The 56,294-nt window shown below is 47.4% G+C and overlaps 2 protein-coding genes and 3 non-coding genes across 5 annotated transcripts; 2 read left to right on the top strand and 3 right to left on the bottom strand.

The window, feature by feature from the left end:
• Window positions 1–2,319: 2,319 nt before the first annotated feature.
• On the top strand, window positions 2,320–2,391 carry Trnam-cau. The gene has a single exon. It is a non-coding gene; the product is annotated as a tRNA-Met (tRNA).
• A 5,502-nt stretch (window positions 2,392–7,893) lies between these two features.
• On the top strand, window positions 7,894–11,104 carry Pom121l2 (POM121 transmembrane nucleoporin like 2). Its single transcript, XM_028881794.2, is given in 2 exon segments — window positions 7,894–10,950; window positions 10,953–11,104. Coding segments are annotated over 2 exon segments (2,763 nt in total). The 5' UTR covers window positions 7,894–8,240; the 3' UTR covers window positions 11,006–11,104.
• Window positions 11,105–21,157: 10,053 nt separating this feature from the next.
• Window positions 21,158–21,239, bottom strand: Trnas-gcu. The gene has a single exon. It is a non-coding gene; the product is annotated as a tRNA-Ser (tRNA).
• Window positions 21,240–23,594: 2,355 nt separating this feature from the next.
• On the bottom strand, window positions 23,595–23,666 carry Trnaq-cug. The gene has a single exon. It is a non-coding gene; the product is annotated as a tRNA-Gln (tRNA).
• Window positions 23,667–33,416: 9,750 nt separating this feature from the next.
• Prss16 (serine protease 16) lies at window positions 33,417–41,663 on the bottom strand. Its single transcript, XM_028881811.2, has 12 exons — window positions 41,570–41,663; window positions 41,332–41,498; window positions 40,279–40,378; window positions 40,049–40,178; window positions 38,801–38,924; window positions 38,547–38,624; window positions 38,422–38,469; window positions 37,687–37,977; window positions 36,645–36,786; window positions 34,572–34,751; window positions 34,349–34,494; window positions 33,417–34,235 (listed from the first exon to the last, which is right to left on the bottom strand). Exons 1-12 carry the CDS (start codon window positions 41,634–41,636, stop codon window positions 34,179–34,181), a joined length of 1,530 nt encoding a protein of 509 aa, XP_028737644.1. The 5' UTR covers window positions 41,637–41,663; the 3' UTR covers window positions 33,417–34,178.
• Window positions 41,664–56,294: the final 14,631 nt, after the last annotated feature.

Here is a 56,294-nt window from a genome sequence, read left to right as displayed (position 1 = left end):
GTAGCTCAGAACCACAGGAAACTCCTGTTTTAGGAGATCTGATCCCATCTTCTGAGCTCTGAGGGCAGCAGGCTTACACAAGGTTCACATCCATACATGCAGGCAAAACATCCATACACACAAAATAGAAAGTAATAAAAATATTTTTAAAAAGTTAAAAACACATTGGAAGTCTGTGAGGGAATTAACAAAGCCTGTTGGTATGAACACACCCCAAACCCTAATGACTGGCCCTTCCATTTGGGGGAAGTTAGCATGTTTCATAAATCTTCTAACTCTCGGAGGACCATCTATCTCAAATACTGTTCTATATGTGACAGTATCTTTCAAACCAGCTTATAACTCCAAAGCGAATGACATAAAACCAATATTAAAATGGTCATAACTGATATCTTTTTAAAAAACACATTTTTCTTCTTTTCTTTCTTTCTTTCCTTTTTTTTCTTTTTTCTTTTCTTTTCTTTTTTTTTTTTTTTTTTTCCGGGGCAGTGATGGTACACACCTTTAATCCCAGCACTGAGAAGGCAGAGGCATGTGAATCTCTGTGAATTGGAGACCAGCTCAGTGTATATAGTGAGTTCTAGACTACCTGAAATTACATGGTGAGATCCTATCTCAGTTTTTGAAAAATAATTTAAAATTATGTGTATGTGTTTGTGTCTACACATGTGTGGATAACCTTGGAGTCCAGAGGATGGAACTGCAAAGTGACTGTGAGCCTGTGTTGATATTGGTGCTGGGAATCCAACCAGGGTTTCCTGCAAGAGCAGCCTTCACTACAGAGCTCTCTCTTCACCCTTCAGGACTGGTGTGCTGATAATGAAATGAATGAAACAGGACAGAATAATAATAGGGAAGAGAGTAAACTCCACAACAGCTTTTGGTTCCCAGCACCCACATGGTGGCTCACAACTTCCTGAAACTCCAGGTTCAGGAGATCAAAAGTTCTCTTCGACCCTTCACCGGCACCAGGCACATACCCACATGCAGGGCAGCACCCATACACATAAAGAAATCATAACTATTTAAAGCAAATATTACTTGCTGGGTTTGGCATCTCGGTCTCACAAATATACATGGAGATAAACATTTGTTTGGTGTGATTTAAGGTCTGTCTGACTCCAGGTTGCAGTCAGAAAAGTGTGACAATAAATCTGTTTATGTATATGAGTACTTGGACTGCATGCGCACCTGCACACGTCAAGAAGACATCAGACCCATTACAAATGGTTGTAAGCCACCACGTGGTTGCTGGAAACTGAACCTTGACCTCTAGAAGAGCAGAGGAACTGGTGCTGTTACCCACTGAACCATCTCTCCAATCCCGAGATTTGCCTCTGTGTGACTAAATTTGAAGAATTCTCTTAAGATGTCAGAGAGGAGAGAATGTAAGATGATAACAAGGCTGTCTTGGGGTTCAGAACAACTCCAGAGACCCAGACCGCCTTCCTGTCTGCCTGCGTCCCTGTCTCTGGCCTCTCCCTCCCAAGTTTGACCGACATGTCGGAATTCAAGCTCATGCTGTCTAGTGTTGGCTTGAGGAAATCTTCCCCGGAGAGGAAGATGAGCCATCCTAACAGCAAGAAGGCCCAGGCTTACAGGAGAGACTGCCCAGGAAAGAACCTCCAGGGGCTACAAAAAGACCAGTGCGTTTATGTGGGTCCGCCAGGGGGCGCTCGCTCACCGCAGTGGGGCGGCCGGACGGGGCGGAGTCGGAGTTCTTGGGGCTTCCACTACTGGCGGAGCAGAAGCCGATTTTAATGTGAGCCTGGAGAAGCACCACAGAACAAACTAAAACAATACATAAAAATAAAGTGAAATAAAATATAAAGCAGCTTAATGGCAACAGGCTGCCTCCCACCTCTAGAGACCAAGGTTTGCACGGCTCTGGAAACGCGTGACTGGATTCAAGAAAGACCTGGGATCCACAGTCTTCATGAAAGCCCTGGTCCCCGACAGAAGCCAAAGCAAGAGGAAGGTGGTTACCTTATTTCTTTGTCTTTGTCGAAACTACCCCACACGGAACACGATTGAAATTGCCCTAGCCACGTTCGCATTTGAATCGGGAGTCCGTTTGTTTGTTTGTTTTGGAAACCCTGTGCCCGTGAAACCAAATGTAAACTGAAAAGTGACTCCGTACCCGGCGCGCCTTGCACCATTCAACGATGGGTTTCGAGTCTGTGCGGTGGAGAGACTCGGAAGAAACCACCACAACAAAAGAAATGAAACTAGAACGCCAGAAATGAGGCGAGGACGCCAGAAAACGAGAAAAGTGATGTTGGCCATTAGAGAGTGAAATAGAAGCCTTTTCAACGTGCTAGCAGAGTGGCGCAGCGGAAGCGTGCTGGGCCCATAACCCAGAGGTCGATGGATCGAAACCATCCTCTGCTATGACTTTTTAGCGCAAGGCCTTCACACATTAGGACCGGGAAAACTCAGACTTGTATAACCAACCAGCCCTAAAAATCACTATTTTGAGCCCTTCCAGTTTCGTGGTGTCGCTCCTCCCTGTCTCTTACCAACAGCAACATTCTACAGGAAAGTTTCAGAAGTCATCTGAGCTGCCCCCACATACTGTGTATGTAGTTTCTTTCCTTTCTAGTGTCCAGCAAAATAAATCCCAAACATTCACTCAACCAATGTTCATCCAGAAAGAAATAGCACATTACATGCATTTTTGTGATACCTTTCTTTTAACGGCTTGCTTTTAAAAAAAAAAATTGTATCTGAAAACAACAAACAAAAACAGCTTTATTGTTCTCAACTAGTTGCTTTCCATTTCTCATCTTTGTTTTTTGTTGTCATCAAAAATGTCCTTTTTGGGTGCTCCGTGGACAGGCACATATTGAGGATCTTATAAGGATATACTGGAGACAATCACTTGGCACCTTCTTGTGAACATGACCACTTACAAAACTGTAGGTAGATACAAAGCATTTTGATGACATTTACAGTTCTTGTGAACATGGTTTCTTGGGCTTCCAGTAAACAGAGTAATAGCCCACAAAATGAATACCAAATCCTGTGGAATTTCAGTTACCTCCTTAGCTGTTTTTCCTGAATCCAAGAATGCATTTGTTGTATTACCCAGCCACCATGGTATTTGCTGCACATATTTCTAGGTCTCTTATAGGAACCATGTGTTTTCCTCGGTAGGGCTCCAAACTGACTTTGGTATTCAGAGGTTCAAACTCATGCCCAGGTGTCCTGGATTCCTTCTTTAAGCAATAAGTTTCTACTTCTGACAACGAATATTGAAGGAATTGTACACTTAAGTGTCCCGTGAACACCTGAATGTGATTTAAAAGGTTGTTTCTGAAACCTTTAGCGTTCCTGGAAGATGGTGTGTTTTGTGTGTGGAAGAGACGTGGAACATTGGTGGCCGGGGCCAGATCTGGAAGATAACCTCTAAAGCAAAGTGGCATGGCGATTGGTACCTGCTGGTGTTCCTGCCCTTGTATACTTTCCTACTTCCCGTGGGGAAGATGAGCTCTCTGATAACTTAAGGGAAAATTATGAGGTGGGGCGACAAAGGAGTCCCTCTCTGGAGTCTGAAGCCTCTACCAGCTGAGAATCGTGCTTTCCAGCAAAAGGAACATTTGCTGTGAAGGTTGCCAACACAGAGACAGAATTACTTTTCTCCCTCCCTCCCTCCCTTCCTCCCTCCCTCCCTCCCTCTCTCCCTCTCTCCCTTCTTCCCTCCTCCTTCTCTCCCTCCCTCCCTTCCTTATTTCCTTCTGTTATTGTTCTTTGTCTTTTTGTTTTTTTTCTGAGACAGGGTTTTTCTTTGTAGCCCTGTCTGTTCTAGAACTCACCCTGTAGATCAGGCTGGCCTTGAACTCAGAGATCTGCCTGCATCTGCCTCTTGAGTGCTGGCGTTAAAGGCATGTGCCACCACCACACAATTACGTTTATACAGAAATACTTTCAAATAAAAATGTGGAAATAGCCAAGCATGCTGCCTGGCATATGCCATTTATCCTAGCTATTGGGAGATGGAGGCGGGTGGATCTCCTCTGACTTGAGGCCAGACTGGTCTCCACAGCAAGTTCCAGCCCAGCCAGGATTGCACAGTGACACTCTGACTAAAAAAAAAAAAAAAAAAAAACCCACAAAACAAAACCAAATAAACAAACAAAAAATAAAAATTTAAATAGCAGTAAACCAGAGTTAAGGCTTGAATATATGTGACTTGGGTAGGAGATCCTCCCTCTCCCAGACAGTTTCTGGGAATTTTACAAATAAAACCATTAAGTCTACAGAAGTGATAACCTAATTTCCTGGATTCCTGTGGTCTGTAGTTGTTCCTTCTCAGTGGTAATCCTGTTAGTTGCTACCCAGGAACTGCCTTGTGATTTCATTTAAATTCCTTATGGATATATGAACCACCTCATATGTGGGGTTCAAAGAGACACTGAGATGGATTGTTGCTAAGCAATTCAGGAGTTATTAGCATTGTGGACAGACAGACAGACCACAGCATAGAGGGAGTTCTGGGGGAGTTCGGGCCTGAGCATCACAAAGAGAACACGGCAAGGCTCTGAAGAGAATCAGACTAGCGGCAGAGCCTGGGGTTGGATCTTACAGCTCTCCAGGGACGGCGCAGCCAGACTTGATTGCCCAGCCGGAGGCAGGGAAGGAGAAGGGGAGCAAGAATGTGTTGCAACTAACACCCCTTCCAGGTACCCGGAAGTCTGTTAGCTAGAGATTCAAAGATAACATCTAACAGACAGTGGCCTGGAACTCACTATGTAGACCAGGCTGGGTTGTGACTCACTATGTAGACCAGGCTGGGTTGTGACTCACTATGTAGACCAGGCTGGCCTGAACTCATAGAGATCTACCTGTCGATGGGGTACCTATTGGTATCTGTGAGAGGAGAACTCATACAGACACTGAAGCTTGAGCAGCAGTCTGACCTAGCATCACATCACTAGCCTTTTGGTTTATAAGGGACCCTGACTCCCCAGAGGGAGAGTTGCTTCTCCCCAGAACTCCTACTGTGCTATTCTCTGTCCATAGAATTAATAGCTCTTCCATTAAACTTTTTAGCCCCAACAATCTGCCTCAGTGTCCCCTTGAAACCTACTTCCAAGACCTTTCAGCTCTAATTCTGCTTCATACTGGCCTATCCTGAAATTCTTTTCTATGGTAAAGCCTAAGATCCAGCTTTGCCCTAATGGAGGCCTCTGAGAGGGAACTGTGGCTTGCTTGTGTCTCTCTGCCTCTGCCACTGCTGGAAATAGGCCCAGCATTAAGAGATACTACACAGGCTCCCAAGTGTCTCTCACACCTTCAACTTTTTCGTTGTATTGTTACTTTGCTTTCGGTTCTTTTAAGACAGGTCTCATGTAGCCCAGGCTAGTGCATCAAGAATGATCTTTCAAAAGATTTACTGTTCTGTGTATGGGTATCTTGCCTGGATGATTTTGTGTCTGTGTGTCTACCACCTCAGATGAGCCCGCAGAAGCCAGAAGAGGATATCAGATCCCCTGGAAACTGGAGTTATAAATGTTTGTTAACATTGGTTTTCTAGAAGATAAGCCAGAAGGATGGTCTTAAATGTCTGACCTTTCTGCCTGTTCTAAGATTACAGGCACGTGGCACTAAGCCTAGTTTACTTACACTTGTTTGAATTTTGCCGTTTTCCCGGGTATATGGTGGTGGTGCAGTGTGTTTAATATGCATGTCCTTGATTAAGAGTGAAGCTGAGGGCCTTTTATTGTCTGCTGACGATCTGGACAGTTTTCTCCCAAGTGCTGTGCTTTTCCTATAGGCCCCCCTCTACTGAGTACCATTTCTAAGTGCTCTGCATAGATCGTTAACAAGAAACTGGTTTCAGCTAAAACTCACCCCACTCTCTAGTTTCACTTTCAACCTTCTTTAATGTCTTGTGAAACAGAATATTATTTTTAAATGTAACCTAACATAGAATTATTTTCAAAGTCTCAGTATTTTCCTTTTTGGTTAGCATATTCAGTATCCTGTTTAAGGAACTGTTGCCTGCTCTGTGACAGGAAGATACTCTTTCATGTTAATTTCTGCAAGATTTGTTTCATCTTTTACACACTGATTTTTGTTTATGTAAAATAAAGGACCTGCTTTATTCTTCCCCTGGGAAGTGTTCAAAGGATACAATAGTATTTATTGGAAAGATTGCCTGGGTTCTCACTACTGTCTGGTACCATCTTTTCCCACAAATATTTGATTCTTTTTCTGGGCACTCAGTTTGATTACACTGGTTGATTTATATATATATATATTTCATTCACACTGCACATTCTCTTAGTTATTGATTTTTAACCAGAATGGGATTAGAAATTGAGAACAAAATGAAAACCATAAAATTCCCACATTTTCCAGTTAAACAATGTAATTCTAACCCCCTATTATAAGGGGCTAAAGAAGTTTCGGTGCAGCTGAGTGTAATGGTGCACACTTATTATCCCACCATTTGTGAGCTTGAGGCAAGATCATCACAAGTTCCAGGCCAGTCTGAGCTACATAGCAATGTCATGTTCCGAAACAAAAACAAAAACCCCATCAGTCAAATTTTACTACTTAAAAAATAACAACAAAACACCCCTACCACACAGTCCACCCCAGTTAGCTGATACATCTCTGGCCTTTCTATTAATCCATTTTGTTTTTGCCCCAGCCTTAAGCGACCAGCAGCCGTTTCTGTGGATTTACCCACTCTCTTTCATATAAACAGAATTCCACAATTGTAGCGGTAGCAAGCTCTGACAGTTGTGCATAGCCAGGTTTCACCATAAATACAACCTGTGCCTCAGTCACCCTTACCCCGTTTCTCTACACAACCGCTTCTTGGAGACACGTCATGGTTGGACTCGTGACTCGTGGCATCTCAGTTTGATCTTCTAGAACTGTGTAATATTTGTCGATGCTCTATTGTTAGGTATACAGATGTTTATAATTTCTATATTTTCTGAATATCCTCTAGTAACTTTGTGTGTGTCGTGCACTGTATAATTGAATGTGTGTACATGTAGAGTCTCTCCACTCCAGTTAAAATTTTAAAAATTAAAATTATATTGCCAGGCAGTGGTGGTGCACACCTTTAATTCCAGTACTCGAGAGGCAGAGGCAGGCAGATCTCCGAGTTCTAGGCCGGCCTGGTCTACAAAGCAAGTTCCAGGACAGCCAGGGCTGTTACATGGAGAAACTCTGTCTTGAAAAACCAAAACAAACAAAAATTACAACTATATTTAAAAATTACGTTTTGTTTGGGGTCTGTGTGGGAGCATGCTATTGCGTATTTGAAGGTCAGAGGACAACTTGTGGGAGTCAGCTTGTCCCTTCCACCAAGTGATCCTCAGGCTTGGACATCTTGTTTGTTTTGTGTGTGTGTGTGTGTGTGTGTGTGTGTGTGTGTGTGTACGCGCGTGCGTGCGCACGTGTGTAGGTGGGGGTGGTTGGTTAGCTGGGTTTTGGGCGTGTTTACTTGTTTTGTCTTTGGTGAAAGGTAAGGTTCCAGCTCCTACCTGGCCTGGCAGAGTTCTTTGATGGCAAATCCATGCCATTGGCCAGTACAGGAATGTAGAGTGAAACATTCTCTAGCTTTTCCCTGCTCAACACACTAATTCTGAAAGTGAAAAAGGTTTGATAGCGAAGAGGAGCACTAAGTGTCTTCTAACAGTCCGGTTCCTGCCAGGGTTCAGCCTTACATCAAGGTTACAAACCTGGGTTAGGCTACCTGGGAGGCACTGATGGAACCGAGAGCTATCACCTCCGTCTGCAAGGTCGGCTGCTGCCTTTCCCATGGACAGCTCACAATGCCCTGTGGCCTGCCTGCACAGTTCCATCCGTGCTATTGTGTCGTAGGCACTCTCGAGCCCACCCGGCCCTGCCCTCCCCAAATGCTCTGTAGGATTCAAATCGCCCAGAGCCACTCCCAGCTCAGCGTGTGGGGAACTGGCACGCGGACGGATGCGCTTCCAGGTCCGGGGCCGGGTGCTGGCCGGGTGCTGGACACCGAGCCCGGTTGAGCTCGGCTCACGTCGCCCCGGAAAAAGCCGGTACCGCGCTCAGACCGCGGATCCCAGGGCGGGCTGACACGGTTGCCGAGGCTCGCGTGTCCCCAGCTCCCTGGCCCCTCGCGCTTTTCTTGCACCCGTGGCCCAACCGTCACTCGAGCCGCGGATGCTTGGATTCGGCCATCTCCGCCGACCTCCAGCCGAAAGCGGGCTGGAAGTGACGGCCCACCCGCGCCTCTCCGCATGGGCAGCTACCTGGGCAAAGCGGGCTCGTCGCCGCGGTCCCCAGCCCAGGGGCGCGCAGACGCCCGGGAGAAGCCCGCCCCCCGCCGACCGGCCAGGCCCCTCTACCAGGTCCACCGGGTGCAGCACGTCCAGCGCGCCCAGCCCGCCCGGCGGCACAGGCCCGCCCGGAAGCCGCCCGACTGGGACCCCGCCAATCCCGCCGCCTTCGTCAGCGAGGCCTGGAGGCGCTTTCCCATGAAGAGGCCGCAGAACCCCATCATGGGCTCGCTTCCTTCGGACTGGTGGGAAAGTTACCTCAAGCGGAATATCTGGTCCCTTCGGCACCCGAGGGCCACCTGGAGTCCGGTGACAGTCAAGATCTCGCCGCCGGAGCGGAGGCCACGGCCCTCGTTCTCGGCCGCAAAGGTGGTGAACTCTGCGGGACCCTCCTCGGAGGAGCCACCAGGCGGGGGTGGAAGGGACCCCGTGCTGCAGGCCCTCCTCGAGTGCAGGAAGGGCAGAGCCAGGTGGGAAGAGCCGCTGTCCCCGGACGGCTCGGACGGCCAAAGGAATCCCGCCAGCCCGTGGTCCGCCTTTAAGCCCCTGTTGAAAAGCGGGGCCACCGTTTCGTTTGTGGCCAGGCCTGGGTCTCTGAAAAGGAGCCTCCACGCCCAGCGCTCAGATCACAAACGAAAGAGGCCCAGTTGTTCCTCCGTGGCCCTCTTGGCTAGCGTATGCACGCGCGGGCCCCCCAGCACTACAAGAAACGCTATTACCAGCTCGTACAGTTCTTCCAGGTATCTCTCAGAGTCTTGGAAGAGACATTTTTCCAGGACGTCAGTCCAGACTCCAGACTGGCCACTGAAAAAGACAGGGGAAAGTCCTCATTCTCACCCCTTAGTCACACCCAGCAGCTCCGGGCAGCCGAACTGGGAGATTGCTCCACTGCAATCTGCTCCCAGCGACCTGCTGACCACACCTTGCCAGCGAGGCTGTGTTGTCACTGAAGAGGACCTGACCTTAGAGAGCCAAACTGGGCCGTTCAACCAAACCACAGACGCCACAACTGGGACCGCCACAGACTCCATTCCTGAGACCAGGGCTAGTATTCAGCCTCCCTTGTCTCTCAGTCCGCCTCCTCCTTCTGAGATCATAGTCAGTACCCACACGAGTCCCCAGCTGGGAAGCTCAGAGAACATGCCTGTTCCACATGGGTGCTCACAGTTAGAGCACCTTCAAGGCATCTCCTCAGACTCAAACCCCTCAACTGCTTCCATCCCGGTGTCTCCAAGTTCTCCCCCATCACCAGTCACTGATTCCAACTGGCTGTCTTCAATCCCTCAGGCTCACAGGTCGGCAGCACCCCCACACTCATCTGTCATTATCCCCACCGCACCTACCACACAAAACACTCTGCTTAGGGTGGTGAGTAGCCCGATTCTCCATCTTCCTGCATCTGTACTTCCTGTGGAGGCGTCTGCTCACCCGGCATTAAGACCTGTTCTGGGGCCCGTACACAATAGTGAGGTGAGAGACTGCTCAGATTCCAGAATTTCTGTCATGACTGGAGCATCATCAGGCTCTTCTCTTTCCACAACTCCGAGCGTCTTAAGGCCCACCCGCAAGCCTATCTTTGGCAGTATAGAACCACTTGTAACTATGCCGGTGACAGCTCCTGTGTGCCCCCAGCAGGCCTCTCCTCCTTCACTGATTTCTGCTTCTACCCATCTCTTCCATGGCCTAGCCACAGCCCCCTCTATGGTTACATCTGCCCTTGCAGCCAGCACATCCAGCGTTCCTGGTGCCGACGTGAACATAGTGACCAGCACCACGGGCCACTCTTCCTCTGTCCCCTCTTGCCACACTTTGCTGCTTGGCACTTCCCAGGGCTTTTCCTCGGCCACCGGTTTAATTTTCCCATGCCAGCACCCCGCGGTCCCCACGGTGCACACAGTCACCATCTTCAGCCAGGTCCTCACTAGTGCCATCCAGATCTCCCCTCTCAGAAGCACTGCTAAGCTGAAGGGGGCGAGCAGACCTCAGCCAGCTTCAGGCTTATCGGCCACAAACAAGCGCACCGGGACCTCGAGCGTCTCCAGTGTGGCTTCAGCACTCACAACATCTCTAGGGTCAAGCCCAAAGTCACCTTTGCCACCATCCCAAAGAAGTCCTTCCCAGGCTTCACCCGGGGCCACAGAGAGGCAGAAGCAACGTTCTCTTCAACTAGCTCCCGTCCCAAGCTTCAGTCCCTCTTTCCTCCCAGGGAACTCAGTCATGTCCCCCACCCAGACGCTGCCTCCTGCTCCAATGGCCCTCAGCAAGCCCACACTGCCAGCTTCTGGGGGCTCGACATCTTCAGCCTCCATTACCCACACTTCTGCCAGCATCCAGCCAGGTTTGGGCAGCACTCTAGCTGGTTTTCCATTCAGTGAAGCTAGCTCAGCCACCCTGGGGGGTGTCAGACAGAACCACCAGAGCGGGGCCTACAGCTCGGTGTTTGGTAGCACAGCCCCGAGACCTTTTGCTTTTGGAGGACTGGTGACCCCGATGGACTGTGGGGAGCCTGAGGTCATTGTGGCTGCCCCACAAAGGAGCATGTCTTGTGTAAGACAGAGTGAGACCCCAGGCACCCTAGCTCCCTTTGTACAGTGCTGGAACCAGAGCATGCAGAGCCTTCCTAGCCAGATCGCACCTCTGGTCAGTGTCACTGCAAGAAAGACTGTGGCTGGGGCCCCCTCTCTGGTCCCCTTTGCTCAGAGTACCCCTATACCTGGAGCCACTAAGGCAGGTAGTAGTCTTGGCTTTGGGATGTCCTCTCCAACTGTGCAGGGTTCTGTGGGGAGGGATCCTGTCAGACCATGGGCACCTTCATTCTGTATTGGTACAAAATCAAAAACTCCAAGGAATCGGGAGCCAGGGCGCCCCCGGAGATATCACACTTACAAGAAATAGTCCACGCTCCCTGTCCGACTGCAAAGAAGAGCCTCGGTCTCTTCCAGTTCTCTACACCAAACATATCCCAGATCAAAAGTGAAAGCTGTAGGTATCCCCTCTGTGTGTCCTCATCTAAATCTTCCAAGAAGATAGGCCACTAATGTGTCGTCCAGTGTTGGTAGGGAACGGGGCTGCATGGGACTAAAGCTCCTGGAGCAGAGTAGAAACTCTGATTCCGTTCCCCACCCTCACCTCCCTGTAGGACTGTGAGCTCCACAAGGGCACAGCCTCCCATTTTGGGGAATGCTCATGGCAGGAAGGTAACAAGCATCTTCGGGAGGAGATAGGTTGATCTTACACCTCAGCCTTTCTTAATTAGGGCTCTAAGAAGAGCTTGGCTGTCTAATCCCATAGAGACAGTAAGTTTTCAGTTCTTACTGCTTGTTCCTCTGGTTTCTTGGGGGCGTTTGTGTGTGATCTGATCTGCGTTCAGTCTATTCTTGGGAGTGCAGGGCATCTCTGAAGATCCTCTTGTGTGTTGCTATTTGCACCACTTTTTAAAGTTGCCCCCGTCCTCCCCCAAATTGGCAATGGCTTAGCCCCATCCTTCTTTTGGTCAATTTAATGTACAAGACTAACTAGTGAAGATTCTGCCTATCAGACCTGAAAGGTCATTCCCAGTCTGGGAAAGGGAAGTTCTTGGCCGGTTCCCTCCAGGATCATACATAGTAGGCCAATTCCTCTTTCCTATCTACCAGCTTCTCCACTTGCTGCCTCCACTTGGTGTTCATGGAGACTTGCTCTTCTTATTCTGTTGGTTTCTGTATGAGTGGTGGGAAGTTGGCAAAACCAAATTTCAGTTGCATAGATCCATCGCAGCTTGGCTAATGCGACCAGTCAAACAGCACTGTTTCAGGGCTGCAAGGGCAGACTCACCCTAAATGCACAGCAGCAGTTTGACCTTGAAGGATGGTATCTCTGGAAGTGGAAAGGCAGAGGAGATGGCTGGGATGCTGAAGCCCTTTTCTTGTCTCTACATCATAGACCATGATAGGAACTGCAAGATGCCCAAGTAGGGAAACCAAAGCGTACATTTCATTTCTATTTCTTTTTATTTGTGCCTCATCAAATCAACCCTTTCTGTATTCACATCTTTGTCAGAGGGAACCATCAGGGCATGAAGCCCTTAGGCCAAGCAACAAGGCAATCCGGAAGGGAGAACAGCAGGTACCTACACCGACTCCAGCTGCAAACAGCAGCAGGGGCGTGCAGGAGCTGGGCGGCTTCCTTAGCGCCTCTTAACAACAACAGCCTCACACACTGAGGCATACATGATCCTTTGGGTACATTCTTTACATATTTCCTATTTTACAGATACCTCGGAGAAAGTCTAATTGGAAAAAATATAATCTTAAATTGAACGATAAAATAAAAATACATTGTTGAAAAAAAAAGTCTATGATACAGGAATTACTGTCAAGCTCATGGAGATACCAGAGCAGAAAAATGTTAGCAAATTTGCCCGAAGTCCCTCAGCAAAGACTAGATTTAAGCCCTCGTGACTGTAGAGTGTGCTTATTTCTCACCCTCCAATCACCCAAGTTAGAAATACCTGGCTCTAAATATCTGTGCTGGTTGGCATTTATTTATTTGTTTGTTTACTTATTTGTGTATATGTGAGATATTGGGGTTTGAACCAGGACTTTACAAATGTTAGGCTAGTGCCCTGCCATTTAGTTGCATCCTCAGTCCTGTTTCAACTTTAATAGATTTTTTAATGTTATTACTGCATGATGTGTGCCTGGGCATGTGTGCCACGGGACGTGTGTCAAGGTCAAGGGAGCTTCTTCCCTCCCTCCACCACGTGGGTTCCAGGTTTCAGGGACTGAGCTCCCATTACCAGACTGTGCTACAAGTGCCTGGATCCGCTGAATCATCTCAATGGCCCAGTTTCAGCTTTCAAAGACATCCCCAAGATGGCTATCTAATTGAATGGCGACAGAAAGAAAGCATTAGACATGAGCTACTGTTCTTTGCAGTGTCTAGGGATAGTTGTATGCCCGTGCACAGCCCTTTGTACTGGTCATTCAGTGGTCAAGAACAGTTCCTATTTAAGAGAATCACCATTTAGTGGGAACTTGTTAACTAGCCAATGATCCTAACACAAGGGACAAGAGCCTAGAAATGGGAGTGAACAGAGGAATACTTTGACCAGAATTTGAGACTTGAATTCTGCCTGACAGTACATGTTGTCATCAAATGGATAATCTTATTACAGGCCAACCTCAAACCATATGTTCAGGCAGGAAAGGAAGGTCACCAAAATGTACTGACGTCACTTCCAAAAAGTCAGGTGTAACTATGGTGAGCAGAAGCAGGTGGTGGACATGACTGCAAGCCACGCAACACAGTGTGGTCAGCATCTTGAATACACTGGGTCGCTGCGACTAGACTGAGCAGCATAGAAGCAGTCTAGACTTGGCGTTTAGATGACTCTGGCTGTCCTGTGAAGAGAGACTAAAATAGGAAAAGACTGGGGACCTGGGGTTGTGTAAGAGACTTTCCGAGTAACAGAAACACATTACCAATGTGAGATGGGGGACTGGGGGTGTAAGAGTCAGTAGAGTGTTTTCCCAGCATGTGTGAAGCCCTGGGTTTTATCCCCAGCACTTCCAGACTACACATAGTAGTAGCATACACCAGTAATTCCAGCACTGCCCAGGGGAGCCAGGAAGATCAGAAGTTCAAGGTCATCCTCCTGGGCCTGGGATATTTGAAACCCTGTCTCAAGGGAAAAAAAAAAAATCCACGTTGAGGAAAGATTATGGAGCAGAATTTGGGGAAGGCTCTAATTGGGATTTCCTCCTTGGTTCTTTAGAGTACTGATTGTTTTCTTTCAAGTGCTTGGGCTTTTTAGATGTCCCCAGGGCAAAGCATGAACCTCCAGCAGCGGGAAACACTCTGATACCAGACTCCAAACTCATTCCCATCTCTGAGTCCAACCCACCCTCTTACATCATGACAGTGCCTGTAGCCATGAGGTAGAAGTACAGACTGATATCATATATCATACATCACTTCTTCATTTCTTTCATCCAGCTGGAGCATACTGGGTTCCCTCAGGAAAACAAAGAATAAGGTAAAAAGAATTGGCTCAGCTGGGCAATGGTGTCAGACGCCTTTAATTCCAGCACTTGGGAGACAGAGACAGGCGGATCTCTGAGTTCAAGGCCAGCCTGGTCTACAAAGGGAGTTCCATCCAGGACAGCTGGAGCTGCTGCACAAAGAAACCCGGTCTCTCTGTGTGTAGGGGGGGGGGGCACCCAAAGTGGTGGGAGATGAAAAAGAATTGGCTCTTGAATCTCCTGGCTCTGATTTCCCAAAGGTTTCAATTGAGTTTCAGAAAGGCGTAGCATTTGGAGACAAGGAGATCACCAGAAAACTAGAAAAATTCTTCTGGAAGAAAAGCACGGGGGCTGGCATGATGACTCAGTGGGTAAAGGCACTTGCTGCCAAGAACCCAGTCCACAAGGCCCACATGTTGAAAGGAGAAAACTACTGAGTATAGTGTCATATGCCTTTAATCCCAGCACACAGAGAGGTGGGCTGATCTCTGCGAGTTTGAGGCCAGCCTGATCTACATAGTGAGTTTCAGGACATTCAGAACTGCTAATCAGACCCTGTCTCAAAACAAAACACCTTCCTCCCAATAATTGTCCTCCACAGGCCCACCCACATTAGCACTTATAAGATAAATGAAATGCAATAAAAAGTTAAAAAAAATTTTTTTTCAAAGGAAGAAAAGGAGATGGACCTCGAGGAATCGGCAAGCCCTTAAGACAGAAATCAGGGTGTGAGGGACCCAAACCAGCCCCTGAGAAATTCTGACACTCAGTGCAGTGTTTCAGAGATCTATTAAGCACTACTTGTAGTCCTAAAGGGTAAAGTTCAGTTTCTTGATTACTAACATTGCCCTTGAAGAATATGTGATTTGACTTTCCCGATTTCTAAAAGTAGAAATTAAATTGAGCTCCAGAAAACTAAGAAATGTTGTTGTTTAACTGAGGTCTTAATCCATTTGATATTTAGGAAAAAAGTGTCTTTTTGGAAGATGGAGCTGGAATTCAGAGGCCAAGAAAGATGTCCTGAGTGGGGACAAGTCTCTTCTGTGACTCTGCAATGACTCCAGCAGAACACACGCCTTTCTATGATCCACCTATTCAGCTTCCTTTTATGTATTATCTTGAGTAGGTGGACAAGTCCAGCACTAACAGAGTCCAGGAGTGGAGCAGAGACATCATCCTGGAGTCCCTGGATGATGAATAAAAAGAGCTAGACTGTTTCTGGGACGTTAATTCGATAGGGAGGGTAGTTAAGGCTTCTAACATATTCAAGGTAAATGACGTCCAAATACACAAATATGAAGAAACATAAAAAAGCATCAAACAATCTCTCTCCCTCTCTCTCTCTCTCTCTCTCTCTCTCTCTCTCTCTCTCTGTGTGTGTGTGTGTGTGTGTGTGTGTTGCTAAGTATTAAACTCGAAACTTAAGAATGATAGTAAGTGCTTTATAGTTATTTTATTCTTTAACGTTCATTAAATTCGATATTTTTGAGGTGGGCGTGGTGTTACACAGCTTTAATCCTAGCACTGTAGACAGAGGCAAATAGATATCTGTGAGTTCAAGGCCAACCTGGATCTTCATAGAGAGTTCAGGACATCCAGAACTACATAGAAAGACCCTATTTCAAAAATAAAACAACCAAACCAAAAAAAAAAAAAAATCATAGTTGAGCTCTTTTCTTTCTTTTAGAAGATCTAGTCACAAGATGAAAGGTTCATTTTAATGTAGAGAGAAACATTCCAAGGAAATTAGTCTGTTCTCTTATAATGGATATTAGAAAAGTACTTCTAACACAATTGCTGCACACAGACTTTTTGGAGACTGAACCAGGTGTGCAGTGAAGGGAGCAGACTCGGAACTTTGCTGTTTTAGGGTGTGTGGATACAGCAGCAGGAAATAACTCTGGACCATTTTAGACTTACACCATCAGTGTGTCCATTAATTGTAGTGATCGTTGAGCCCAGGATATATGACGAGTTAAATAATGTTGAAATGCTAATATTTTGGATATGTTGGATTAAAAAAAATATTAAAAACCAGTTTCTGTTGTTTGCTTTTACTCATGAATATGTCTTTACGCCATTTGACATTACACATAGCTCACAGCACATATTTGTGGCTTATGTAATATTTTGTTGAAATGTGCATGGTTGTGTCAAATACCATCTTGTTTAGTATACATTTTATCAATGAGTTCACTGCTAATGCCACTGAGTAATATAGCACTAATTTTACTTTTGAAAGATCTGTTTCTGGTCTTTGGACTAATTTACGAAGCACCCACTATTGATGAGAAAAGGAGAGCTGGAGTAACTTCCACCCCTGGAGCATGAATTATCCATGAAAATTATGGGCTCCTGCTCTTGTACAGAGCCAGGAATGATCCACGATAGCAGTACTTTTGTTTTTGAATGAGCAACAACCTCTGCATGGGAGCTAGAGCAAGTCAAATCTAGCTTCAGATGACATCTCTTGGCATCCACAGTACAATATGTGTGCAGTAAGACATAGGGACTCATCTTTCTCATGTTGAGACCATGGAATTCCATCATGTTTCTTTACTATTTGGGGCCTACAAGCTAACAATTGTGTCTTTTCAAAGGAAAGGGGGTGACTGTCCACATTTAATCTGTGAGATTCGTGAATCCCATGAGGACCTCATGGAAATGGACTCATTTTATCCTGGAACTGAGTTCACCATAAGCAAAAAGGAACCACGTGGTTTGTGGTCATTTTAGCCAGCTACCTGTCAAGATGGAGGGAACCATGTGACTGGGCCCCATCTTGGTTTGTGATGCCATCAGTATTGAGACAGCCACATGACATGGTGCCATCTTGGTTAGTGACATCATGAAGCTCCTGACGGCTGTGAGATTTCATTGATATGTTGGTTAATGCAACAACCACATGACAGAAACCAACATGGCAGCACCCACAAAACTTTCCAGGACAACTGACTCCCCCCAGGATCACTGCAGTATGTTTACTGGTTTCAAGAGTAGACATGAGTTTTTCCAGCCATGTGCCTTCAACAGTAGACTGGTATCAAAGGACCTGACACTGTGAAATGGCTAGCTCCTTGGAAAGCTCCAGTGAATTTGCAGTAGCGGGGGGGAGGGGGGGGCGCGGGGGAAACGACACGGACCTGGGAAGACACATCCCAAATAGGACCTAAGGGACAGATTGCTGGGTGCTAGGCACACTGCTGCTGTAGGCATTCCTAACAACTGGAGGCAAAGAGGATTCCGCCTGCTTGGGGGGAGGCAGGGGAGCTAAAGGAGGTGCAGGATGTGCTGGGTCTCAGTGCCTGCTTTTTCTGCCTATCGTCTCCATGTCTGTTTTTCTCCGGCATAGAGTATTCTTTCTCCTCAAGACTCCTTTGCTCCATGCTGCTTGTCTGTTTTTGTTTCTGCTGCCACAAAGACCTGCTTTGTTTGCTTTCCAGTTACAGTGACTTAGACAGGCTAAGGAAAAGAACATGGGATGCCATCCCTTTCCAGGTTCATTTAGGTTTTTATTAATTTCTGTGTTCAGTATTCCTTAGATTATGGGTACTTAATTCAAGACTGCATGTGGTAAATTATAACGTAGCTTTCCTAATTTAGGCAGCTTGACTGATAGCCCGCTTTAAAAAGGGAAATTTGGGGCCTGGAGACATGGCTCAGCATTTAAGAGCACTGGCTGCTCTTCCAGAGGACCCAGATTTGATTCTCAGCACCCACATAATGGCTCAGAAACGTCCATGGAGTTTGATCTACTTTATGAGGATCGGCTGGCTTCTTCTGGCCTACACAGGCACCAGGCATGGACACCGTACACAGACATATGTGCTGGGGGATGTCTTTCGGTACGTTGTGAGTATGTGTTGCTCTCTTTGGTTCATAAATAAAGCTGTTTGGCCAATGGCGAGACAGAATAAGGTTAGGCAGTACGTTCACATGAAGATGGAGATGAAGAAGGGTGGAGTCAGAAGAGATGCTAGCCTTCCATTCAAGGAGCAACAAGATGCCAGCTGAGCCTGGAAGAACTTATGGTAAAATTCATATCATCAAATGATGTAATGTCAGAATATCACTAGGACTTATTTGTCATCCTGAAGAGGCTTTCACTGCCCAGGTCAGTTCATCTGAGTACCAAAGTCATTAAAGGACGTAATGAATTGTATGTAAAACTGAAAAAAAAAAAAAAAAAAAAAGGATTTTCTGAGCTTTTTTTTTTTTTTTTGATAATGCACAACTACATACATTAAGAAAGGTGCCTCTTTGGCCGGGCGGTGGTGGCGCACACCTTTAATTCCAGCACTCAGAAGGCCAGCCTGGTGTACAGAGCGAGATCCAGGACAGGCACCAAAACTACACAGAGAAACCCTGTCTCGAAAAAAACAAAAACAAACAAACAAACAAACAAAAAAAAGCAGGCCTCTTGCTTCTAATGGGAGGCCAAGTGCAGACTGGTCAGCGTGGGAGAATGCTGGAATCCAGCAATTGTCACTCGGCAGCTATTACAGTAAATACAGTTCAGGGGGGTTATCAGCAGATGCCAAATATGAGCAGAAAACTTCATGGAAAACATTTTGGTGTCTTCCCCTAGGCTGCTTATTCATCGCAGAGGGAAAAACTCTGCTTGCATATTGACTGACCGGACTTCGGTGATCAGAGCCAGCCATGGTTACTGGGGGAGACAGACATGGAGTCCTAAGGATGGAAATACACTTTGGTGCTGTTCCCTTTCTGTTCTTCATAAATCTGTTCCATCATGGTTGTGCTATATCATTACAACCATTTTGTTGATGTATGATAATAATGAAGTTTGTGCTAAAGAAGAATATGTTTTACATGGTGTTCTTCAGAAGATGCAGAATATGAACCTAATTTTGAAGGGGAAAAAAAAAATCACACAAAGCCCAAATTCGTATTGGCCCATTTCCTTGTCTGTTACATTTGTGTTATTTGTGGGGCTGTGACAGCCGGCCCTAACCTGTGGTTTTACCTGCCCAGGAATGAACTGCTCTACCCTCACCATTAGCAGGCTCAGACCTGAGTAATAGTTTACACAGCTCCCCTGTGATGCCCTTTTACTCTGGAATGCCTGGAGATCCCAGTGGCCTGCCGGTGAGAGAAGAATAGGATAATGGGCTGGGAGGTATTAACAGCTGCCTTGGCGTCTGCAAAACTTGCTTATAGCTGTGGGAAAGGGATGCAATGCTCTTTTTATGACTATATAGCAGGAAAGTAAGAAACAACTGAGGGAAGAAAAACAGTTGTCCTGCCCAGCTCTGGAGTCCATGGAGAGCTGTAACGCACACCTTTCTGATGTCCTCTTTAAAGCCTTACCTTAACCCCACTTCTGTATGCCCTGCTATTTGGCTCTAAGGCTGCTGTCCTGCTAGCAGGAAGAATAAATATATTTAATCTAAATTTGAGTGGAGTCTAAGTCTCTGGTTTCTCCCAGTGGATTCAAAGGCCCCAACACATTTTGTTTTTACGTGTATGAATGTTTTTGCCTTCATGTGTGTGCACTATGTGTATGATTACGTGGGTGGCATTGGATCCCCTGGATAGGGAAGTGCAGATGACTAACCCGGGCTTCTAGAAGAACAGCCACTGAGCCAAATTTCCAGACCTTCCATTTTCTTAAAGTGCGAAATAACTCTGACCTTCAAACTATGAATTTCATGAGATATGCAAAGGGATGCTTTGGAGATGTTGCAGATTGAAGGCTGCTAAAGCGCTACACACAGCTCCTATTCAAGCCGAAATCCTGCATCCTGCATCCTGCATCCTGCATCCTGCATCCTACATCCTGGGCTGAAGAGAGAAATGCTATAAATGCCGCACCTGCACCAACCGACAGACTTGTGAGAGATTAAAACAGACAACCCCATCATATAAAAGGAAATGTATTAAAGTGCTAATTATACCATGGTTATAAACAAAATGTCTTTTAGAAAATATGTCTTCACCAGGCAGTGGTGAGGCACACCTTTAATCTCAGCACTCATGAGGCAGAGGTAGGCAGATCTCTGAGTTCCTGGACAGCCTGGTCTACAGAGTGAGTTCCACGACAGCCAGGGGTATTATACAGGAAACCCCGAAACCCTGTCTCAAAAAACAGAAACAGAAACAAATAAGAAACAAACAAACAAACAAAAAACCAAACCAAACCAACCAAACAAACAAACAAAAACAAAAGAAAAGAAAAAAAATGCCCTTAAGAGCAAAGACTGTGGTGATATATATAACTTATCTCTTAATTGTTTTGTTGTTGTTGTTTGCTTTTTGGTTCCATCGGTGGGAGTGGTTCAAAGAGAGACGAAGGGTGAGAAAGGCCAGAAAGTAAGGGCCTGTGGAGGACAGGGGAGAGAGAGGGAATAAGTAAATTCTAGTAAAAGTATGTGTGGCTTTCTTATCATTCTTATTTTTACATCTTCCGTAAATCTGAAATTACTTCTGAGCATAAAGTTTAAAAAGAAACGTTTAGTAGGACTTTGAAAATAAGGGGTATTGAAGCTCCTGTGAAGTACTTTAAAGAAGCTGCGATGTTAAATCTGTGTCGCTTCTGTGGTTAATACCCAGTCATGGGCATTGGGAAGAAAACAAGGAAAAAACCAGGTGATTCCAAAACGCTTCACTGTGACATCGAGGCTAAGGATATGAAAGGTACGATGCAATCTCCCACCAACTGTGTAGAGGTGGTCTGCGGTACAAACCACAGACCAAAGCGACTTGAAGGGGAGATGAGGTATATACACTACTACCGCAGGAAATTCTTGCAGTTTGTGTGCTGGGAGCAAGAGTACATACTCTAGTGGAGTTACTGAAGGATTGGAAGAGTTTAAGATTTGGAAAAGCATAATGTTGAGGCCTATTCAAGACCGACGACGAGGGTGGGATTCGAACCCACGCGTGCAGAGCACAATGGATTAGCAGTCCATCGCCTTAACCACTCGGCCACCTCGTCCCCTACATGGAGCTGGCACTTTGCCTCTATCTTTAAGTCTTACTTTGGTGGCTGTCCTAAACTGATTTTGTGATTTCTATATCGTGATAACAGCCTTCAACCTGCAAGACTCCTTAAGGATTCTCATATGTAACCATATTTCCGTCTTCCTAAAAGAACCCTTTCACATTTTGATCCCTTCGTAGTACCTGCACATCTCCATCCTTAATCGTCTTCATTTCTCCGTCCCACACTTGCTTTCCACCCTACAGTGAAATGGTCCCGCCACCCTCAAACTCCGTGTTCTCTTCCCTCGACCCGCAATATATGTGCTAGCCTTCCCCTATGGCTCTACTTTTTGCCTTAGTTCTCGACTGACTACTGGGATCTCCGTAGACCTCATAGTTATGTTTTGCGGAGGATAAACATTTATTTATTTTCCACGAACCCCTTTCTTCTTGCACAACGCAGTCTACATCTGCCGAAAAGTTTTATGGCAAACTCTTTGTATTTTTGAATGCTCCATGACCTATTGCAATAAAAGATACTTCTATAAACTGTTCTGATTTTTAAAAGTATTTCCAGTAATTATAAAACCGTGTTTTAGGTCTGCTTCTTCTGGCTTGAATTGTCTTTATATTTTAAGGAGAGCGGACACTAAAAGACATAACTAGAGAATTTGGTAAGTAATTTATTATGTATGAAAAGGAAACTTGCCTTGCATTCAAAGCACATCCTTTACTAGAAGGATTGAGGGTAATTTTTTTCATCACCAACTCATGTGTATATGTATGAAAATGTATTGAAAACTCTATGGGAACTAACAGCAAACGGTGTGGGCATATATGGTTATGAGTAAATCCCGATTTTACAAGAGGTGAATTTATTATGACGGTCCCCTAAATTTAGTAAACGATCTCAGGCAGATTTGCGGTTATATTAAACAAGATAGGGATAACCAATATTTTAAACAAAAATCAAACTTCTTACAAATCTAAGTAAGTGAAAAATCAAGACGCTAAATTCCTTAAAAAAGAAAGGAAGGAAGAAAGGAAGGAAGGAAGGAAGGAAGGAAGGAAGGAAGGAAGGAAGGAAGGACGGACGAACGAACTCCTACTATATATGTGCGCTCCCTGTCGTTGAATGTGGGATGTTTTTTATTGAAAATAAATCAGCCTCCTTCCTCCGCGGCGAAATCTTGTCAAACAGCCTGTGACACAGGAGACGGCAGACGCTCTATTCCCCGCTGTTATTTTCTGTTTCAAAAAGGTGTGGCCTGTGCGCTGTGAAACTGATATGAAGTGACCTTGCAGTCACGAACACACAGCATCTGTGTGTGGCTCCCTGAGTGAGACCTGCTTGTGAGCTCACCCCCGGGTGGACCGGTTGAGAAGGAGGTCAGCAGAACAAAAGGGGCGATGGGAAGGGAACACGCTCACGGCACACTGTGCACAAGTATGACACTGGAAAATCAAAAACCTTTAGAGAAAGATGTTGCAGGAAGAGCGAGCGTGACTTTGGAGCCCGCGGGGGCAGACTCGGGCTGCGGTTCCCTGGCTCCAGCAGCCTTCCTCGCTCTTGCCAAACCCTTGTGCCCTCGCTCACGCCGACGCTTTCACCCAGCTGACAGTTCCAGAAGATACACCAGTCCCCCACCCAACCCCCGCTCACACGGCACCACCACCCTTGGGGTGAAGTCGTTCCCAGTCTCTGTTCACGTGACGTTGGCTGGTGAAAACTGGTCAAGCTCGGATTTCTCTCTACTCACTGGAGGCTGTGGCCAACCGCGTCTTCCTGAGTCCTCTGTAATTCCTGCTCTCAAGAGGCGGAGACAGGAGCATTAGAAATTCCAGGCCATCCTCGGCTACATGAGACCCTCCCTAAAAGAAATTGTTAAAAAGGAAAAAAATAAAGCACACAAAAAACTCCAAACCAAACGAAAATGTTGAAGTTCCAGCTTTCAGGAGACAGAAGCAGGATTGTCTCGAGTTTGAGGTACTCAGGGATAGAGTGAGACTTTGATTTAAAAAACAAAAACAAAGCACCCCCCCCCCACACACACACCAAAATAGCTGCTATTGCTCTGCAGACTAGATAAATTTTATTTCTGGTTTCCATTACAGCTTGGGACTGTTTCCTCTGGGTCCTTACTAGTCCTTCCTCCCCACCGCCACCCCAGGTATGAGCAGAGTTCTCGCTCCCCACTGCAATTCCTTCTTGAGGTTTCTTCCTCTTTTTTCCCTCCCTCCAGAAAACAAACTGTAAGCAAGAATTGAGTCACTTAGTTGGTGAATAAAGGTATTTAACTCTATTAAGGTGTAATTATCGGGAATTAAGAGTATCAAGTTAAGTGAGAAGAAAATTGAATAAATGTGTAGGTCCCACCGAGATTTGAACTCGGATCGCTGGATTCAGAGTCCAGAGTGCTAACCATTACACCATGGAACCACATGAAAGACATAGTGCCATTCAGTTCCCTCCAGGGGTTCTATTTGAACAGAAAACAACAAACAAACAAACAAACCAAAAAACTTCCTTTTTTCTTATTTACTTTTATGTTTTTTTCTTTTATCTCTTTATTCAGACAGGATCCAGGTCTGTACCCTAGAGTAGCTTCAAACTCGAGATAATCTTCCTGCCTCAGCCATGTGCATGGGGCTTCTCATCTTATGCCTGCACCCAACACCTCCTATTTTAACAGAACACGCAGAACTCAAAGGCCAGGAACCTTCCCCTACACCCACCCATACCCGAGGCTTCCTACCAGGTGGTTCAGGAAGCAGAGCGCCAGGAAAAGAGGCGAAGTTATTGAACAAGACAGAGCTCTCCTGGCGTGTGGAGTTTGGTGATTTCCTCAGTGGTTGACTCACCCAAGACTCAGCCACCGGGTGAAATGGGCGTGAGTGTCTGTATCACAGACGAGGAGCGTGAGCCTAAGGTCCATCTCTCAATTTTGTGGCCAGATCTGACATACTTAAGGACACATTATGGGAGAGACTGTTTTTTGTCAAGGTCTCCGGGATGGACCCAGACGTTGGAGTCTACAAACGTTGAAACAGACCTGCTGAGATTACCAGGCTCCAGAAGGATCCACGTAGCCCTGTGAAGGACAGGCTTAAGAGGGGACCGAGCGCGGTCCTGCACAAGGGAACTGAACCCGGGGAGACCGCAGACCCGCCCCAGAGACCGCCCCTGCCTCGGGAATACCTCGCAGGCTCACCCAGGACTGCATGCTCTGAACTTGAGCGTGCATTCACACACACTAGGTTTCTCTGATGGGTGAGTATCCCGCCCCCTTTCTCTTTGTACGCTACTGTCAACGTTAAACGGCCTGAGTGAAACACACACACACACACACACACACACACACACACACACACACACAATTTTAATAAATAATCTTGAGCAATTTTGTTGTTCACTGGAGTCCAAAGATACTCTCCGAATGGTTCACCTGGGCTCGGGTTTCCTCTGTGAGAATCCGCCAGCGAGCCAAGACCTCATTTTAAGCGCCTCACAAGAGAGTTAAACTAAGGAGAAATTCTAGGAGGGCACGCCACGGAGTATCGCCGGTGAAGCGCAAACACTCCTGGATACCTTTCTGAGAGCAATACTGTGAATTCTAAACCCTATGTAGTAAAGGGCATGGCATCATCGTACCGATACTACAGATGACCGAACATTTGCCAGCGATAATAAACTACAGAGGGAGGGCACCTGGGCTGTCTGGTTCTGAGAGGACTAGGAACATCATGCAAGAAACGCTTCCCTCATTCTGCTGTAGGATATGCTGTTGGAAATAAATACTTTTAAGTGTAAGCTCGGAGAAGTGAGTATGTCTTAGATTCTGTCAAAAACGTCATTGCTGGGATTGGGAGATGGCTCAGCAGTTAAGATCGGCTCAGACCACCTGTAGCTGCATTTCCAGCGGATATGATGCCCTACTCTGGTTTTTCCTAGCGCCCAAACACACAGGGCATACACTCACACCTACACATACAGATAAATAAAACTTGTTTTTTAAATTTCACTATTACACCAGGCATGATGGTACACGTCCATAATCCCAGGACTGAGGAGGTGAAACAGGAGTTCCAGGTCACTTTGAGGCTACAGAATGAGTCTCAAAATAATAAATAAAATAATAGGAAAACAATAATAATTTTAACGAAGGTAAAAAGCAGGAGAGTTTTAAACGATTCACACTGGACCAGGGCTCTCAGCAACCACCAGCCCTCTGCTAAGAGTCCCTGAGAATGTCTTGGGGAGTAGGCAGCTGGCTTCCTTGCTGCAAAAAAAAGGGAAAATTTCAGTTTTAAAAAGTTTAGAGTCGTCATATTTTCATTCCTCTTGGTGAGAGACAGGAAAATCCCCCTTAAAATGAAACAAAGTGTTTTTATTTTTCGTTTCCAAGGCTCATGGGGTACACCATTATTTTGCTCAAATTAAAAACTTCCAGACGGGACATATTTGTGGAAAAGATGCCATTATCTGCCTGCTTTTGAATTGAGTCAGGGGAACATGATAACTGCTATGCCATAGAAGCAGCACACCCTACCTGTTCTTTCTTTGATCACAAAGAGAAAATTTTCTGTATGTCCCAGATTCTCCAGCACTATTTTTTTTTAACTAGAAAATGATCAAAATGATTGAGACCTTTTTGCTCACTAAAACCAGCTACAGGAAAGTCTGTAGGTGAGACTAGAGGACACATCTGGGAGAAATTTTCTTTCCCAACAGCTGTCCAGAACTTTGGGTCTGCTTTCCAGGAGGTATTAAACATTTTCTCTATCTTTTCCTGTTCTGATCATAGGACATTCTGGGTGTCTCTATCTTGTAGGAAGCAGAAAATAATGGGTAGGCTGGACTTTAGAAACAGAAACTATCAGTGGCCACCTCTGCAGGAATGACACTACTAAACAGATGCTGTACCCCTCTCTGCTTACCAGACAACTGAGATGATGCATGAACCTCTTGTTGAGCAGGGAAAGAAATGTTGGGTGCCTGGTGCCATCCAGGTAGGAAGCTTATCTTCCCAGAGAGAGATTTCACACAGTTCTGAAACTCTATCAGGACCAGGAGATTGGCTCAGGGGTACAGGTGTTTAGCCCAAACCCTGGGTCCCCACAATGTGGAAGGGGGGGACTGACTGATGAAAGTTGTTCTCTAACACCATTAATACATAAATGAATGGAACTCAAATAAATAAATGAAGCTGAACCTCACCTCAGGACCTGCCATATGGACCTGGGGCTGGGAGAGGAGGGGTCGGTTCACTGAAACTTTTACTCTTATAAACGTGGTTAAGATGAATAAATCTCCCTTTTTACTTTTCACCATTCTTGTTTAATTGATCCAGGCTGACTTGTTAGGGCTTCCACGACTCAGGCTCTGGCCTTAGGAACTCCAGTAACAGGTCTAATCTGTGACTGGCAGTGCTTGGTAAAAACCAGGAGTGTGGGAGGCTATCTGCCAGGCAGGGTAAGCTGTGGAAGTTGAACAAGGGGAGTCAGAATGAATGGTTATCTAGTAGCTTTAAAAGAAGCAATGATTCTAAAGTCTTATTTTAAAATAGCTCAGTAAAGAGACCTGTAGACATATGTGGTCAGTAGTACAATGGGAATGTGTCTGACTTTGGATCAGAAGGTTCTAGGTTAGCTCCTGGCTGCCTCAGGTGTGTTTTTAAGCCAGCCACCAGAACATCTTCACTCGAATTTGACCCTTGCTTTAATGGATACTGATGAGAATTCTGAGGTCTTTCAGTTACTATGAAACGGACCCTCCAAGGAGCCCCCCGCCCACCCCCCGACAAATATGTTGTCACTTAACTGGATGAGACTTGAGAGGCAATCTAAGACATCTAGGAAGAGGATTTTATACCCATAGATGATTTTAGTTTTAAACAAAAGGTGTTTTGAAGAAAATAAAAACGGGAAAGGAAATAATGTGGCTCTGTGGGTGTCTAAAATGCTTTCTTCATAGGCGAAGATCCTGTGTGTGATTCTTATGGGGAAGTGACAAAATGAGGGCTGAGAGGCGGTTGGCGGTCCCCCACCCCACCGCTGCCTCCCCTCCCCCAGTTTCTGTGCTCTGCGGATCTGACCAGGACAGCCTCCCACTTCCTGCCGCAGGGGCAACCTCTGAAGAGGCTGGAATCGTTGGCAGCGATTCTGTTCTGGTGAGCCAAAGACTGGGAAGAAGAGCGAGCACCATCCCGGGCTCCTAAACAGAAGCCCAGTCTCGCATTGTAATTTACCTTTGGGATCCTCTGGACATAGAATTCCAGATTTGTTTATCCTATTTTCCTTTGCCCCCTCAACCCAACTGTGTTTCAGAGTCCTCAGAGTTCAACTGTTCTCCCAGGTAATATTCCTCCTCCTGGAACAAGAGCTGGTGAGAGACAGCTCTGCAAGGCAGAGAACCCCATGAAAACCCCCGGGGAAGGGGATTAGGAAGGCTCATTGATCTTTCCAAATCGGTCCTGAAACCAAGCTCCCTTCTCAAGTTGTACAGACCCGCAAGGTCAAGAAAACACATTTCTTCATGAGCCTTTGTTCTGTGGATTTCTCTGAGGATTGGAGGCTGTCTGATCCTATTCACTGTGGGGAAGCTGGTGCCACCCACTCACGGCCAACACTGGTTTTCCTTCCTAACAGGAGTCAGGTATGGATCTTTGTGATTAACAGAGACAGGAACCGTGCATTTGTGTCTAACTCAAAAGGCCAATGCCATGCGGTGCTCCTTCTGGTCTTTTTGTGTTTTCTCCACCAGTCTTGTGTATTTAATGCAAATAGAGCACTTACAATAATATGGGCTCCATCCAACCCAGAGATGAGCCTTCATCAAAAGCCCTTTAGTGAGCATTTAATGTATTCAATTGATTGTATATCTGAGACTAAAACATAAAGGCAAAGCTAAAAGAATAACAAGACATTTTTATTCTGATAAAAAGTAAGGCATGTAAACTGGAAAGAAGGGGAAGAAGAGAAACAGATTAGTGGGCTGTATTGTAGATATAACTAAGTCTGGGGTCACCACTGAAAATACAAGGAGCCCATATTATGTATAAGTGAATTAAAAATGGGGGAATCTCACAATCAAGGCAATGCTAGAACAACTCAAAACCTTCCTAAATAGCAAGAAAGAATCCTAAATTCAATTATTTTAATAAAATAGTTTTATTTATTGTTAATTTCATATATGTAAACAACAAATCCTAACTATCTTAACTTCCCTCTCCCACTCTTCCCAAGCACCCAGAACACATAATCTCCCCCTTTCAAATCTCCTCGTGTGTGTGTGTGTGTGTGTGTGTGTGTGTGTGTGTGTGTGTGTGTGTTGGTAACATAATCCAATTATCGCTGCCTATTGGGATGCTGACTGGCCACCTTACTGACGTGACTTTGTGTGGATAACCATACCTGCAGTGAGTTCATGGGTGCATGGGCATTGTCATGTCAGGAAGTACATGCATCTATTTATTGTATGTGTCTATGTTTGCCTATGTGTGTATACATGCTATGGTGCACAAATCAAGGTCAAGTTGGGGGTGGGCTCTCTTTCTATCACATGTGTCCTAGGGATCAAACTCAGGTTTTCAGGCCTGGCAGAAAATGCCCTTAACCTCTGAGCCACCTTGCCCACCCAAAATAACTTTTTATGAGAAAAGAAAACACATTATATTAAAAAATTTAACAGCCAAACATGGGAGTCTGTGTGGACTCAGGAGGATTTTGAGTTCCAAACTAGCCTGGGTCATATATGTGTTACACTGTCTTTAAAAAATTACAGCAGACATAATACATGCCATATTATTAACTTATGGCAAATTTTAGAACAAAGGCACCAATCACTGCCAGTGAATGGCTTAACTCATGTAGCATTTAAATATTTTCAGTTTGTTTGAGCAAGCAGAACATTATTGTATATAGAATCTTCCACAAACTTTTAGAATTTCCTTTTTCCACGTATATACCAGAAACAGTTAAAAAAAAAACAAAAAAAAAAAAAACAAAAAACAAATACACATTGCTTTCTGGAGAGTGGAGGAATTAGGTCTATGTAAATTGTTACCTATTTGTATACTATTTCTTTTTTTAAAATTAAAACATTTAGTTTGTGTGTGGTGGAGTCCTGCACACCATGAAACACTTGTGGAGATCAGAGGACAAAAGGCAGGAGTTGGAAATATGATCAGTATGCTAATTTTTTTTTCTGGGCTGGCAAGAATATTCAGTGAGTAGGACTTGCCACCAGACCTGACAATCAGACTCCCATGTAGGATCTGTTTGATTGGAACTTCCAGCTCGCCCCTGCAAGAGCCAGAGGGCCTCATTCCCCCCCACTCTCTCTCCATACCCTGCCCCCTCAGAGAGTCTCCAAACAAGGAAAAGGCACCGAAAGCCCAGTCTGTATTCTTGGTGACTATGGCAGCTTCCTCCCCTGTTGCTGCCAGCAGCCCAAGTCCCCATCTTAGTGCTCAGCTTTTGATCATCCTTGGGCACAAACCCAGCTTGTGGTGGACACATCATCACTCCTCACCTACAACCTATAAAATCTCCCTGCTTTAGTTCAGGGGTGCAGCTTCTCCAGCCTTGATCTCTGGGATCTGGAAAACTCACCTGTTGTTATTCTATTTCAGTTCAGCTTTATCTGGCTTACTGCATTGACAGAGCAACTTATTATCGGGGGACAGAAACTCTATTATATGTGGTCAAAGGAGACAACCAGTTTCCACAAACTGTCCATGGATCACCATACACATCCTGTGGTCCACACACGTATGCATCTACCACACTAACACACTATTATACATTCTTATTCACTCTCTTCCTCATTGTCCTTCTACCCACTCCTTTCATAGGTCTCCCTTCTCCTCCATAGTAGTCCTCTTTCTGCTTTCGTGTCCATCTGTCCAGTGACCATCTGTCCTCTTCCCCTTTAAAATCTATTGGCTCTGTATTTTTCCCTTCTTTAAGTGCACATATTCCAAATTACTGAATTCAAAACAAAACCAGAATCCATACCTGCTGGAATCCAGCTCCAGCAGGGTTCATTCAGGTCCCAAAGAGGTGTGGGAGAAGCAGGGTGGGGGGTGTGGGGCTGACAAGATCTGAGGGTGAATAAGGATGGCTGCCAGAGTGTTTACTGAAAAAAGGCTGCGTGTTTTATACTCCGTAGTTTAGCGACAGGCAAGATTGAAAGCAGGCTCAAAGATTCAGGGACAAGAAAGTGGCCATTAACTTCATTATACTATTTTTCATGAGACAGCATTGATAAGATCCGCAAGTATCTAAATGCCTATTGTTCTCAAAGGTTCAGTAACTACCAGGAGCCCTCTTACATCAATGGAAGGGCCACAGTTCCTCCTGCCAGAGATAAGGAGAATGGCTACTTTTAGCAAGCAGGAACTTTCCCCAAGGCCCTGAGGGAATGGAGGCCCTTATCCAAATGCCTGGCCTTGGGAAAAGGACTTCTGGGGACCAGACTGTCCACTACAATCTAAGAGCAATTTTCATTCCTCCAGGGGCACGATACAGCATAGCGCTGAGCTGTTCCCTAACTGTGTTCCTTTGTGTCTTCTGTGTGGGCCTGTTGCCCTCCTGCACTCCCCAAGAGAAGGTCCTGATGTCTTACTCTTTCCCACTATACGGTACCATTCTGATTGCTCTATACTTATTAACTGAACTCTTGTCCCTAATGGCCTCAGGCTCTGGATCTGGATTGTACACTTTTCATCCTTGGGGTCAAGTGCGCCAGTTAGTAAATCTCTAATTTTCCCATTCTTGGTCTAATTAGGAAAGCACAATAGTATTCTTGTGTGCAGAATCATCATGCTATATGGTTCAATGATGGTGAGGAGTTTCCAAAGAATTATTTTGTTTAAAGAGGCTGCCATTTTATACGTTTTCATCCTTTAAAGTCTGCACAAAATTTCCCAAAGGAAAAGGCATAAGGAAGTCCCATAATACATAGTAAGAATCACTTTAAAAAATGGAAGTAAAAGGTGCTGGAGAAGTGTGGTCTGAGATTTCAAAATGCTGGAACTTGGTCAAGCATCAGTGGTCCCCATGCAGTCCACACCACATACCCATCTCCTCAACTCTACCATGTTCTTTTTTTGTGGTGCTGGTGACAGGACCCAGGATCTCTCGAAGACTAAGCTGGCACTGTGGCAAGGGGCGCCATCCCCAGCCTTACGCCAGCTCTTCATTAGAAGCGTTTTGAGGATTAAGCTATGACTTGGGCATCTACATTTTGTCTTTGGCTAGGCAAATTGGCAACATTCACCAATATAGTTATCTGTTAGGATCCACACCATTGCCATTGTATTCTGGCTGAGTTACCCCCCCTCCACCCCATGTCTCCTAGTCTACAGAAAGCACATGCCAGGACACCATGAACAAATAGCATCCTTACACATTTCTCTAGGAAAATCCGTAAAGTCTAAGTGATAAAATTCTTCCTGTTTTACCCTCCCCACCACTGAGATAAAAGAGGTCAATAGTTGGTGGCCTTCCTAGGAGTACAGCCTCTCCCATCACTGTCCCATGGGCAAGAAGACCTTGTGGGTGTGGGTGGGGTGGGAGGTTCTTGTCCCAGACACTGGGAGGAGCTAAGTCCCACAGCCGAGGTGGGCGGAAGGATGCCTGTTGGGATGGCTTCTTCTGCCAGCTTTGACATTTTGACTTTCATCTCCCTTGTAAATATACACAATAAAGGGACTGCCAGATCGTGTAATTTGTGAGGCTTGTCCCCAGTGTTTCCTCTTACATCTGTAGTAATTTACAACCCCCACAGCAGGGAGTAAGGCTCCCTCTTCTCCACAGCTGCACCTACAGCTCACTTGCTCTTGTCCTTTGAGTCACATGCCCCCTCTCCCCCCAGCTGAGAGTGCTGCCCCCTCCAGTTTTGCTTTGCCTTTTCTGACTAATGGCAGCGAGAATGGCCTCAGGAACCTGCTGGCCACTCTTATGCTTCCTTTGAAAATGTTTAGTCAGGATTCTGTTTATAATTGCAAGTTATTTTTTTTTAGAATAACAAGGAGAAAAATTAAGGAATTTTGAGAATAATAACAGCTTCATCCTCCCAAACCAGCTGCTCTCAATGGAGACCACCACTGCACAGCCCAGGCTGGCGGTCCACTCACCATTCTTCTGCCTCAGCTTCCTGAGTGCTGGAATTACAGATGTGCATCACCACACACATGCAGCTTGGCCCTTTTTAAACTATTATTTTTGTCTTTGAGCTGTGGGAGTTCCTAATGTTTTTATATTAGCCCCCCTATTTGACTCAGGACTAGTGTATGCTTTCTCCCAAGCCCTGGGCAGCTTCTCGTTTTGCTGTTTCCTTTGCTATGCAGACTTTTTTTTAGTTGACGTGGTTTCATTTAATTTTTTGTATCTTTGCAAATCTGGGAGAGTGACAGCCTCTATGGAGCAAGTCGGGAAAGGAGGAGAGGACATGCTTGAGTTGTTTTGTTTTTGTTTTTTCTTTAAGCTTTTGATGCTATCCATGACATCACTGCTAAGAGACTGCTCCTTTAACACCCTCCAGGGTGAGTGCTCTCCAGAATCTCTGAGAAGGCTTGAGGGGAGAGGACAGACCAACACCAAAGCCATCCAGGTGTCAAACTGAAAGGAAGACTGCAGAAGATATCCACAGGCTCATCTAGCAGAGCAGGAGGGACAGCCCAGGCATGTGGATTCTGTAGGAAGGGCATGATTCCCTTAACAGACACACCACGCGCAAGGCCAGCACACATGCTAAGTATCTAAATGGATGATGTGCGGTGTTTGGATCTGGTGAGGAGCTGTGGTGAGAGGCCAATGCAGGATCCAGGGTAGCTCCTGTGACAGCACTTTGTCCTCTGGTTACACTTTTCCTTCAGCTCTCCCTCCTTTCCCGACCTGCTCCTTAGAGGTTGTCACTCTCCTGGACTTGCTCCTTCCTCCTTGGTGGCTGCTGCTTAGAGGAGTGAGCTGTGGTACAGCCTAAGAGGTTAGCTTTGGGACTAACCCCCAAACCAGGGATGATGAGCCAGAACTCAGACATTTCAGGCAGGAAGCTCGAAGCACTGGGGAATGACATTTGATTGTGGGGAGAGGAGGAAGGAAAGGCACTAAAAGGAAGACCAAAAGAGAGACAGAGAAAGAGAAGTGCTGCACAGCCATTTCCTCCAGACGGAAACACACGGAAGACAGAAACGGACTGTATTAGCCCCCTTCCTGCCGCTGCGACCAAATAACGAACAAGAAACGTGTAAGGAAGGAGGGGTTTGTTTTGGCTCACGGTAGGGGATACAGTCCATCACAGTGGCAAAGGTACAGTGGCAGGGGCATGTGAGAACTGGTCACATCGCGCCCACAGTCAGAAGGCAGAGAGATGAGTGCTAGGGCTCAGCTTCCCTTTTTATTCATTTGGGACCTCAGGGGTGGGAAGTTAGCACCATTTCCGGTGTGGATTTTCTTTTCAGTATAACTTCGCTGGAAAGGTCCTCAAAGACAGTCCATAGTTGTTTCCATGGTGATTTTGAATTCTGTTGACAATGATTAACCACTGCAGACTAAGACTCAGGCGAGACAGGGTTAGGAAGTGGAGAGTCATGGGCAGTATGTACCCAGTCCAGAAGCAAGAAGGCAGAATTCAAGCCAGATTCTGATCTTGGAGAGAAGAAGGCTCCAGCATGGAGAGCCATATTTCCCTGACATTTACCATGCAGAATATCAATGTCTGCAAGGACAGTAACCACTGGCCTACATTTACACTGATCTGTGACAAAGCACAACTTCTTGTTGGCAGTGAGGATGACTGGAGAACAAGCACACAGAACAGGCACTGAATCCCAAGTCTAGGAACTTCCTCCTTCCAAACCAGCTGCTTTCTTTCATACAGTGAAGAAAAATGCCAGGATGCAGTTGCCATGATGGGACTGGTGAAGGGATGGGTTTAGATCCCACATCAATTCTGGCTCTTCTTTATATCTTTAAGCCAGACCTGTAACTGCTGGAAGATTCTCTGTGAAGAGGTGCAGAACATCCTGGAAGTTAGAACTCGGCACTGGGAAAAGAAGGTTCATGCAAATAAGTATGTAAATGAGCATATAAAATACTCAGAGCCTTTTCTCTTACCTGGCGCCCCAGGCGGAGGCTGGGTGAGTCTGAAGGCCTCATAGGCGCCATATCAAAGCAGTGGGAGGCACTAGGAATTAGAAGGGCTGGCTCAGAGGGCCCCAAGTCCTGTGTTACACTCAGCACATGCCAGGGATCCGTGTCCCCTGGAAAGAAAGGAGAGGATGGTGTTGAGCTGGGGCTACAATGATGTTGTAGAGCCAGCTTCCGGTGGCACACTCACCGTTCACATACAGCACTTGGGTGGCTCCGGGAGTCTGGCCACCATAATAGGAGTTTGTCTGGGCCACAGCCTGGGCAACAGATGCAGCTGAGAGACCAAACACTTGTTCACACAGATCTAGCTGGAAGGGCAGTGTTGGCAGCTGGGAGAAGGGACACCGAGGACCCTCACAGGTGACATCTGTGGAAAGAAAGTACTTTTAAGTATGAAGAATACATATGGCCGGACCCCTGCTCTCCTTCAATAATAATTTATACAACACTCCCCAGTAGTGACCTCCATGAGCTCTGCCAAACAGGCCCACACATCCCGGATCATGACAACCCTGAGTGACCAGGGCTATGATGGAAACAGGTCAGGAGGCGGGGCTCCTAGAGAGAGCACAATGGGCTCAGGGAGAGCACCCTGCAAGGAGGAGGACTCGGGGAAGGAGGACGGATGAGCAGAACAAGAAGGAGTGACCAACGGGGAAAAGAGAATGTGCGAAGGTTCAGAGCAAAGGGGGAATCCAGAATGACTGGTTCTCAAACTGAATCATGTCTCCCCTGCCTAAAATCCACAGCTCACACTGTCCTGGGTAAACCTGACTTCCTCGGCCTCACATGAATTCTTTCCTTCCTTCCTTCCTTCCTTCCTTCCTTCCTTCCTTCCTTCCTTCCTTCCTTCCTTCCTTCCTTCCCCATTTGCTGACCACAGACATATGTTGGGCAATATTGAGCAGAAAGTGGCAGCCAAAATAAGTCCATGCTCTGCTGTTAGAGCCCTTAGAAGGGGAGATGGGGGGAAGGCAGGTTAGACTGCACGAAAGAACACAGCAGTAGAAGTGGGCCACAGGAGTTAGTCTGGAGACACGGTGGGAGATAATGGGGAAGTCCGGTGTCTTGTGGTGAGACTGGAAGATGAGCAAACTGTACAGAAGGGGGATGGATCACCCTAGCACACTGAACAGGAAGTGCTGAATTCCTAAGCTGTAGGGGGCTGGTGTATTGGGCAGCCTAAAATACACAAAGCTGTAATAGTAGCAGTAAGAAAAGTACTGCTGTTATTCTCAGTTTATAGATGTGGAAACTGGCTAACCACAGGCACTTGCCCGAGTCTGTCCAAGAGCACACAGATAGGAAATAGAATTTGAACAGTTTACTTCATGTTACTACACTCGCTTGTCTTCAGAGTGCAGAAAGATTTAGGACTCAATTCTGGGCTGGGTATGGTGGCATATGCCTGTCAAGTCAGCGCTCAGAGGCCGAAGCAGGAGGAATACTGTGAGTTTAAGGTAAACCTGGGCTACATAGTAAGATTCTGTCCCCCAAAAGAAAAAAAAAAAAACAAAAAACAAAAAAACAAAAACGGAGGCTGAACTCTGGGGTAGGATGACCAGATTTGACAAATGACACAGGATACCTATATTCAGACACACAAAACGCCCATTACTTTTGTACACGTGATGTCTGAGTTTTCATCTGCAATATTTGTTTGTTTGCTTGCTGTGGTTTACATGCAACTGGTCATCCTGTATTTTGCCTGGCAACTCCAACCTTGGGTCACTGAAACGCAATCCCGTGAGTAGGAATAGTTCTCTGGCTATGGTGTAGAAGCCAGACTGCAGAGGTGAAGTGCAAGCCAGAGACCCAAAGAGGCTGGGATCCAGGCAGCAGCGGGAGGTCCAGGCAGCTGGGGATCCAGGCAGCCGTGTGCAGTGCCTCTGGCAGGCCCACAGAGTAGGAAGTAGAGAAGGGTAAGACAGGTTGCAGAGCGGTCAAGACTCAGTGCTTGACAGGCCATCTGGACAATGGGTAGGAAGCATCAAGATAAAGTTTCTAGCTCTGTGACTGAGCAAGGCTGGAGACATTCTGGGATAGGACACAGGAAGTCCAGGGAGTGAGGGAGGGAGCGAGCGGGAAGGGGCACTCAGGTTGAGACCTGAGTGTGAGTGTTAGAAGGCACATCACACCAGGTGGCTGTTTACCCTCTCCAGCCAGACACCTCTGGGGTTACACTGGACCTAGGGGTCTGGTTAAGTTGTGACCACGAGTTCAGACCACCTTTGGTTTGAGAGTTAGGGGGATCACTCACAGAAGCCGAACTCAGTGCAAGTCTGGTACAACCACTGCCGGTCCCCCACGCCAGACACTTGAGGTTCGGTGGTTCTCAGCTGTGCCACTGTCTCTGCCCGGGAAAAGCTTAAACACCTCTGGCCCATGCTGCGCAAGACTATCTAGGGGGCAATACACACATGCATATATATACACACGTGCATGCATACATAGACACATTCCTCCTCTCCCAGCAAGCCAGGGCGCCACAGGCCTATAGTAGGGCTACACGTCAAGAGTGAGAAGGGGGAGTTCCTGAGTTTTCTTGAGTGTCAGAAGTCAGTGGGAGGGAGGTCCCTGTAACTAAATGTCCAAGGTCTTACCATCTACAAGACCCTGGGTAAGAGTTAATCATTTTACCTATTTGCTCTTCTGTAAGTGGGGTAATAATAGTGCCTGTCGCCTGAGAAATGTATATATTTTGTGAGGTATTCTTCAAGAATTTGGGGGCTGGAGAGATGGCTCAGAGGTTAAGCGCACTGACTGCTCTTCCAGAGGTCCTGAGTTCAATTCCCAGCAACCACATGGTGGCTTCCAACCATCTGTAATGAGATCTGGTGCCCTCTTCTGACCTGCAGTCATACATGTTGTATACATAATAAATAATCTTTAAAAAAAAAAAAAAGAATTTGGTCCAGAATTAGAGCAGGGAAAGTGATGGCGGAAATATAATTGTAGGACGAGGAGTGGGGGTATCCCTAGAACTCTTATCTCAAGAGCCCCCCGCCCCGCTTCAGTCTTAAATACTATTGTGCACTTGCTGTTTGGCCAAGAACAAATAACAAGATAAAAGGGATAATAATCATGGTCTCTAACATTTGTATACTGGGTGTATAGCATCTGCTTGGTTGCTTAAGAAGCTCATGTTATTATCAGCCAGGTGAAGTACACAAACCTTATTTTACTGATGAGGAATCTAAGGATAAGAGGCCGGTTTCGGTTGTCTGAGCTCAGCCGAGGTGGGAGCGCAACCTTGGCCCTCTAACCCCTGGCTTGCGCGCGCGCGGGTCTGGAGAGCTTACCTGCACCGCCCGGCGAAGGCCGAGGTAGGGCGTGGAGTGACTGCGGTTGCCGGAGACCCCGAGGAGGAGTCCGCAGAGCTGGCGCACGCTTAGCGGCGCTCCGGCCTGCCCGTCGTACTGCACCGTGCCTCCCACCAGCGCCTGCAACGCACCCAGCAACTCCCCCTGGTCTTCAGTCAGGTCCAGCGACCCGCAGGCGCTCAGCTCCTCCTTCAGCACAGCCCGAGCTGCGGGACCTGCGCGCAGCAGCCGCTCCACCTCCGCGAAGGCTGCGGAGGCCGCCGCCAGGCACTTCAGGAACCGAGAAGTGACGTTCGCGGGGGGCCTGGATTTTCCCTTCCTTGGAACCGCATCCTTTTGCGGCGGTTCCCAACCCAGGTCCGTGTTCTCTCTCAATTTTCCCTCCCTCTCGCAACTTCTTTAGGTTCCGACTTTGACTCCCGCAGACTTGACTAGGGCTCGCCAGAGGCCCCGCCCCCTGGTAACTCCTCCCCTAACCTGCCACGCCCCCTCCTCGGCCCCGCCCTTTCCTGGCTCCTCCCCTCTGCTCAGTACCCCTTCCCCACGAGGCGCCTCATCTCTGGATGCTGCATCTGGTCTTCGGTTCCAGCGGTTCCAAAACCTGCCGGCGTCCCTGGGCTGAGGCCTTCGCTCAGGCTGCTCTCCATTCCGGCCGGGCTTTCCCGAGCTCGTCCCACTCCCTCTCCCTCCTCCACACTTGAGGCCCCCGCCTACCTCCAGCGATCCGCCTATCGCCACTTGCGTCAAGCTTCTGGCCACCACCTGCGGCGGGAGGGAAGGGTGTCGGGGAAGTGCGGTTCTGGGGTTGCCTCGCGTCCCCCCCGCCGCTGACGTCTTACCTCGTTGTAGGCGTAGAAGTCCAGCACCGCGCTCAGCGGTGCGGAGGAGGCGACGGCGGCGAAGACTAGGTGGGGGAACTACGAAAGAAGGGGCGTCAGGCTGGGACGAGGAGGGGTGCCCGTGCTCGGGGTCCCTCTCCGGCCCCAGGGACCCGCGTGGGTAGGGAGAGGCGTGGGAGTGCGCCCCAATACCTCTGGTTCGGACCCAAGAGGAAGACCTCTCCACCCCCGCCCACCCGAGGAATTCCCGGGACCTTCAACCGGGTCCAAGTCGCCAGCGAGCCAGCGTAGGAGCCTCCGAAGCAGATCCAGGGGCTGGAGGAGGACACGTTGAGGAGGCGGGAGAGCGCCTGGCGGGCGGACGCCACGTCAGCCAGCCTGCAAAAGAGCTCAAGTTGGACCCCCCACCCCTGGGGGCCACTGTGCAGACCCAGACCACAACCTAAACTGGGCTCCAGTCTCTTCCCGATGACTCCACGTGCCTAAGCCAAGGGAGAAGGCCCACCTACCTTCTTTCAATTCCCATTTTAGGTGAGAACGGAAAAGTTTCCTAGCACGTTAGATTAAAAACTTGTAAAAATAAAGAGAAGCTGGGGTAGTCAAGGAGGGCTCTTCAGAAGAAGGAGGGTTCTGAACGGGCTAAGGAACTGGGGGCTGGGAGAAACCCAAAGAGAAAGGAGAAGGATAGTGAGGTATCCTTTCTTTGCTCAAATTTTCTGAGGTGGTTCTCAGTCAGTGCCATGTGATTGCCCATTTGAAGCCAACTGAGCTATAGAGAAGATTGAGAAGGAGAGACACAGAGACGGAGACAGGGCAGGGAGAGTCAGGAAGACTGATAAGAGAAGAGAGGTACAAAGTCAGAAAGAAGAGATAAGCCTGGCTGAGGGCACTGAAGCCAGTGAGAGGTTGGGGGAAGAACTGGTGAGGACTGGTAACAGAAGTGAGCCGCACAGGAGAGACATAAAAACATCTGGGGAAAGGCCGCTTCTGGAAGAGGGAAAGGTTCCAAAGCCTGAGACTGGCGTGCATCTGCCAGTGTGTAGCAAGAACTGGAGTGTAGCCGAGTTACTGTGAGTGCGAGAGTTAACTGGGGAACCTGTGGGTCCTACAAAGACTTCTGAGCAGCAGGGGAGATGTAAGGAATGGACTTGAGCGTCATGACCCAATTTACACTCAGACAGGATTCCATTTTCTACATGGAAGTCAAGGACAGAAACAGGATGCGGCTATAATGTTGCTAAGAGCTTCTGGTGGTCTGGAATAGTAGCCCATGTGAGAGCTTAGCCTTCTTTGGACAGAATGACAAGAATGGAGGACAAGAGAAAGGTGGAAATAGAGAGAGGCAGAGTTAGAGATGGCAGGCGAAAGACTGTGAAACAGAGGGGGAAAAGGGGAAGCCGGAGACTCGGAGGATAGTGAACCGTGGCAGAGAGACACAGTTGTGGAGATGCCAGCAGCATTCTAGTCCTGTGATTCTAAACACCTTCTTTATCCCCACTCACGCATGGCGGCTGGACAGGTAGCGAAGCTGGGCCATTTCCAGGCCCCCAGCAGGCACACTTAGGCCATAGAATCTGTGTTCCAGGCTTATCACCAGGGCCCCCCAGGCAGGGGCCAGCGCTACAGGGTGCCCTGTGAAGAACACAAGGTAGAGAGGTGGATGTGAGTTATGAACTGTCATCTACAGTTCCCCTTCCTAGTCTCCCCCGGCTCCCCAAAGCTTGCTTCTTACCTGCCATCACTGAGCCAGGCCCGAGGCTGCCCTCACCCCCTATGTGCAGAAATACGGGTGCATCTTGGCTGGCTCTGTGTTGATCATTCACCCAGTACCGCTGAGAGTGGGAATGAGAGGGAAGAAATATGACACAGCATCCTGACTCCCTTCCCCCTCACTCCAGCCTGTTCCCTAGGAACCTCGCCTTCTACTTAGTGGTGCCTTGGCTGGGCTTGTCTAGGTCACATAACTGTAAAAGTCGATATTGAGGGCCCCGGGAGGCAGAAGGGGGAACTCTGGTTACCCCCAGCTTGCTGCGCTTTTGCAATGTGCTCAATAAAGTATTTTTTCTTAAAAAAAAAAAAAAATGGGGGCTGGGGAGATGGCTCAGCGGTTAAGAGCACTGGCTGCTCTTCCAGAGGTTCTGAGTTCAATTCCCAGCAACCACATGGCTCACAACCATCTGTAATGAGATCTGGTGCCCTCTTCTGGTATGCAGGCATGCAGGCATGCAGGCAGGCAGAACACTGTATACATCATAAGTAAATAAATCTTAAAAAAAAAAAAAGATGTTTTTAATTTTTAAATCCTCAGGACAGAGGGAACTGGCTGGTGCATGGTAGGCATCTGCTATTTTGTGAGCAGTAATAGTGACTAGGTAGATTTAGGAATAGTGGGGCAACCTTTGGAGAGTATATACAGGGGAGGCAATGGAAAAGGGTAAATTTTTTTTTATTTCTTCTTGTGATTTTTAACACCTGTTGTTGCTATTGGTTTCAAGGCTAGTTTGAATTTCAGCTACATGTTAAAATCTGCTGTGTGTGGGTTGTTTTTTTTTTTTTTTTTCTTTTTCAGTCTATGCTACCCACACTGGCCTTAAACTGGCCATGGAGCCCAGGCTAACCTTGGTCTCCCAATTCTCCAGCCTTCCCATCCCGAGTTCTGGGATTACAGGTGTGCAGGGCAAGGCAGAAATCAGAGGATGGGGAAGTGGGGGGACACAGACTAGGTATAGAGTAAGTTGACTGACAAGACAGTCCAGTGGACAGTGGCCTCCTCTATTAGCCTTACCTGCAGGAAGGTTCGTCTGTCGGATGTGTTGAAGGGATCCAGTGGTTGCTCTAACCACCCTTGTTTGGGGACAGGCCCAAGACCCTGGCCTAGACCAAAGGCCGGATTCAGGCTAGAGCTCTCCTGAAATCTCTGAATGTGTTCTCTCAGGCGCCTGAGAAGCAAGGCTGTGGAACAGGAAGGCATGGGAGTTAGGCTGGGCTCTGTAGGTCTCTCTTGACCTGAAAACCCCTCTTACCTGGAGCTGACATTCCCCAGAGGGAAACCAGAAGCAAGAATCCGAACCAGGGAGCCTTGAACGCCATTCTGTCCGGTACTCTGTGTAAAGAAGGGTTCCAGGCACCCTACTCTTTTTCCACCCCTGAAAACCTATAATATGTCTCCAGGGCTGGGCTTCGCTTTCAGGAGAAGCTCATGTTTCTTTCTGGACGCCACTCCTGGCAGGTTAGGCGTCCTCAGTAACCGCTAAAGCATAGCCAGACGCCAGAGTCTGGAGAGGCTGGCTGCCTTGGCAATCCTCCCTGTACCCAGCTTGCTTCTCCTCCGGCCCCTCCAGCTCCTCTCTGTGCTCCCGTTTCCCCCTCGCCACAGTCCTTGCCTTTTCCCTGTGGATTCCCCACCCCCCATTTCTGTCTTCCAGTTCTTCCCTCTCTAGCTCAGTGCCTCCTCACGCACGCACAATCTTCCCCTCATCCTTAGTCTTTCCTCCCTGCCTCTCAGCACGTCTTTGGTTGTCTCAACAATCAGTCTCCTCTCTGTTCTTCTCTGCCTCCAGGCCTCCCATGTTACTCCACCAACCGCTCTGACCTACAGTCCTGCTGTTTCCTTTAAGCTCCCCACAGTGTATGAACACAACAGGTCTCTGCTACCTCAGAATTCCTACCCTTGCTTGTCCTCTCTGGGAGTTGCCGTTTCTTCATAAATCCGTGGGGTTTGTTCCTTAACCTTTAATCTTCAGTGTTCAGAAAGAACAGTTTTTACAAAGGCAAAATGAGCTGGGATGTGGTAGAACTTTTGCCTGTCTATGGCGCATGGCATGCTGGGCTCAATCTCCAGCACCAAATTAGCCGCCAGGTGTGGTGATGTAAGGCTGGGACACCACCATCACTCTGGAGGTGGAGGTGAGGATCAGAAGTTCAATCATCTTCAACTACACAAAGCAAGTGTGAGGGCAGCCTGGGACACAAGAAAAAAAATGTTTAGTTGCCAGTGGTCTGGCCCTTCTTTATCCCTGTATCCAGCTCGATGTTTTATTGCTTTTCAAGGAACTATGGGAAGTATTTAGATTTAAAAAAAAATAGATGTGTGAGTGCTTTGCCTATTTGTGTGTACATGCACTGTGTATGTGCCTAATGTCCATGGAGGTCCGAAGAGGGTGTGAGGTCCCCTGGAGTTACAGATGATAGTTAGCTACCATGTAGGAAGCAAAGCTGGGTCTTCTCCAAGAGCAACAAGTATTCTGAACTGCTGAGCCATTTCTTCAGGCCCTAACTATGAGAAGTATCAGACATACATACATACATACATACATACATACATACATGCAATTGCTGTCCCTCTAACTAGAAAGTAAGCTGCAGTAAGCTTGGGATTCATCTCTCTTTCTTTGCTAAACACTAAATTCTACCAACAGCGTACATTGTAATTACTTGTGAAAATAATTCATCAATCAATTTTGCTAGATCTTCTTTAAAACTGTACCAAGGATTTGGTGATTTCCCATGCTTCAGTAGTCTCACTTTTGAGCCACGACTGACTTGTCTAAGCAGCCTCTTAAAGGGTCTCCTCTTTCTGCCACATGCTTATTTCCACTTAGCAGACAGGAGATTCCATTGAATATGGGACCAGCTATTCCCTTCGTGGTTCAGGACACACTCCCAACTCCCTATCCCACTCAAAGTAAACTTTAGAGCATTTCAAGTGGCCTTTGAAACTCGGCATAACCCAACCCCATTGCCGCCACAATTTCATTCCATACCCCCTCACTCTTGGGCTTGTTCCAGCCTCACTAATTGCTTTATTTCACAAGTTTGTCAGCTGGTCCCTCAGAGTCCAAGCTTTCATTAGGATGCTCTATCCCCAAGCAGTGGCAAGTCAATCACCTCCAACAACCATATGGAACTTTTCTATATGTAAAGAGGCAGCCTACAGCATGGGAAAAAACCTGTTTACTGGCTATACATCTGAAAGAAGATTAGTATCGAAAATAATAAGAAACCTAAAAATATAAATGCCAAGAAAACAAATGACAATTAAAAATCAGGGCATAGAACTAAAACAGAGTTTTCAAAAGAAGTACAAGTGGCAGAGAAATATTTTTTAAATGTTCGACATCCTTAGCCATCAGGAAAATGTAAATTAAATCTGCTTTGTGATTTCATCTTACTCCACCCAGAATGGCTAAAATTAAAAAGAAAAAAAGGGCAACAAATGTTGGCATGCATGTGGGGAAAGGAGAGTAGACTGGTACAACCACTATGGAAATCAGCGTGGAGTTTCCTCAAATGACTAGAAATAGATCTATCATGTGATCCAGATACACCACTCTCAGGCAAATGCTCAGAGAACCCTACCATGTACTACAGAGATACTTGTTCATATATCTTCATTGTTGCTTTAATCACAACAGCCAGGAAATAGAAACAGCCTGGATGTCCATCAGTTGATGAATGGATAACAAAGTAGTGGTACATTTTTGCAATGATATATTACTTAGTTGTAAAGAAAAAAGTGCAATTATGAAATTCACTAGTAAGTGGTTGAAGCTAGAAATAGTCATCCCTGATGAGGTAACCAGAAAGACAAATATGCTTTGTCTCATGTGGATGTTAGATTTGAATCTTTAGATGTTTGTTTAAGTTAGAATATCCAGAGAAGTCAGGAAACTAGCAAGGTGACATGAGAGGTGGCCTCAAGGGAAAGGGGATAAAACAGAAGTGGTATGAATGGGGTTATATGCCCTGGCCAGCAGGGCTCCCGACCACCTAAAGGATGGAATGAAAAGGAGAGGAGACACAAAGCAAGACAGCAAGACAGGGTTTTAATCAAGCTGCAAAATTTTATTTTTTTCACGAGGGCTTATATAGTTCTTGAAGGGTGGGGGAAGGCAGGAAATCGTTATTCTAACTAGCTCAGGCTTGTGCAGCTGCAGGGCATCTGTGCAGGATGTTGGCAGGATGAGGAGGTTAGTGGTCAGGGTCCCTTGCTCGGTTGCTAAGCTACCTCATCACGAGATGTCCTAACTAGATATTTACTGAAGAACTGACAGTTCTTATGAAACGCTGCTTCTCTGAGGCAAGCATCGTCGCAAGGCCAAGTTCCTTGTGGACAACTGAAGGGACAGAATTGTCCGGCCCCTGGCATCTCCCCCGTTCTTTAAAACTCTATAGGCAGTGGCCGAGTCCTGGAGCCAGTTCGGGAAGGCTCAAATGTTATTATCTCTTAAGGGGAGGGCAGAGACACAGTCTCTCTGTAGGCTTCGCAGGAGTCTTCCCAATTCCCCTCGAAGGCGTCCCCACGAGGGAGGGGGTCCCCTGAAGCCGGCATGTTTTTTCGAGAGAACGGAGGTTTGCGGGAAGCGGCGGCGGGCGGGGGGTGGGGGCGGGGCGGGGAGGAAGGATCATGCCCTTATGCTACTGGGTGTGCCCTTCAGGGGTCTCGGGTGTGAAAATTGAAAATCTTACTCCCTGCAGTCCCTCCTGCACCCTTATTTTTTATCATGCCCGTGAGTTCCGTACACAGGTGCGCCCCCCCCCCAGCGGAGGGGTCTGTGATGGGAGGGGCTCATCTAAGCCTTGGTCCTGAAGGTCAAGGCGATGGTAATGGACTTGAATCTGCTTGGACGGTAATGTAGCCATCTGCGTCCTGATAAAGTTGGTTAGGCGAGAGAGTGCCCAGGGGCGGAAGGCAACCACCGACAAAAGGGCCCAGGATGGAAGGGAGAAGGGTGGTGAGCCATGGGGAGGCTGGAAACCAGTTTTGGAACCAGGAGAGCTCTTGTCCCTTTCTTTTTTTGCGTTTCTCTAACCCTTCCCTGACCTTTGCCACACTATCTCTAGCTACTCCGGTGCGGTCAGTATAGAAGCAACATTCCTCCTTTGGGGCTGCACAGAGGCCTCCCTATTAAAGGAAGAGGAGGTCTAGGCCCCTGCGATTTTGAAGAACTACCTCAGATAGGGAAGTTAAGGAGGATTCAAGGGCGGAGATTCCGCGTTCAAGCTGAGCTGTATTTTCATCGACGGAGCTGCGGAGTTCAGAATAATGTTGGTTAGGATGAGGGAGGCAAGGCCTGTACCTGATCCGGCAGCGCCCACCCTGAGCGCCCACCCCGAGCAAGACCGCCAGGGTGAGAGCGGTTATGGCCTCTCTTTTGGCTCGGTGGAGGGAGGGGTGGCAGGTTAAAAACGTTCCTCCCATCGGCCCGCAGATTGGTCCGGGGAACAATAAGTCAGGCGGGGAATGACTTGCACTAGAATGCCAAAGGCTGGAGACTGGAAGGAGTTGTGCTCTAGGGAAATGCAGGGGTGAGGCCATCAATACAGGCCCACCATGCATCATTATTAGGGAGGAGATGTCCCGAGGTAAGGGAGGTATTTAATTGATCTGTGATATTGCAAAGGGGTGTGTAGGTTGAGGGAACAGAGGCACGGCGGGTAATCACGCCCATTACGGGTGACTTGTGAGAGGGTGAGTTTGGAAGTGGGTTGTTGGTGTCATCCGCAGTTGCCTGGATCGTCAGTTGTTGTATATTCTCTATCAACTGCGATGCCTTCATAAAAGTGGGGTGGCGGGGGGTGGGGGTGGGAGCTGAATGATAGCAAAGACAACATGATCGCATTAAGAACCACATAGGTTTTTTTGAATAAAGGTAGTTATTCACTAGATCATGTCCTTGGTGGCCAGAGGGGATGGGGTAAACTCTGTAAAGGGGTCCGGTGTAAAAGAAGGGGTATCAGGGTGTCTAGCATGCTTATTGAGGATAGGATTTGGGCCTAGGGCTAAAGGGTGGCTGTAATTGGCAGGCTGCTGTATGAGCTTAATGGTAAATATAACACCTGTATCTCGCCCCTCCTGATAAAGCCTTAGCCCCCAGGTGAATCCAGTCTCCCATCCCATAGCCCGTTTTCCCTGGTCTGTAAACTGTATCTTTAATGGGTGGCACCAATCACTGCATTCTGGTGTACCGGCATAGGTATTGATGTGTCCTAGGGAGTAGTTGTGAGTCACGGTAATAAAGTCCCAACTAGAGGACGGACTCCAGTAGGTATTGCCTGTAGTTTCGCACCCCCAAGATCTGCAAAAATAGTCCCCCGTTCCTCCGCATTTATGAAGGAGGGAACTGTCCCGGTGGCTGCCTGGGCAGATGTAAAACCTCTGGGTTGCAAGCTTTTTACGTTGTGCGGCATTGGCGCAGCCAGGAGGTCGAGGGCGCGGGTCATGATAGGAGTCGTATAGGTTAGGGGCCTTGACCGTGAGTGGCTGATCATCCATGTGCCAGTCAGGGGAGGTAAGAGTGGCCAACTTACAAAGATCAGGATATAAGTCTGGCCACCAGGGTTGGCCAGTTATTTTTGAGGCACTCCATATGACATCCCTTCGGTTAGTTAGGACCTGCCATGTACTATTAAGGGGTTGGTGGGGGTTGGGAGCTGGAGCGGTGGCTGGGAGGGCTGGGTCCAGGAGGGAGAGGATCAGGAACCCGAGGGTCAGGCTCGTCACCGTCATCATGGTCGGGCGGAAGAGCAGCATCTGAAACAGAAGAAAGGGTTATCTTCAGGAGAGTGGATATCTCTCCAGGACAAATTAGATGCATTTACAGCTTTGACCCGGCGTTCTGGCAGCCATCTAGGGGCAGAGTGTGCCTGACCAAGAATGCAGGCCGAGCCTTGTCCCCATATGAGCACCAGGTCGGGTCCCTTCCATTTTCCAGTGAGGGGGTCACACCACATCGCCAATGGATGGGCGGAGTCTGGTGATGGGTGCCAGTGCCTGTCTGCAGCAGAGTGGCCCGCAGTATCCAGAGTAAGAAAGTTAAGGATGAACAGGGTGTGGCCCAATCGATCATGAGGGGAGGTAAAATGAAGATGGGAAGAGTTGAGGCAGGCCAGCCAAGTCTTGAGGGTCTGGTGAGCTCGCTCTATCATACCCTGTCCCTGGGCGTTGTAAGGGATCCCCGTGATATATGTAATTTGTAGGCTATCACAGAATAGCTTAAAACCTGCACTGGTATAAGCCGGGCCATTATCAGTCTTTAACTTAGCAGGTTTTCCTAAAGTGGAAAAGGCTAGAATAAGATGGGAGAGAACATCCTTTGTAGCCTCTCCGGTGTGGGGAGAGTCGAAAATAGAGCCATGAAAAGGTATCTATAGAGACATGAATAAATTTTTGTTTGCCAAAATCTGGACAATGAGTGACATCCATCTGCCAAATCTGGTTAGGAGGAGGCCTCGAGGGTTGACCCCCAGGTATGGGACTGGGTGGGAAATGATACAGGAGGGTCATTGCTTGACAATTTCTCGGGCCATTGTCTGGAAATCTTGAAGAGAAGGTGAAGCGTCTGTGAGTTAAGATGGTGAATCTTATGAGCATTTTGGGTCTGTTGGACGGAGCCAAGTGGAACAGGGAAGGCCAGCCTGGTGGCAGCATCAGCCTGTGCATTGCCGTCAGTTAATGGCCCAGGAAGGTCACTATGGGCTCTGATATGACCTATAAAAAAGGGGTATTGGTGAGTCAAGACAAGCTGCTGGATCTGAGAAGAGAGTGGGGTGGCACTGGAGGTGGGATTTATGGCTGGGGAGGTTTCTAATAGGGGAACAGAAAAGGCAATGTAAGCGCTATCTGTATAAATGTTAATTGGTTGATTGGGATAGGTCTGAGAAACCTTTAATATAGCTGAGAGCTCAACCAGTTGTGCAGAACGGAAGGGTGTTAGGATGGAGGTAGGGCGGCCTCGGGCCACAAAGGCCAGGACACCACTGGCGGAACCATCTGTAAAGACGGTGAGCACGCGAGGAATAAATAGGGCTGGTTTTTGTAGCTTTTGGAAAAGTCAAAGAATGTAATCGGGCAAAATGAAGTATGGGATCATCTGGGAGGTGATTATCCAGGGTTCCCATAAATCCTGCCAGGGCGATTCCCCAATTGTCCAAGGTTTGAAATAGAAACTGGGTTTGATCCTTGGTATGGGGGTAGGGATAGTATCAGCGTCTCTGCCAAAATATTGGCGAGAAGTCTGTCGCCCTTTCATAATGAGTGAGGCCACCTGTGTTGGATAGACAGAAATGACCCTTGGAAGGGCAGCAGGCATGTGGAGCCAAAGAAGTATCCTACCCTTGACCTTTGGCTCTGTGGAATGTTGCCAGAAGACCCCCTGTGGGGGTATGTGGTGTGGCTAAAACTATAAAAAATAGAGCCATAGTACAGGAGATCTGGGAATTAGACTGTTGATTAATAGCGGTGGCAATCTGAGTCAAGGCCTTATGAGCCGCGGGGTGGTGGGGGTGGGGAGGTGGGGATGGTGGGGGGGCATGTATGGGGCAATGTGGGGTCAGGGTCGCCCCAAAGGATTTCATAAAGGAGAGAAGGGAGTCTGTGGGAAGTTTAAGATAAGATCTAAGCCACTGAACATCACCATGCAATTTTTGGAAATCCTTTAAGGTCTGGGGGTGGTCAGTGTACAACTGGACATGGGGAACAAGGACCTGAATGGAGTTCCAGCCCCAGGTAGCTGAAGGGATCTTGGGTTTGGACTTTATCTGGGGCGATCTGGAGTCCCAACCTGTCGAGGGCCCCACTGAGTTCTAGGAAACAGCATTCAAGGGAAGCGGGGTCAGGTGGAGCAAGGAGAAGATCATCCATATAATGTAAGATATATACCTGGGGCCAGATTACTCTGATGGGGTCCACAGCCTGAGCCACAAACTTTTAGCAAAGAGTAGGGCTGTTGGCCATGCCCTGGGGTAATACCCTCCATTGATAGCGAAGCGTGGGTCCCTGAAAATTAGGGCGGGGAAGGCTAAATGCAAAGTAGGCCCTGTCTTCCCGGTGTAACCGGATGGTGAAGAAGCAATCCTTAAGGTCAATGACCATCTTGTAATAGCCGGAGGGGATGGCAGCAGGCGAGGGCAGTCTGGGCTGCAGGACCCCATGGGTCTCATCACCTTGTTTACCGCCCTTAGGTCCTGAAGGAGCCTCCATTTTCCCGATTTCTTTTTAATGACAAAAATGGGCGTGTTCCAAGGGGAGTTGGAGGGTTCAATATGGCCAGCCGTGAGCTGCTCTTGTACAAGCACGGTGGCGGCCTGCAATCTTTCTTGAGTAAGGGGCCACTGGTCCACGCAGACAGGAGTCTGAGTTGTCCAGGTAATCTTGTCTGCATGGGGTACAGGAGGGTCACCCAGTCCATGTCTATCATTCTTGGGAGTGGGGTGAATCGGTTGGGTTCTCCCCTGTGTGGTCTTCCCTAGGCCTGTGCCAGGGACATAATCCATATGGAGCATCGTTTGTGTAACCGTGTGATTTGGGCTGCATAAGATCACCTGCATTTGTGAGAGTATATCTCGTCCCCGTAGATTAACGGGCAGGCCTGGGACCTCCCCTCCCCTCCCCTCCCCTCCCCTCCCCTCCCCTCCCCTCCCTCCCCTCCCTCCCCTCCCCTCCCCTCCCCTCCCCTCCGGTCCAATCAGTCTCTCAGCGGCATCATTTAAGCGAGAGACAAAATCGCTAAAAGGCTCATCAGGTCCCTGGCGAACTTTTGCCAAGGAAGTGGTGGCTGACCCCTTTTGGGGTAGGCGCTTCCAGGCTCTGACTCTGGCATTTTGAATCTGGGCCAGGAGGCCAGGGGTAGGGATCCTGCCCATATTTCGTTTTTGTCATAGGGGAGGGAGGGGGGCTGCCAAGGAGCTTTTTAAGCGTCCAGGATTTTGAGGACTGTTCAGTGTTTTTTTTAGAGCAACCTCTTGACAATTTTCTGCAAATTCTGCCTTCCAGAGGACAAAGTCGCCCCCTGAGAATGCGGCAGGGGCAAGAAAGTATCAATCGTTAGGTGTCAGCCAGTGTTCACTTTGATTTTCTACTAGGGCCAAAGTGAAAGGAGCCGTGGGGCCATAGTGAGCACAGGCGGACTTTAATTTTTCTACAAGCCGAAAATTTAGTTTTTGGTAAGTCTGTCCTGGCTGGGGGTCCTCTGATGGTGGGTTCCAGGACATCGAGGTCCTCAGGAGGGCTAACCTGGGCCGTTGCCTCAGATGAGTCTCCGGAGGCCTGGCTCCAGGTAACCGGGAAAGCCAGGACAAGTTGTGATTTCGGTTTAGGCTTAACAGGTTTTTGAGGACCACGAGTATTGGGGGTTTTATTATGAGTGGGAGAAACTGCCTCGAGGGCAAGATCCTTAAGTTCTTTATCTCAATTCCTTTAAGAGTTCAAGGCGGATTTGAAGGATGGGTCCACCAAAGCGGGAAGGCGGGGAGACATGAGGGGACATTATATTAGGAGGAGCTGTAGGGGCCTTTGGGGTAGTTGAAATGGACCCAGAGATTTTTGGTTTAGAGGGGCGTTTTGAGAGGGGGGCCAATCCGGATTGTGATAGCGGACCTCCTCCTCCTCCTCCTCCTCCTCCTCCTCCTCCTCCTCCAGGGAAGCCTCCTTGGCAGGGTCTAGAGGAGGGTCGGAGTTAAGGTTTTTGAGGGAGGGATAAAGCGGGAGAGGTAGGCTCTTTGGGGCTCTTATTTTCGGGCCAGATTAGAGCCCCCTCCTCCACAGGTCAGAAGGGCAGGCTGAAGGCGGACGGGAGGCCTCTCTCGGGACATTTCACCCGCGTCAGTGACTTCCTGTCTGTCAGGAGAATGTCTATGGACCTTGAGTATATCATTAATAAGGTTCCAATAGGAGAAGGTGGTGACAGGGACCTTTTCCCGCCCCAAAACTTTATAATAGTCATTTAGACAGTCCCCAACTCGTAACCGTCTTTTTCCATCTATAGCTGCCTCCTGGGGGAACCAAGGACATGTTTCCGTTATGTAATCAAAGACAGCTTTTAAGTCCTTTCTCTTAAACCTAGTTCCCCGTCTCTTGAGGGCCTCTTTTAGGCCAGAAATTAATAAATCTTGTGACGAAGTTACCTGTCCCATGGCTCGTCACTTCTTACCTGCATCGTTGCCGCTTTTCTCCGGATCTCTTCTCTGAAGTGGGCGTTTGCAGGGAGATCCAACTACTTCACCAACCGGTTGGTCTTTTCTCCGGGAGACGATGTTGGGGTCCTTCTTGTGTGGGTCGAGCCCCACTTTGGGCGCCGGTTGCCCCAGCCAGCAGGGCTTCAATGGGAGCGCGACCACCTGAAGGATGGAATGAAAAGGCCAGGAGACACAAAGCAAGACAGCAAGATCAGTTTGCAGCCGATCAAGCTGCAAAAAAAAATTTTTTTTCACCAGAGCTTATATAGTTCTTGAAGGGGGGGGGAAGGCAGGAAATCGTTATTCTAACTAGCTCAGGCTTGTGCAGCTGCAGGGTGTCTGTGCAGGATGTTGGCAGGATGAGGAGGTTAGTGGTCAGGGTCCCTTGCTCGGTTGCTAAGCTACCTCATCATGAGATATCCTAACTAGATATTTACTGAAGAACTGACAGTTCTTATGAAAAGCTGCTTCTCTGAGGCAAATGTGGAGCATTTTTGATCCACAAAGGCTAAGGAACAGGTGGGGTGGTGGGGACCAGGATAAGAAGCTACTGGGCCAGGGGTTCTCCAGGCACTGAATGAGCTGGGGAGGGGGTTGGACAGGGCACGATATTTTCAGAAATCAGCCTGGCTGACTCTCCCCACACACGAAAAAGCTGCCAAGGTGGAGTGATTTCGTTTTAAAATTCTTCATGGGGACAGGAAATTCCTGAAAGGAGTACATGAAAACAACAACCAAAGAACAAAAAACAGCAGTGGAAATGAGTAAGGAGAGAGGGAGATGGACAAAGTTTTCAACATTTCTGAAGGTTGTAGCGATGAATTACGAAAATGAGAGCCCAGGGACAGTTTATCCTGCTGTCCTGCCCCGCGGGACTTAGCGGACCTGCAGCAGGAAATTCTTCCTGACTGGTGCGCTTCAGGTTGCGGAGCAGTGGTCCGGGGCCCCACACAATCCCGGGAGAAGGTGGAGGGCACTGCTGGGGCACTGGAGCAGAGACGTCACAGGCAGGGGCAGCTGGTTTGCTACTGTCCTCTCTTCTCGCTTTCCCCAGTGAACCGACTGGGTTTGGTAGACGGTGCTAGCTTACCAAGATTCCCCACCAGAGTCATGAGAATCACCCCCTCTCCGCTGCGGCTGCTGCGGCTCGAGGGCACGATGTCTTACTATTGTTTTTTTTTTTTCTTTATGTATGCTACTGGATATATTTCTTTGTCTAGGACTCGGGTCCAAGATGCCTTTTCTCGTTGGTGCGATTGTAAAGAGCAAATGGTGAAAGGTGTCCTGGTGTGGTTCTCACACCTTCGGCCCAGTGTACTTTGATAAAAGGTTTGTCTGCTGCTCACTGGAACCTTGGTTGCTCTCGATAGCCCTCCACTTTGGTTGGTGTCATCATTTATTTCCTATCGCTCACGTATACACACACACACACACACACACACACACACACACGCATGCCAGAACCATTCTTCACCCTTTTAAAAGTATCAGCAATTATATAGGAAGAGCAACTATTGTTCGAGCTTAGAATAAAAATAGTTATGAAAAGTGTGTATGAAAACTATGAAGTTTTCAAAATTAGGGAGAACGACATTTGAAACTTAAGGGCTCAAGTCAGTTAAGGGTAAAATGACTAAACTCAGTTCTGCATCGTTTGCTTGAATTTTCTTTCTACTGAAAACAGCCTTCGAAACCAAAGCAAAGCAAGGCATCCTGAGTGCTCAGGCCGAGCTCGCCACCCACGCTCCTTCCCAAACAACAGCCACCAAAACAAAACAAAAACAAAACAACAGCAGCAACAAATGGCTTGGGGGGGGGGCGGAGTAGGGCGTGGTTATTCACACAAGTTATTCTAGCACTTTGGGACGGTCGCTGGAGGACTGGCGCTCACTTAAGGCTCCCCAGGACTACTGAATCATTTCCAGGCCAGACTGCTTTGGGGCAGATGGTCTACGACAGAGGTCATGGAGGCCCGAGAAAGGAAACAAACCAAAAAAGAAAAAAAGAAAAAAAAGAAAAGAAAAGAAAAAAAGAAAGAAAGAAAGAAAAAGAAACATGGAGAGCGCGCACTTGCCACCGATGTTCGTTTCTTAAAGAGTCGCTATCCCTTTAACCCCCACTTGAATGGCCTTCGCCCCAGGGCGTCTGTCTTAGAAGCGGAACAGCTAGCTGGAAGAGCCTGCAGACTGCTGACTCCCGCTCAGCGCTCAGCGTGTGTCCTTTGGAGCGCATCAGCCTGTGTGCACTGAGTGAGGGCTCAGGACACGACTCTGACAGTTTTGTCCTCGAAAGCCGCTACTGTCCTGGAGCAGAACCGCTCTTCTGGAGCCGGAGGAGGGGAAGAGTCCTCCCGCGGCAGGAAGCAGGCGAGATGGGGAAGCATCCTAGGAAGTCTGAGAAGCAGGTCTCAGAGCTGCTACCCCACGCCTGCTCTTTCCACACTCCCGCTCCACTACACTGCACCCCAGACAAAGCCAGCTGATTCCTGTTCAGAATAATCTTCTGGAAAGAAGAAAACATCAGAAATTCCGTTTGTCAGACACCCAGAGGATCTTCGTGGTCCCCCGCAGAAATTAGGTTGCACATCGTTTGCTTTACCCTCGTTTACTGAATTAAAGGACTAAGTCACCTACCATGAAAGTGTGGGCACTCTGGAATCCAGAGACAATGATCAGGACCGCACAGGCTTACTCTTCAGGAAAGAGAAAGGAGCCAGATAGTGAAGTATAATAAAATCGTCAAGTGAAGCCTCGTGCGGTGGTTCATTCTGGAGGCTGAGGCAGGAGAATAACTACGAGTTCACTGCCAGTGTGGGCTACAAAGAGTATAAGACTGGGTCTCAAAATAAAATAAAATAAAGTTAAAAAAAAAAAAAAACAACACTGCGAAATGAAGCAGCAGACATACAAACCCTAGTGGCCTCCCGATGCCGAGGAACCGCAGGGTTCTCTCTTCCTGAAGGGAGAGGAGTCCTCAGGCTCCAGGGCTTCTCCACAACCCCATTTATACCTTAAGCGCTTGCAACCAGCTTCTTCCTGATCCTTCTCAAGGTCTCCGGATTCTGGGTTGAAAGGGGGAAGCGTCTCTGGTGGATGTTAGAACAGGCAAGTTTAAGAGGCATTTCCTCCAGGATAAGAGAAGTTCCTTTTTGCTGAAACCGCTCTTATCTCTGTAAACTTAGCCCTGCTCTGTGGAGAGAGGAGACCCAGGAAGACTCCTAAAAGCAATGCTGCCTGGCGGCAGTCAAGACTATCTGAACGAAAATCTTTTGGCAAGGGAAGAAGCGTTTTCTTTAAAAGCACGAACACGAATATTTATTTGTTCTTATAGAATTTTTAGAAAGTTGAGTCCTCATGTGGTTGGCTAGAGGGTGGCGCTAAGAACGCTAAGGTTGCAGCTCCATCCCCTGCTCGGGCCAGAGGTAGTGTCTACAGACCTTTTCTGTCCTATTAAAAATCTCCGTGCAGCTATTCCACACCCAGGCACACACTGCAAATAAAGGTCCAAAGCTGCAATGAAATGGTGTGTCTTTTCTTAATTCTCTGCCTGAACACCTACTCATTTTATCATTGACCCCTTCCCCTTCCCTTTTCTTTCCCTTCCCTCTTCCCTTTCCTCCTCCTCCCCCCATTTTCACCTTACCCCCTTTCTTTCCTCTTCCTCAGTCCTGTTTCCCTTTTCCACTACCAACTGACTCCCATGATAATTTCTGTTCATGATGATGCCCCTGCCCCATCCCCAGGACACTGAACAGTTCTGAAGACAGAGTAAAACATTCAGTAAACATGTGTGAAAAGATTGACTGTGGGTGTGTTTTTAAAAATCCTGTTTGGACACCTGGGTGGAGGTCAGAGGAAAGCTGTCCAGATCCGCCCTCTCCTTCCACTGTGCAGGACCTGGGGTTTGATGTAGGTCCTCAGGCTTGGCGGCAGGTGCCTTTACCTGTTGACATTTCGTTGGCCCTTTGGGTATTTATTTTTAAAACATTTCATGTAGGTACTGGGAATCAACCTGCTGGCCTCTGGAACTACGCCTAACTGCTGGAGCATCTTTCCAGCCCCTTGAGTGCATTTTTAAACATCAGAATTTTTTTGTTGCTGTTGTTACATCTAGTAAAACACATATGTAAAGGAACCAACACTTTAAAGGTTACCATACTGCATAACATTGAGGATATACCACGTCATAGAACACACAGAATTGCAGGTAAGAGCAACAAATGACAAAGATAATGCCTAAATAAAACAGAACTTAGACTTCTCATATTTTACAAAGGGCATTTGTCACTGTTTAATCATCCCTAACTCAAGGTATTTAACACATCTTGTTTCCATAATTTTCTCTGCACAAAATATTCCCCACAGTGGGGCATCCTAGCCTGTGCCTGTACTTCCCTTAGTTGAGAGGTAAACATGGATAGATACCTGTAAGTTTCAGGCCAGCCAGAGATACACGACCCTATCTCAAAAAAACAAAACCAAAACCAAATAAACAAAACCCAAACAAACAAGCAAAACACCCAACCAGTCTAGTGAAAATGTATGAAGTCATAAATAAATAAAAACCCAACTGTTCATTACAATAACGTGATTTTCTTTATTTAAAAAATTTTTTTTAACATTTATTTTTAAAAATTGTGTGTGTGTCTGCGTGTGAGTGCAGGAGCTATGTGACCTGGGTTCTGAGAATTAAACTCTCAACAAATGCTCTTAACTGCTGAGCCATCTTTCCATCACTAATTATTTTTAAAGGAAAAACACTTTTTAAAATTAGTGATGTGGAAACAGTATTGCT

The sequence above is a fragment of the Peromyscus leucopus genome, chromosome 5 (genome assembly GCF_004664715.2).
Source record: "Peromyscus leucopus breed LL Stock chromosome 5, UCI_PerLeu_2.1, whole genome shotgun sequence".
In the NCBI taxonomy this organism is placed as follows: Eukaryota; Metazoa; Chordata; class Mammalia; order Rodentia; family Cricetidae; genus Peromyscus; species Peromyscus leucopus.
This window is presented reverse-complemented; position numbering and strand designations above follow the sequence as displayed.

Excerpts from the sequence above, each read along its gene's own strand:
- Prss16 (XM_028881811.2), bottom strand. The coding sequence starts at position 41,636 with ATGGCGTTCAAGGCTCCCTGGTTCGGATTCTTGCTTCTGGTTTCCCTC. Across the intron at positions 40,179-40,278 it reads GCCTGGCTCAGTGATGGCAG|GGCACCCTGTAGCGCTGGCC; the intron begins GTAAGAAGCAAG and ends TGTTCTTCACAG. Across the intron at positions 38,925-40,048 it reads TACCTGTCCAGCCGCCATGC|GCTGGCTGACGTGGCGTCCG; the intron begins GTGAGTGGGGAT and ends GCTCTTTTGCAG.